The sequence below is a fragment of the Thamnophis elegans genome, chromosome Z, assembly GCF_009769535.1.
Source record: "Thamnophis elegans isolate rThaEle1 chromosome Z, rThaEle1.pri, whole genome shotgun sequence".
In the NCBI taxonomy this organism is placed as follows: Eukaryota; Metazoa; Chordata; class Lepidosauria; order Squamata; family Colubridae; genus Thamnophis; species Thamnophis elegans.
In genome coordinates, this window is record NC_045558.1 from 134616877 (window position 1) to 134688965 (window position 72089).

At 40.8% G+C, this 72089-nt stretch overlaps 5 protein-coding genes and 4 pseudogenes across 5 annotated transcripts; 1 reads left to right on the plus strand and 8 right to left on the minus strand.

Annotated features, from left to right (window-relative positions):
• The first annotated feature begins 14416 nt into the window (after positions 1–14416).
• Positions 14417–15409, plus strand: LOC116521885 (olfactory receptor 6J1-like). Its single transcript, XM_032236528.1, has one exon. The coding sequence runs from the start codon at positions 14417–14419 to the stop codon at positions 15407–15409; it is 993 nt and encodes a 330-aa protein (XP_032092419.1).
• A 3518-nt stretch (positions 15410–18927) lies between these two features.
• LOC116521886 lies at positions 18928–19752 on the minus strand (annotated as a pseudogene).
• A 6155-nt stretch (positions 19753–25907) lies between these two features.
• On the minus strand, positions 25908–26849 carry LOC116521887 (annotated as a pseudogene).
• Positions 26850–32102: 5253 nt separating this feature from the next.
• LOC116521888 lies at positions 32103–33047 on the minus strand (annotated as a pseudogene).
• Positions 33048–41166: 8119 nt separating this feature from the next.
• Positions 41167–42111, minus strand: LOC116521889 (olfactory receptor 49-like). Its single transcript, XM_032236529.1, has one exon. The coding sequence runs from the start codon at positions 42109–42111 to the stop codon at positions 41167–41169; it is 945 nt and encodes a 314-aa protein (XP_032092420.1).
• A 7348-nt stretch (positions 42112–49459) lies between these two features.
• LOC116521890 (olfactory receptor 49-like) lies at positions 49460–50404 on the minus strand. Its single transcript, XM_032236530.1, has one exon. The coding sequence runs from the start codon at positions 50402–50404 to the stop codon at positions 49460–49462; it is 945 nt and encodes a 314-aa protein (XP_032092421.1).
• A 5905-nt stretch (positions 50405–56309) lies between these two features.
• Positions 56310–57255, minus strand: LOC116521892 (annotated as a pseudogene).
• A 6050-nt stretch (positions 57256–63305) lies between these two features.
• Positions 63306–64250, minus strand: LOC116521893 (olfactory receptor 49-like). Its single transcript, XM_032236531.1, has one exon. It carries the CDS (start codon positions 64248–64250, stop codon positions 63306–63308), a length of 945 nt encoding a protein of 314 aa, XP_032092422.1.
• Positions 64251–70096: 5846 nt separating this feature from the next.
• Positions 70097–71041, minus strand: LOC116521894 (olfactory receptor 49-like). The gene has a single exon (XM_032236532.1). It carries the CDS (start codon positions 71039–71041, stop codon positions 70097–70099), a length of 945 nt encoding a protein of 314 aa, XP_032092423.1.
• Positions 71042–72089: the final 1048 nt, after the last annotated feature.

Sequence of the window (72089 nt, forward strand, 5' to 3'; positions counted from 1 at the left end):
CAGGAGACCCTATGCCAGTGTTGGGGAGTCTTTTCTGCACCAAGTGCTGAAAGAGGAGCATGCACGCATGCAGGAGCACAGGAAACCAGAAGAGCAGCTCCCCAGCATGTGCGCACAGGAGTTCCGGAAACCGGAAGAGCATTTCTCTGGCACGCACATGCTGAGCTTCTGGTTTCTGGCATGCAGATGTGCACCGGTTAACTTGGCTTCTGGTTTCTGGCACTCCTGTGCATGCAAATAGTAGCTGGTTAGTGCGCATGTGCATGCTAGAACTCCGAAGAGCAACAGGCAACGGCTGGCGTGCCCAGAGAGATTTCGGCACACAGAGGTTAGCCATCACGGGGTTCTGAGAATGCTGCCGAAATTCCACCTGCAGGATGGTCCAACTGGACCTAAACCATCCTGAAGAGACGGTGATAGGAAGGGGTATATCCCGTCAATCCCAAAGACACCTGCACCTATGCCATTTCAGACAAATGCTTGTCCCATCTCCTTTTTAAAACCGCCAGTGATGGAGCACCCACCACTTCTGAAGACAAGTCATTCCACTGATTAATTGTTCTCACTGTTGGGAAATTTCTCCTTAGTTCTAGGTTGCTTCTCTCCTTGATTAGTTTCCACCCATCTCCTACTTAGTCTTCCAGTTCATGCTCAGGATTTTCCTGTAATTAAATTATCCTTTAATTGGTCCTATCAACCTTTAGATCTAGCTCTCCACTTCTCAGTCACTTTTGGCGGCTCAATCTCAACAAGCTATTCCCTCTGTTGTAATTTCTAAAATTTCTAAGGGCTCAAGCAGGAGACCCTACATCATTTCAGAGAAATGGCTGTCTAGTCTTTTGCTTAAAAACTTCCAGGGATGAACCACCCAGAACTTCTGAGGCATTCCACTGGTTGATTGTTCTCCTTGTTAGGAAATTTCTCCTTAATTCCAGGGTGCTTCCCTCCTTGACTAGTTTCCATCTGTTGTTTCTTGTCTTGCCTGTTGGCAAATAGGCTGACCCTCTCTTCTTTGTGACAGCCCCTCAAATACAGGTGATCCCTGGGGGGTATGAGCATGGAACAAGTCCTGAAATGACGAACCCTGCAACAACCACGGAGGCTGTGCAACATTCGTCCTGCATTTTGTCAGCTAAAATGGACGTTTGGAGGAGCGTTCCTGCCCCTCCGATGCTCCATTTAGGCCTGCGTAGGCCTCGCCCGGCACATTGCAGGCCAAAATGGAGGTTCAGAGGAGACTCCTATCTGATGCTCCATTTAGGCCTGCGTAGGCCTTGACCGGCACATTGCAGGCCAAAATGGAGGTTCAGAGGAGACTCCTATACGATGCTCCATTTAGTCCTGCGTAGGCCTTGACCGGCACATTGCAGGCCAAAATGGAGGTTCAGAGGAGACTCCTATCCGATGCTCCATTTAGGCTTGCGTAGGCCTTGCCTGGCACATTGCAGGCCAAAATGGAGGTTCAGAGGATACTCTTCTCCAATGCCCCATTTAGGCCTGTGCAGGCCTCACCTGGCACATTGAAGCCAAAATGGAGGTTCAGAGGGGACTCCCTTCTGATGCTGCATTTAGGCCTACATAGGCCTTGCCTGGCACATTGAAGGCCAAAATGGAGGTTAACAGGGGTCTCCTCTCTGATGCTCCATTTAGGCCTGTGCAGGCCTCGCCTGGCACATTGAAGGCCAAAATGGAGGTTCAGAGGGGACTCCTATCCGATGCTCCATTTAGGCCTGTGTAGGCCTCACCTGGCACATTGCAGGCCAAAATGAAGGTTAAGAGTGGACTCCCCATCGATGCTCCATTTAGGCCCGTACAGCCTCGCCCAGCACATTGAAGGCCAAAATGGAGGTTAAGAGGGGACTCCTCTCCAATCCTCCGTTTAAGCCTGCGTAGGTCTCACCCAGCACATTGAAGGCCAAAATGGAGGTTCAAAGGAGACTCCTCTCCGATCCTCCGTTTAGGCCTGCGCAGGCCTCGCCCGGCACATTGAAGGCCAAAATGGAGGTTCAGAGGGGAGACATGAGGGTGGGAGAGAGGCTAACCACAATCAGATAAGAGATGGCATAACCCACAGCTGTACAACACACACAGAAAGAAACTCAAAAAAGAACCTTGTGAACTCATCATGCAGTAAAATAGACAGAGGGAGATTTATACGTGCAGGTTTTCAGGTTTGGAAGTCAGCCTTCCAAGGTAAACCAGGCAGAAAACGTGAGCAGCTGAGCTACGGAACTTTATTGTAAGGCTACATTAATAGAACCTTGCACATCTGCATGGTACAAAACTCCCGCTGTCTGTTTTAGCAATAGCAATAGCAATAGCAGTTAGACATATACCGCTTCATAGGGCTTTCAGCCCTCTCTAAGCGGTTTACAGAGTCAGCATATCGGCCCCACAGTCTGGGTCCTCATTTCACCCATCTCGGAAGGATGGAAGGCTGAGTCAACCTTGAGCTGGTGAGATTAGAACCGCTGAACTGCAGATAACAGTCAGCTGAAGTGGCCTGCAGTACTGCACCCTAACCACTGCACCACCTTGGCTCTTTATGTGCCACCTCAGCTCTTTATAGTCTGAGAAGTTAGAGAAACTTGATTCTGAGTTTCTTTCTCAGTCCGTTATGCAGTTGTGGGCTATGCCCTTCTTATCTGTTCATTCAAGCATTCTGTATCTGTATCTGTGTGGGGTCAAGACAAGAGAGGTGGAGTCGCGGCACAATTTTTTTCCCCCTGGCTTGTGAATCTTTTTGATCAACACTCCTGCTCGCTATTGCATTCCAGGGGCAAGTAAGAAGCTGGAAGGAAAATTTCCGTTATCGGAACCTGCGTCTTTCAGGAGCAACGCTCCGTAAGTTGGAGTCTGCCCTCTTAGAATTGACCCCACAAGACTTCCAGAACCCTTACGAATGGGAGAAGTTTCAACTCTGGCTCCAGGAAGTTATGTTCGCGGAATGGTGGCTGGACCAATTCTCTCGAGACATCAACGTCGATGGAAAAACTTGACGGTGTTCTGATTGTCCTCGGGGCAAAGGAAGTCTAATTTGGGGTAATGTGGTAAATTGTGCATTTTTGCTGGACAATAAAGAACTGAGTGCTAAGTAGTAACAGGTGAGTTTGATTCTAGTGGCCTTCTCTCTCTCTCTTTCTTTTTTTGCAGAAGAAGAAATGCTGTGAAGTATTCAGGCCAGGGGTCAGTAACCCACGGCTCTGGAGCCGCATGTGGCTCTTTCATTCCTCTGCTGCGGCTCCCTATCACCGGTCAGCTCCACAATTGATAGCGCTTTTGGTTAGGACAGGTAGAGGAAAAAAGATGCTGCGCTAGGAGGAGACTCTATGGTGGGGGGACCAGGACTTCCGGTCGGCTCCAGAATTGAAGGGGGGCTTCCATTTAGAATCTTTGCAGTTCTTTAAGGGTTTATGGTTGCCGACCCCTGCTTTAGGCACAGGAGAACCCCAGAGTTTGTAAAATATGGCTCAGCTGTGTCGCGCTTGAGTTGTGTCCTGTGGAACCAAGGGTTGGAACTTCCTTCTGTAAAGTCCAATGGCCCTTGTCCCAAAGGTTGCCTTTTCAAGAGTCAACTGGACTTCCTGTTTTATCTCTGAAGACATTTCTCATCCAAGAAGCTTCTTCAGCTCTGACTGGATGGTGGGGAACTATTTCTTTTATAGTCTGAGGCGTCAATAACTGAGGAGGCAGCAAGAACAGTAAACGCTTTATTAACAAGTAACTACTGACAGGCAAAAAGCAAGCAAACCCTGTCTGACAGCTATTTATACTTGTAGCTGTCAGACGGGGAACCAATGAGAGGTCCACATTTTTCCCGCTGGCCGGCGCATCTTGACCAATCAGAGACGCTTCACGCAGCGCCATCTGTTGGCCACGTCTGGTGGAACACAACAATTTCAATGATCCTTCGTCCATTTTGATGAACACAATGCTTGTCTTGTCATTTCGAGAACTCATTTTGGTCAATGGTTTTTTGGGGGGGATTTTGAAAGAAACGATCTCCTCTTTTGAGAAGATTAGTTTCATGCAATTCTCATCTTTGTTATTGATTGGATCGCCACTATGTTCAAGTCCCGTTCCAGTGGTCCGTGATCATCCTGGTGTTGAAATGGAGATAGTGCTGGAAAACAAAGAAAGTCCTCTCACTTAGAATTGGTCCTTGCACTTATGATACTCATACCACCCTTATTATGTTCATGTGATTACAATTTGGGTGGTTGGTAATCGGCTCACATATATGACTATGGGAAGCCCCTATGCCCCCCCCCCAGAGAATGAAATATTTTGGGGGGATATTAAAAAAGGCAGAATATTTAGTTTCCAGTTTTAGGCAAATGCAATTCTGGCTGCGGTTGAAGTTTAGGTTTATTAGATTTATATGCCGCCCTTCTCCCAAGGACTCAGGGCGGCGTACAACATTAAAAGAAACACATAATACAAAAGTTAAAATAAATAAATAAATAGAATATCCCAAACAAACCCAATTAGAATTAACAATAACATTTTTTAAAAAATTAGAATTAAAATTAACGATGATCAATAATTTATTTTGTTTTGTTCAGGCCAGGCTGGCTTGCTGGAAAAGTCAACTTTTTAGGGCGTGTCGGAAGGACCAGAGGTCGGGGATTATACGAAGCTCCGGAGGGACAGCTCATTCCAGAGGGAAGGTGCTCCCACAGAGAAGGCTATCCCCCTGGGGGTTGCTAGCCGACACTGTCTGGCCGACGGCACCCTGAGGAGGCCAACTCTTTGGGATCGCACTGGACGGTGGGAGGCTACTGGTAGCAGTAGGTGGTCTCGCAGGTATGCTGAGCCTAAGCCATGGAGCGCTTTAAAGGTCATAATTAGTACCTTGAATCGCACCCGGAAGACAACCAGCAATCAATGCAGGCTGCCTAAAAGGGGTGTAACATGGGAGCACCTAGGCGCCCCCATGATAACCCGCGCAGCCGCATTCTGGACCAGCTGAAGCTTCCAGGTGCTCTTCAAGGGCAGCCCCATGTAGAGAGGGTTACAGTAGTTCAAGTTAATACATTGAATTTCCTGACTTATATTTCTTTTTATTATTGCCAGAAGAAACAACTCTGGTTTCATGTAAATTTTTTTGTTCCGTCATTTCCTCCAACCATTTTTGAATTTTTGTCCAGTATTCTCTAGCTTTGGGAGAATAGCAATAGCAATAGCAGTTAGCAATTAGCCAGTGAGATTAGAACCGCTGAACTGCAGATAACAGTCAGCTGAAGTAGCCTGCAGTACTGCGCCACCTCGGCTCAGGGACATGTTCACCACATGTGATAGAAGGTCCCTTGTTGATAATTGCATTTCCAGCAGTTTGCGGGGACTGAAGGGGAACATTTTGGCCAATCTTGCTGGAGGTAAAGACCACCGATAAAACATTTTGTAAATATTTTCCTTATACGCGGCCAAACGTTGAATAAAATTTTATTCTTGTTTAAAAAAAAGAGGCAGAATTTTACATTTCTCTAAATCTTAACAAAGGCAGAAAGCGCCCACAATCTTCCGGCCATCGGCTGAAGCAGAAGCCTCAAGTCTTTAGAGATGGCTATTTTGTATCTGTTGACAAACCAGGCCATCCTATTCATAAACAAAACTCCTTCAGCTGAAGCTGATGGGAATTAAGAATTTACATTTCCCCCACCCAAATCCTAAGGACAGGACAGAATACCAAAATACGGAGTAGTGCAGTGGTTTAGAGGTGGAGTTCTTCCCTCACAATCAGGAAGCTGTGAGTTCAATCCTAAGTAGAGGCAGAGAGATATTTCTCTCTCGGGGCACAGTGAGAATATATTTGCTGAACAAAACTCCGCATTGGTGACATGAAAGGCATCCGGCCATTAAAACACTCTGCTAGCTTCATTCAGTAGCCCAGGCGTCACCCCGCAAGGTATATGGGGGATCATTAAAGGGACGACAATGATGATTAGAATAGCAAAAGACACAAGGCTCACTATGTTGCACAACCCCCCTGGAGCATCTCAATCACCAAACCCCAGAACCTTATAAAAATCCATCCATTCCCTCAGCCATTTTGTCAGCCACTCCAGAAACATGCTGCTCTCCCTGAAGTTTATGGCCTCCAAATAAACAGAAGTCCTTCTTTCCTTGTAGCCAGCCTCCGTTTTTATTTCCAGCATCTTTCTCCCGGCTTGGAACCGAACTGGATTTTTCTTCCAACATGAGCAACTGCGATGTCCTTCAGTCACATAATCCTAATTCCTGGCTCTTTCTAAGAGCCAAGGTGGCGCAGTGGTTAAATGCAGCACTGCAGGCTACTGCTAGATCAGCAGTTCAGCGGTTCAAATCTCACCGGCTCAGGGTTGACTCAGCCTTCCAGCCTTCCGAGGTGGGTAAAATGAGGACCCAGATTGTTGGGGGCAATATGCTGACTCTCTGTAAACCGCTTAGAGAGGGCTGAAAGCCCTATGAAGCGGTATATAAGTCTACTGCTATTGCTACTGCTATTCTTTCCCCCCCCAAAATCCAGCAAAACTGTCCTTTGGAAGAATGGATTCATATTTATAACGTGATGCTTGCTTAATGACCATAGATTTGTCCTGAAAATGGTCATAAAATTGGATCCTATTTAGCTTATGATCCTAATGATTTAGGACAGAAATTGTAATTCCAATTCTGGTTGTAACTGCTTCTATAAAGAAATCCCTGGGCTTTGCTGCCATCTAGAGGCGACCCCTAATAGGTTTCCAAATAAGGAAACCCAGATTGTGGGTTCATGTTGGAAACCCCACTCCGCAGCCACGTGTTAAAAAGATACAACATTTTCATTTATCTCTGTTGCTTCAGTGTGTTATAAACAAAGTAAGGAAGGATTCTGTTCTTTCAAAAAATTATTAATTTCAGAACACATAAAAGCACGATTGCATGTTGTCGTTGAAAAGGTCCTTGAGAGTCAAATAGAGATTGTACCTTGGCTGCAGGGTCGAGTTTATAGAACAGTTAAGAAAGGAAGGGAAGAAGGGAGGGAGGAAAGAAAGAGAAAGAAAGAAAGAAAGGAGGAAAGAAAAAAGAAAGGAAGAAAGAAGGAAGGGAGGGAGGGAGGAAGGAAGGACAAAAAGGAAAAGAAGGAAAGAAAGAAAGAAATGAAGAAGGAAGGAAAGAAGGCATGAAGGGAGGGAGGGAAAGAAAGGAAGGAAGGAAGGAAGGAAGGAAGGAAGGAAGGAAAGAAAGAAATAAAAGGAGGGAGGAAGAAAGAAGGAAAGAAAGAAGGAAAGAAAGAAGGAAAGAAAGAGAAAAGGAAAGAAAGAAATGAAGGAAGGAGGAAAGAAAAAAGAAATGAAGAACAAAAAGGGAAAGGAAGAAAAGAAAGAAAAAATGAAGGAAGGAAGGAAAGAAGGCAGGCAGGCACAATAAGAGGAAGGGAGGGAAAGAAAAAAGAAAGAAAGAAAGAGGGGAGAAGGAAGGACCAAAAGAGAAAAGAAAGAAATGAAGGAAGGAGGAAAGAAAGGATTGAAGAAAGAACAGAAAGATATAAGGAAAGAAAGAAAGAAATGAAGGAAGAAGGAAGGAAGGGAAAGAAAGAAAGGGAAAGAAAAAAGAAAGAAGGAAAGAAAGAAAGAAGAAAGAAAGGAAGGAAGAAAGAAAGAAAGAAAGAAAGAAAGAAGGAAGGAAGGCAGAAAGAGAAAAGAAAGAAAAAGAAATAAAGGAATGAAGAAGTGAAGGAGGAGGGAGGAAGGACAGAAAGAGAAAAGTAAAAAAAGAAAGAAAGAAAGAAAGAAAAAGAAGAAAGGAAGGAATGGAGGGAATTAAAGGAAAGAAGGACAGAAAGAGAAAAGGAAAAAGAAAGAAAAAATGAAGGAAGAAAGAAAGAAAGAAAAAGGAAGGAAGGAAGGAAGGAAGGAAGGAAGGAAGGAAGGAAGGATTCGGTTTCTGATCCGTCAACAACGGTGTGAACTAGGAAGCAGTACAATGCAGGTGAAGAACTTCTGAAAGGGTTGAGCTGGAGGCTACTGATCTCATGGTCTCCCAGGTGGCCAGTTTCATGAGGTCACAATGGCATCATCCCACCATATCTCTTCAGCTGCAGTGGAGGCTAGCAACCTGGCTTAAAAGAGGGGAGAAAAAGTGGGGAGAAGGGCATCTCCTCTCAAGGGGCGCTTAGCCCCCTGGAATGGGGAACTGGACCTCTGGAAGGAAGTCAGAGGCAATGGAGGATGAAGAACTCAAACCAGAAGAACAGACGAAGGGACCTCAAGCTCCAGGACGACTGAAGTTATTCCAGAGAGGCCAATGGGCAGTGAGTATCAGAGGTTAATGTTGAGAATTGTGGTGGGGTGAAGTTTATTCATTCTGGATCTTGTGAGAAAAAACACCAGACTTGAAGATTTTCCTTTACAGAAAACTTGAAAAAGTTCCCCTATTCATTCATCTGCCCAACGAAGCTTTAGATGAGGCTGGCCAGGAGATGTCTTCTCCAATCTGATTCCACCAGGTTTGGCCAGGGGTCATTTCTAGCCAGCCACAAACCAATGGTGGGTTACGACTGGTATGCTCTGGTACGGGCGTATAGGTGCCTGCAGGGAGCACTGGGTACCATTCTAGTATGGTGCTCCGTAGGGCCCACACGCCCGCCCATGCTCCTTACCGGTATTTGAGGTTTTCATGGCTTCCATGCACATGCAAGGAGCATACAGCGCCTGCACGATGCTCCGCCGAGCAGCTGGAGCGTCGCGGAGGCATTATGGAGCGTAGCGGGCGGTAAGCACGCATGCGCACACTGCACACATTCATGTGGTGGATGTCCGGCCCCATTGCACCGTACCAGTTGCAGAACACACCACTGCCACAAACCTTCTCTTCTCCAATTTGAATCAGAGAATGTGGAAGTTGGATAGGATCTGCCAGTTCATCTGATCCAACCAGGGGTGAAATGCTACCAGTTCGCCTGAACTGGTAGTTAAAAAAAAAATGCTACCGGTTCGGGCGAACTGTTTTTCCCGGCGATTTATATTAGGATTTTCTGCTTTCTAGCTAATCTAAATCGCATGGCCCAGTAGACTCTTCCCCCATCGCGGTTTGCTTACCTTTGAAGGCGCACTCAGTAGCAGGCTCTGCCCACCAACCCGGATGCCATCACATTGGTTTTGACCCTCATGCTAGGGCTTATTTTCAGGATAGGGCTTATTTTCAAGGAAACGGGGTATTAACAAGTGGGATATTCATCTGGTTGGATTCCAAAATAGGTTCTCCTCTTCTGTCTTTGTGTTCCAGTCCAAAGAGACACCACTTACCTCCAAGGAGATACTGTACCAAGGTTTGGACCCCATTCCAAAGGAGGTGCCTTCAACCTGGGGATGGAGAGGGTCAAGACTACGTCGGGCTGCCCAGAGATCTTATCCCCCTTTATCTTCTTGGACGTTGTGGATTTCTGGAGATGGAGGAGAACGGGAAGAAAACCACCGCTACCATCGTCTGATGGGAACTCTGGTTTCATCCATGGTGGCCGAAGAAGACCTACCTCCTCCTTCATGGTACGTGGTTCCAAGGGACCGTCACAGGGGTCCTCCTCGCCCTGCTCCTCTCCGATATGTGGCTGATGGCGAGATCAGGGAACAGGGGAACAGATTGCCCTACCTCAGCCTCAACCAGGCAGAATAAAATGAAACACCTGGCAAGTGCATCTAAATTGGTGTCGTCCAAACTTTTGCTCCTTCGGCTCCATTGCGCAACCTGGGATGGGCTGTTATTCTGGGAAGTGGCTACTTCGGCATTTAGGAATCTGCTTGATGCAATTGATTGGTTACAGCTCAACCAATCTTCTTCCCAGCCAAAGTTCTCTGTGGTTCAGATCAGAGGTGGTATTCAGCAGGTTTTGACCAGTTCTGAAGAACCGATAGTGGATGTTAGGAATATAATCCAACGGTTGGGTTGGCAATGTATAACTCATGTAACAATGCTGTACCTGTTTCCTTACATCATACTGTAAAATGTGTGTAGACACATCTGTAGCAAAACTTGCATCAGCATATGCAGTTAAGCTCAGATCATTTTTAGGTTCTAAATACAAGGATTGGCCCGTGATGCCTCTGTCAGTGAAAATGGAATGAGAGTAAAAGTTTACTAAAATAATATATACCAGTGTCATCCTCTAGCATATCACTTTTACATACTGTTGTTGCTCTCTAGCCCCATCTAGTGGTCGGAGGGACAAATATGCCCTAACATAAGATCTTTATATACTGTTGTTGCTCTCTAGCCCCATCTAGTGGATCGAAGGACAAAATACCAAGTATATTGTTTGAAGCTGATGCAACCCATTTACCCATTAGCATAACAGAGGAATGGTAGTGTGGCAGCTTAGAAGCTTCTCCTTGTAATACTATTTCGAGACTGGAAGCAATGAATATAGATGTGGGTTGATGTCAAATTTGTTTAAAGGGGTTTAAAAGTGAAATTGGTTATAAAATAGAAGTTTAACACTTGGAGAGATTGGGGCTAAATTTGGAAACTCTTCATGGAAGACATGTATCTTACTAAAACTTTTAAGACCCGGTAGATTTATTTTTTTGAATAAATGGACTATGAGGAAGGAGTCAGTACAACACTTTCAATTCAGGAAAGCACAATAGAGTAACATCTTGGTTTCTAGGTACTATTGCTTCTAATTGGATCCCTAGGGTGATGGGTTATATTCCCCCATGGAAGTAGATTTTGAAAAAGAAATAAAACTATCCTTTCAAACTCTCAATAATATTTGGACAGAGAGAAACTGAAAGATTTCTTTCTTGTACAATTAATATAGGCAGTTTTTTTAATGGTGACTGAAAAGTTGTTACAGAGTCTTTCATATTTTAAATAAGAATTCTATCTATCTATCTATCTATCTATCTATCTATCTATCTATCTATCTATCTACCTACCTACCTACCTACCTACCTACCTACCTATCTATCATCTATCTATCTATCTATCTATCTATCTATCTATCTATCTATCTATCTATCTATCTATCTATCATCTATCTATTATCTATCTATTTATCATCAATTTACCTATCTTTCTTGCTAGTTAGCTATCTCTCCTTCTCTTTCTCCCCCTCTCTTATCATCACATCATCATCTAATTTTTAAAACAAGAGATCTGCAGATATCTATTCTCTCTCTCTCTCTCTCTCTCTCTCTCTCTCTCTCTCTCTCTCTCTCTCCATCCATCTCTATTTTAATAGCTTGAGCTCCCACACCTCTCTTTCCTATTTTTTCTTTATTTCAAATAATTTTCACACATACAATCCTATTTATCTATATCTGAATAGGAGCCATGCATTCTGTTGCTTTTGCTTCTTAAAAACACAGTAACAGGGGGGGGAAAAAACCCTGATGAGCCAGATAAATTACAAGCAGAAACTACAATGCATGTACAGAATCTATGCTACCAAACATGTTTAGCATTGTAAAGTATCGCAGAGAACTGGCTTTTGATGACATCATTCTGACTCTTCGGGCTGTATTTTCATTGCCAGATGATTTGAGAAGGTGATGAGAAACTAATAGTTTATACTTCCCAGAAACCATCGGGATGAAGGAATGAAGAAAATAACCACCAGGTCACCATTTGAAGAGGAGAAAGCAGATCTTGTCACCACAGAAAAGTATCAGAAGCTTACAAAGTGAATGTGTTTGGATTTGGTAGATTCAAATGATGTTGGTGTCCCACATTTTGCTTTTCACAACAGTCCCCCAGTTTGATAGATGTTCATGAATCCCACTTCATAGTGGCGGCTCAGAGCAAGGAACAAAACATTCCTTGAATTGTACATGATTGTGTGATAGCGTCTCTTTCTTCTTCTGAGCACATTCTGACAGTACAGCAGATCACCATGAAGACGTAAAGCCAGAATTGTAAGCTGTTAAAGGTTAGTAAGCCTCAAAAGATTATGGCAGGGCTTTCTCTGCCCTCAAATATGGAGGGGACGTTTTTATTTGTATTTTATTTTATTTCGTCAAGCATGAATTAGATAACAGATAAGTATAAACATGATTTTGAATACATGAAATGGATACAAATACAAGGGAATATTAGGACAGGGATGATAGGCACGCTGGTGCACTTATGCACGCCCCTTAAAGACCTCTTAGGAATGGGGTGAGGTTGACTGTTAGACAGTCTTAGGTTAAAGTTTTGGGGGTTTGGGGAAGAAACCACAGAGTCTGGTAGTGCGTTCCAGGCCTTGGCCACTCTGTTGCTGAAGTTGTATTTTCTGCAATCAAGTGTAGTTCTAAGTTGTCAAAGCTCCAGATTTCAAGTCTGGTGGCATAAGGAATTCTGTTGCAAGCAGAGGAGTGGAGGAATCTTCTCGTGAAATATCTCTGGACTCGTTCGATTGCGTTAATGTCTTCAGAATTTGTGCATGGATATCAACATTCCTTCCTCTTCTTGCACATGTCCACCATATCTTCTTGGTACAGAGAATTGGTGAGGGAGACCCTATGAGTGTGAATATTCTTTGGTTAAGGAAGGTGATAGCTACATATTTCCTTAAATACACCCTCTCATCACAGCATCTGTGTTCCTGTGAACCATTGCATTTTTACTTGTACTATAGCTAGAACTGGTCCATGATGCTTAGTGTATGGGGTTGATTTGAATTTTCTTTTCCCCTTCTTATATTAAGCATATCAAGCACTAATATGCTCTTCTACTCTCTCATTGTCTTTTTTCCAAGGAACGCTATCTGCTGATTTTAATATCACTCTCTGAAGGACATACAATATAAGTCATAGCTGCAGTAAAGTGACATGGTTATGATGTGTGGGAAGGAAGAAAGAAAGGAAGGAAGGAAGGAAAGGAGGGAGGGAATGAGGGAAAGATAGATGGAAGGCTTGAATAGAATGGTTTTCTGGTTCTGTAAACATATGGGAAATGCTGCAAGAATTGCTGGGCATATATAACTATAGGAAGAAAGGAAGGAAGGAAAGGAGGGAATGAGGGAAGGATAGATGGAAGGATAGATGGAAGGCTTGAATAGAAAGGTTTTCTGGTTTTGTAAACATATGGGAAATGCTGCAAGAATTGCTGGGAATATATAGCTATAGGAAGGAAGGAGGGAAGGAAGGAAGGAAGGAAGGAAGGAAGGAAGGAAGGCTTGAATAGAATGGTTTCATGTCTATATGGGAAATGCTGCAAGTCTGTGCAGAGATGCTTGGGGCATATAGCTGTAAGAATGAAGAAAGGATGGAAGAAGGGAAATAGGAAAGCAAGGGAGGAAGGGAGGAAGGAAGGAGAGAGGGAAGGAGGGAAACAGAAGGAAGGAAGGGAGGAGGTCTTTTAAAGGCTAAAATATGAAACTTTTTACGTTTCAATTTTATTTTAGGGCAATATAAAAAGTGGGAACTAGTTTATTTTTCATCACATTTAATTCCAACTGAAAGACATAGATTTTAACTTAAACCCTGATGTCAGTAACTCTAAATGTAACCATTTTAAGTAAAGCTTTAGTTGACTACAAGGTTGCCTGTTAGCTCTGCCGCAGGATTTTATTTTATCATTTGAAAGAGAAAGAAGCATAAATAATGGGTTTTTTTAATCCAAAAATTACCATAGCACTCTTAGAATACAAATCTACTAGCAAGAAGGGACGTGGTGGCTCAGTGGCTAAGGAATTGAGCTTGTCGATCAAAAAGGTCGGCAGTTCGGTGGTTCGGATCCCTAGCGCTGCATAATGGAGTGAGCTCCTGTTACTTGTCCCAGCTTCTGCCAGCCTAGCAGTTCGAAAGCACGTAAAAATGCAAGAAAAATAGGGACCCCATTTGGTGGGAAGGTAACAGCATTCTGTGCGCCTTTGGTGTTTAGTCATGCTGGCCACATGATGACGGAGACATCTTCGGACAGTGCTGGCTCTTTGGCTTTGAAATGGAGATGAGCACCACCCTGTAGAATCAGGAATGACTAGCACATATATGCAAGAGGAAACTTTATCTTTACCTGCAAGAACAAATGTGCAGTTTTTATAGATGTGCAGCGGCGAGAAGAGAAAAGCAAGGCTCACTCACAATAATTCTGGGGCTGGGTTTCCAGGGGACACTCAGGTCTGGGTTTAACAAGCCACAATTCCTGGGTCCAGGCAAGTTAATTTCTTCAGTGAACGAAACTGCTGAGGCTTGAGGAGTTGAGTCATACCACACGATTAGGCGTCTTCTGGACTCCCACAAGATATTTTGATTACAAGTTTGGGAGATGAAGGTTTGGCAGTTTCGGAGAGCACAGCTTTTTTCTAGGACCATCGTGGCACCACAGGTGGCAATTAACAAGAGGGATGGGGCAAGAAAGTAAGACGCACTTGAAGTGTCAAACCAGGAGAGGCATGCATGTTTTTTGGGGAAGCGAAAGTCTCATTTTTTGGCAGTCAACCCTTCTTCTTCTTGTCTTTGTGAGATTAGAAATGGGGAACTACACCAGTTATGAAGAATTCATCCTCTTGGGCTTTCGGACTGGGAGAAAAGCAGAGATATTCTTGGCAACAGTTCTGATGGTGGTGTATACATCGACAATATTTGGTAACTTGACTATTCTGTTCATTACTATTTCCGATAGTTCTCTCCATACGCCAATGTATTTCTTTCTCGGCAACCTGTCTGTCCTAGACCTTTTCTTTTCGACTGTAACTGCTCCCAATTTGTTGAGGAATCTCCTCTCTGGGATCAAGACCATCTCCTTTGTTGGCTGCATGGCCCAATCCTATTTCTACTTCTTCCTGGGCACAGTGGAATACTTTCTCTTGACGTTGATGTCCTATGATCGCTATGTGGCCATCTGTAACCCATTACATTATCCGGTCATCATGAACGGCTGTTTTTGCATCAAAATGGTGGTGGCTTGTTGGCTGGCTGGCTTTGCCTTCGTCCTCTATCCAACCATCATGGTCACCAGGTTCTCCTACTGCCGCTCCAATGTCATCGATCACTTCTTCTGTGACAGTGAACCTCTGCTGGAGTTATCTTGTACAGATACCAGCTCGGTACAAATCGCCCTCTTTGTGTTGTCCTCCGTTGTTATTCTTTGTTCGTTGAACCTGACCCTGGTCTCTTACATTTACATTGCCTCTGCTATTTTGGTTATACCCACGGACTCCGGGAGGAAGAAGGCCTTCAACACGTGCGTGTCTCATCTCACTTTGTTCCTGATGGCTTCAAGTGTCTCCATCTTACTGTACGTGATCCCACCTAAGCCGTCGACTTTGGGGGCTCGCAAAATCCCAGCATTACTCAGTAGCATCCTCAACCCATTCCTGAGTCCTTTTGTCTACACCCTGAGGAACAATCTGGTGAAAACAATCCTGCAAAAGCTGTTTGATCAGGGCCAAACCTTCACGGTTCAGAAGGCGGAGAAATTCTTCATCACTCTGGTCAGGTTTGTAGGGAATGGCAGAATTTAAAAGAGTCTCTCTCTCTCCCCCGCCCCCCCAGTCTGAATATGGAAGCCGTGTTCCAGAACATTCCTAGAAATGAGCCTGGGAAGGAAAACCAACCCTTCTACATTGTATTCTATTTAAATGCTAATGTCATTAAAATAGTCAAACGAGGTTGAGACGATGATTTTGTGTTTATTTAATAGGCTTTTGCCATTTCAAGATTTATTATTTCTTCCCATAGTATCCTCATACTTTCTGTGATTGCAACATTACATATTATCTAGATGTTTTTCTTTAAAACAATGCAAAATGAGAATATATCAGTTGCACCCCTTTCTGTATCGGGATGCTCTGTGCACAGTCACTCATGGCCTCATCCTTTCTCGCCTGGACTACTATAACGCTCTCTACATGAGGCTGCCCTTGAAGAACACCTGGAGGCTTCAACTGGTCCAGAATGCAGCTGCACGGGTGATCATGGGGGTACCTAGGTGCTCCCATGTTACACCCCTTTTAGGTGGCCTGCACTGGTTGTTGGTTGTCTTCCAGGTGCAATTCAAGGTACTAATTGTGACCTTTAAAGCATTCCATGGCTTAGGCCCAGGATACCTGTGAGACCACCTACTGCCACCAGTAGCCTCCCACCGTCCAGTGCGATCCCACAGAGTGGCCTCCTCAAGGTGCCGTCAGCCAGACAGTGTTGGCTAGCAACCCTCAGGGGGAGAGCCTTCTCTGTGGGAGCACCTTCCCTCTGGAATGAGCTGCCCTCAGAGCTTCGCATAATCCCCGACCTCTGGTCCTTCCGACGTGCCCTAAAAAGTTGGCTTTTCTAGCATGTCGGCCTGGCCTGAATAGAATAAAATATAGGATTGATTTGGTTGTTAATTTTAATTTAATTCTTAAATTTTTATTGTAAATATCAATTGGGGTTTTTTGGGATACTTTATTTAATGTCCCCTTCAATTTCTGTAATATGTGTTTTCTTTTATGTTGTACGCCGCCCTGAGTCCTTGGGAGAAGGGCAGCATATAAATTGAATAAACCAACCAAACCAAACCATAAACCATATCTGCTGGGGGAAAAAACTCTGTATTGGCGACATGAAAGGCATCCGGTCAGTAAGCACACAGCTCCATTCAGCTGCCCATTCAGTTGCCCAGACTCCACCCCACAAGGATTAATGAGGTCATTAAAAGAAGATGATTTTTTTAAAAAAAAAACTCAAGTGAATACAGATAGTCCTTGACTTACAACAGTTCATTTAGGGACCAAAATTACAACAGCACAGGAAATAGTGACTTACGACCATTTTTCACCCTACAAGGCCTGTGGGCCAGATCCAGCTTAAAGATGGCCTGCAGGGCCCTCCTGTAAACAGTGAAGGACCAGCCCATGGTACTTCTGCCAGCAAAAATGGAGCTCAGGAGGGCCACATGTACCCTCCTTCAGCTCCATTTTCACTGGCCGAGGGCTGCAGGAGGCCATCACAGACAAAAACGGAGCTTGGGAGCCCATTTTTGATGGCAGAGGACCTGGGCCACCACCAACATGAATAAGCTGGCCACACCCATCCTGACCACACAGCCCAAGTCAAACACAATCCTGATGTGCCCCACAATGAAATCGAGTTTGACACCCCTGTCCGAAGTCTACCAATATTGTCCATGTCATGATATCCCACTGTTAGGAGAATGGAACGTCAAGTTTTGGAACTGTAAATATATTGAAATGTTGTTTTTTTTCCCCTTAAAAACAGGATAAGCCAACTTTTGTTAGAAAAAGTCAGTGAGCTAAATCAATCATCAATAATCTCTGCCTTCTATGTTCTTTAGTGCAGGACGGCTTCTCACACCATGCTACACATGAAACTCACAATAATATGAGGACCCAAATTGTTGGAGGGGGCAATAAGCTGACTCTGTAAACCACTTAGAGAGAGCTGTAAAGCTCTGTCAGCAGTATATAAGTCTAAGCGCTATTGCTATTTCAGAGAAACAACGGGTAAAGTGAGACATTTGTTAAGTGAGCTTTGCCTCTTTTACGACCTTCCCTGCCATAGTGTTAAGTGAATCACTGCAGATATTAAGTGAATAACAAGGTTGCTAAGTGAATCTGTCTTCCCCATTGCCTTTGCTTGTCAGAAGGTCGCAAAAGGGATCACATGACCCCAGCAACCATCATAAATATGAACCCGTTGCCAAGCATCTGATCATGTGACTATGGGGATGCTGCAATAGTCCTAAGGGTGAAAAACGGTCATAAGTCACTACTCTGGGACATCTGCTCGGTGATAAAGGTCGGTAATTTGTGAACTACCTTGAAAGACTGTGGGAGAGGAGAGACTTTGCTGGAGAGGAATTCATGGTAAATTAAATAAAAGAGGTTTATTGGGATGAGGACTCGGCTTCATGCTGCTGGGGAAGCCTAGGTCAGAACAGGATGATGTTAATCATAGTAAGGAAGCCAACGCAAAGTCTTTCCGATCCTTGGGGACGAATGCCTGGTAACGTTAACGTGTTGAAAAACATGTGTACTGTGTAGAGTGATGGAGCAAAGGCTCCCACAAGATGGACACCATGGCAAAGAAGACCCGCCTCCTGGGACTTGCCAAATGTAATTTCCTGGGAAATGGGTGCCACAACATACCTTCTCCTGACCTGACGGCCTGCACAAAGGTAATTTGAGAGAGATGGACCATCACATAGCCCATCCCTCTTTTTCAGTGCTATTGTCAAGACTGACACACACTTTCACCTATGTTATGCTTCGCTTGAAGTCTGTCAATGAAAGGGAGTGGGGTGGAATAGAAACAAGGGTGGGAGTAATGGCTTCCAATAATCACTTGGTTCCCATGAGACATTGCTTCCATTTCAAGAACACACCCAGCAGATGTCCCAGAGTAGCCAGCAGGTTCCTATAACGATATGAGCAGAAGTGATTGGTGAACGTAATGGACTATGGATGGCCCATACGGAAAGTGTGAATTAAGTGTGCTTGCTTTTGAGCAGGAAATCCAAAGCTGATTTTGCTGCTTCTGTGCCAATGTGGCTTATTCGGTAACATTTATTCTCTTGGTGTCAGGGTTCCAAGTAACACCCCCAACAAAAGAAGACTCTGAAGCCATTGATTCCTCAAAGTGTCATTTTATGAGAGATGTCATACTGGCACATCTGGGAAAACCCAAATCTGAGAGTTCTGGGTTTTCTGCACCCAAAAGAGAGTCAAAGATCCATCCATGGCACCCACAAGTCCATCACATGGCCCAATCAACTCACCTTCCCAACTGGAGACAACCTCAAGCCACTCCCATCCAGGTGCAGGCTGAGTGTCCCTGACTCCTAGAGAAATGAATGTTGTTATGGTTAATCCTTCACCGGCTCCTCATAATTATCCCTCCTATTTTCCCAGGCACTAAAGGTGGCAGCCCTGAAGCTCCAAAGAAAAAGATGGTATCCAGGGCTGACACTTGGTAACATAATGTCCCAGGAGTTTCTTTTTCTGGATTCACCAACTAGACAGTAGATAGGTATATTCATAGCCAATCATCTCAATTTCTTGCAAAACCCAACCCATTGTCTCAGTTCAGCTCTTAAAGCATCCTGCACCTGTTTGTTCCTCAAACAGAATATGATGGGGACCAGATAAGGAATCACAACAGTACTCAGAAGAGTCATCATTTTGTTGAAGATGAATTCGTTGGTGTCTTTTTGGCTTCATGTACAGGAAAATACAAGTAGTGTAAGCGATGGTGACCACCAACATGTGAGAAGCACAAGTGGAGAAGGTCTTCTTCCTCCCTGTCGCTGATGGGATGCGCAGAATGGTGGAAATGATTTTGATGTAAGAGACAATGTTGACACTTAAGGTCCCAAGCAGGGCGAATACGACAACCACAAAATAAATGATTCCTATGAAGCGGCTGTTGGAACGGGCTAGTTTCATTAAGGGTCCATTATCACAAAAGAAATGATTCATGACGTTAGGGCCACAAAACGGCATTAGAAATAAAGGAATGGATGGAGCTAGAATTAGTGATATTCCCCCAGCCCAGCAACAAATGACCAACAATGAGCAGATTTGGGTATTCATGATGGTTGGGTAGTGAAGAGGGTTACAGATGGCTATGCATCGATCAACAGACATTATGGTCACCAAGAGGAACTCAGTGGTGCCAAAGGCAAAATTAAGAAATAACTGTGTGAAACAACCAGTAACAGAGATGCTCTTACTCCTAGTGGCTATGTTGACCAGTGCTTTGGGAATTACTGTAGTTGGAGATCCTATGTTGCCAATGTCACATGTCGGAGGAAGAAATACATTGGGGTATAGAGTTGAGCATTCAGCAGTGTGATGATAATAATCAACATGTTTCATGTGGCTGTGAGGCTCATCAGTCAGCCCCAACAATATGAATTCCTTTATTGTGGTCCTATTTGCCATTCATTTATTCCTAAAAATAAAGTGAATAATTTAATCTCTAGATTTTCCTTCTTCTTTTAATTGCATGTTTCAAATGGGCATCGTTTCCTAATTCACTCACTGTATTAAAAACAAATAGTTGTCAGCATTCCAAATATCATGCAGAATTAAATCAGAGTCAACGGCAAAATGATCCTTAAAGTTCCAATTTAATAAGACAGACATGTTGGCATCGTGCTATGGAATCCCAATTCTGGAAGTTACATCAGAATCCCACCCAGTTAAAAGTTCATGATCTTGTCCCCACACCCACAATCCATCACATGGTCCAATCTTCTTCCTCCACGCTAGCACCTATGCCCAACTGCTTCCAATCAGGTGCAAAGGTGCAGAGACAAAAGATGACCTTGAGCTTCTAGAAAGGAATTTTTATTTTGAAAACAACACATTCTACCCCCTTGCTATTCCCCCTCCCCCTTAATGAGAGTGTGGCAGGCCAAAGATTCTTAAAGGAACCGATGCAGGCCTGACAATAGTATAGAGTTGGGACAAACAATAATAGAGTTGGAAGGGACTTCAGAAGTCTTCAGGTCCAACCCCCCTGAGACCCTATCTCATTTTAGGCCAATGGTGGTCCAATCTCTTTTTGAAAACTTCTACTGATGGAACACCCACAGCTTCTGAAGTCAAGCTGTTCCATGGGTTGATTGGTCTCACCATCAGAAAATTTCTTCTTGGTTCTAGGTTGCTTCACTCCTTGGTTAGTTTCCAAACCTTTGTTTCTTCTCTTGCCTTTTGATGCTTTGAAGCCCATTTTTGTAGAAGTCCATCAAATATTGGAACGGTGCCCTTCCTTTCATTAGACTAGACAGAACCAATTCCTATAACTATTTTTTTCCTGTATGTTTTAGCCTCAACCCCCTAATCATTTTAACCTAGCAGTAACCCAGGGCGGTTCACCAACAAATGTGCACTCGACAAAAGCGTGCCAACGAAACCGTGGCAAGAAAACTGCGAGGTTGAAATTGAGCCGATGAATGAGCACAGAAGCGTGTCGACAACAGCGAGCCGACAAAAGCGTGCCTGCAATAAACAACTAATAACAACCTAATAACCCTAACCCTAACCCTAACCCTAACCCTTACCTTAACTTAAATCATGCTTTTGTGGGCGCGGTTTTGTGGGCGTGTTGTTGTGGGTGTGTTTATGACATCACGGTTTTCTCACCGCGGTTTCATCGGCGCACTTTTGACGTGCGTGCATTGGTTCACCGACAAAACCGCGAAGCCCTTTTCCACACCATCATAACCGCGGAGGGCAAATCCGCGCTGTCCGAAGCGCTCAGCAAAATGCTTTTACTAGCATTCAAAAGCTAACCCTAACCCTAACGCTAAACCTAACCCTAACTCTAAACCTAACCCTAAACATAACGCTAACCCTAACCCTAACCCTGACCCTGACCCTGACCCTGACCCTGACCCTAAACCTAAACCTAAACCTAAACCTAACCCTTACCTTAACTTAAATCGGCTTTCTGTCGCTGCGCTGTTGTAAAGCACCCTTCTGTCACCGCACTGTTGTCGCCGCGGTGATGACATCACAGTTTTAGTGACACGGTTTTGTCGGCATGCTTTTGTCGTGTGTGCTTTTGTTGGGTCACGGTGCGCATTTGTCAGGTCACGACCCAGGGCTACTTAATATTAGGACTGGTCTTCCTTTTGATCACAAAAATGATTTGCAAATGTCCTCACAGCATATTCTTCTTATTCAGGACCCACATGTGCATGAAAGAGCGCATAACGTGTCCAGTCCCCAAGACTGGAGATGTATCAAAGCCTTACTCTGAACTTTGATGGAAAATTATCTCCAATTTCTTAAACTCCCCCACTTCTGCCTAGAATATTTTACACCCTGGCTTAAAAAATAGAAACACTTAATTCGTGGATAGCAAAACAGAGACAGCTTCCGAGAGATGTGGTTATTTATTTTGCTACAAAAGAATCCAGAAACGTGATACTACAAGAGTTCTACAACAACAGGCTGCGAATTGATGGACAAGACTTGATCGTTTTTAAAGAGGTGCCACCCCAGATGTTAAAAGCCAGGAGAGACTATGCTTTTTTAACTAAAGAACTTAGAGATAATCAGATACAGTACAGATGGGAGGCGCCATTTGGTATTACAGTCACACTTGACGATCAGAAACATCGCCTCAATTCAGCTTGTGAAGCTCGAGACTTTTATCATAAGATTTTAAAGGCGGGACATCCTGAATTACCCGGACTTGGACAAATACAAGGAGAAGTACAAGAGAAACAACCAATCACACAACTACAAGGCGGGAGCTACCTTTTTTCCCCTTCGGAAGGGCAGCAGAGCGGAGAACAAGGATTTAGTTATGCTTCCAAAACATTTGCTTAATTTTAACTTGAATAATACTCTGTGACTATGTCTTGTAGAAAATGGCATAGTGGTATACCGATCAAGAGACATTAAGGCTGTAAGAAATGATGCTGATCTCCTTGGAAATTATATTGTATTGGACTTAAAAAAAAAGACTTGATGGACAACTTGGAACTTTTATATAAATTGTTTATGTTTTATTCTCTAGGGTGAGGAAGGCGGAGATTGTGATGCTTCTGGATTGTGGTTTAGGTTGAATCGAGTTGGGAAGGGTGGCGCAGATGGGAGGGTAGTGAAGGTTTAATTAGAGCTTATTTTGAGCCAGAAAGTAAGTTGACTTTTATAGTAATTTTTATTTGAACATAATGTTTGGAAGAATATACTCAGGGAGCTTGAAGGAAGGCGGAGCAAATATGGGAGGTGTACGGATGATAATAAAATATATATATGGACACGGGTAGAGGCAGGATGAGAGGAGTTGGAACACAAACCGAGAGAAATATTTGAGGTGTTTAAGTTGCTTTACAGAGAAAGAGGTAAAAGGGATATATTAAAGGTTTGGAAATGGATACATATTTAGATAAAGAGATAAGGTCCCTAGCTAGAGTAGAATTTTATTTGATTAACTCACTTGGTTTCAACATAGTTTGAAATCCTGCAAGTAATAAATTAATTGAGATTAGGAATGATGCACATTGCTTAAGTGTTAATAATGATGGGAAGCTGAGCTTAAGGTAGAGAGTTTATTGATTTCTCTTTTTTTGGGGGGGGGGTCTTTTTCCCCTCTCTCCTTTTTTTTATTTATCATTTTTTTTCTTTTTTTTTCTTCTTTTTTTTTCTTTTTTTCTTTTTTTTTAGCTTCTAATCTATTTGGTCTCAATATACTCCAGACTTTGCTTGATAAAGAACGATGTCGGGAATGGGATCTGGGAAGTCGGAAAGGGGTCTGGGAGGGGGGTTCATGGGGGGGAGGGTGGAAATATAGATTCAATTTTTAAAACAATGAATGCACTTGGATACTGTTGCTCTTTTTTCTTTCTTTTTTTTTTCCTTTCCTTTTAAATTTTTTTTTCTTAAAATTTTAGTGAATTACAAAATGAATAGACCAATGAATAGTAAAAATACACCGAAGTGAGGAGTAGAGGGAAAGAAGAGGGAGGAATTAAGAGGGAGTGAGAAGGGAATGTAAGGAGGGTGAGATGGTGGGAAGGGGAGAAAGGAATGGTTGAGGGGGAGGGGAAGTAGAAGAGGGGATTGTTGGAGGGGAGAAATGAAAGTTGGAGGGGTAGAAGAAAGGGTGTATGAAGGATAGAAGTGTTATGAGTTGTGTTTATTGCTTTTTTTAACTGCGCAGTATTTAAGTGATTGTATAAAGGAAAATGAAAATGAAATAAAAGAATTTTCAGAGAGAAAAAAATAGAAACACTTACAGGGACTCACCTTTTGAATGAATGGAGAGGAGAACTTTCCTTCATGTAAGTTTTCTAAGTACACTGACAATAGAGAATTGGGTTGATTTCAGGTCATTTCTTCTTGGCCAGCCTCAATTTCATTTCAGGGTTATAATTTGTTCATCCTATACAGCGGTGAATAAGCAAGAGAGATAGAAACTGTGGTGGCACAGTGGTTAGAATGCAGTATTCTTTTGTTGTTGTTCTTGTTGTGCTTGTTGTGATTTGCTTTTCCTTTCCTCTCTCTTTCATTTAAAGCATAGCAATTAAAATATTGAAGGGGGCAAGAGAAGATGGATAGATGATTTCCCCTTTCTGCTGTTGTTCTGATTTGTTTTAACTTTTCTCCCCCTCTCTCTCTTCTGTTTTTTTTTTTAGGTGGGTGATATGATTAGAAGTTAGAAAAGGATAGAAAGAGAAGGCCTCTTAAGAAAGGATGGCAGGACTAAAGCTAGAATAACGGATAGCAATAAGGAGGAATATTAGTGTATACATTTTTATATAATAAAATAAAAGTAACAAGAAGAGAAAACATAATTGAACGATGATACATTGCAACCTTATATAAAGGTGCATTATTATTAGATAAACATAAGTTGATTGAATTTAAATTATGATGAACTTTATCAGTTTTACTTGTATTAGAATGTTAGACACCCAGTTACCACACTGTTCATGCATTGATTTGATATATTTTTAGGGGGGGAAATGAAAGTAACAGAATGTAGTATTGCAAGCTAACTCACTGCTCACTGTCAGAAGTTCAATCCTGACTGGCACAAGGTTGACTCAGGTTGACTTTCTAAGGTCAGCAAAATAAGGATGCAGATTGTTGGGGGCAATATGCTGATTCTGTAAACTGCTTAGAGAGGGATGTTAAAACACTATGAAACCCTTTGTAAATCAAAGTGCTATTGCTATTGAGATTCCCCTAACCTTTTATGATCTAATTCTCCATTTCTGAACTGTCTCTAGTAATGAAACAGGAAAACAATTTTGATGTTTTCATTTACACAATGTAAGCTCATTAAAGAAATCTAGCAAAAATGTTTTCTAAGGGAACAACCATGATCATTCAAATAGTAAAATAAAAGATCTAGAATAGAATAGAATGGCAGAGTTGGAAGGGACCTTGGAGGTTTTCTAGTCCAACCCCCTGCTCAAGAAGAAAAACCAATATCATTGCAGACAAATAGTTATCCAATCTCTTCTGAAAAACCTCCAGTGTTAGAGCACCCACAACTTCTGGAGGCAAGCTGTTCCACTGATCCGCTGTCAGGAAATTTCTCTGTAGTTCTAAGTTACTTCTCTCCTTGATTAGTTTCCATCCGTTGCTTCTCATCCAAGTACTCCATACATCAACCAAGATTGAATCTTTTATTGTAATTCCACCAAAAGGACCTACTAATAAAACATACTTGGGCACAATTACCAGAGGGTAGCTTTATGTTCTGCTTCAGAAGGTGGTAAGAGCTTTGAGGAAGTCTTAGGTGAAGCTCTCATGTCTCCTATGCCAAACAGTGTACAACCAGATGTGTTTTGTAAATTCACAACTAGGAGAGGGTGGCAGTTGTCTTTTTCCATTATTCTTCACTAGCACCCAACTGATCAGGGATTCTGCCTTTGATGTCAATCAGATGTTTCCATCCCTGATTACTCCATCCTCTATTCATTCACCTTTAAAGCCCGACATGGCTTAGGACCCGGATACCTGCGGGAAAGTCTTCTGCCACAAACTTCCCGATGACCGATTAGATCGCACAGGGAGGGTCTGCTCCAGGTGCCGTCAGCCAGACAATGTCGGCTGGCAACTACCCGGGGGAGGGCCTTCTCTGTTGCTGCTCCGACCCTCTGGAATAAACTGCCCCCAGAGATCCAGACCCTGCCCACTCTCATGGCCTTCCATAAAGCTCTTAAGACCTGGCTATTCCGGCAGGCCCCGAGTTGTTGAACTCATGTTTGAGTTCCAGCCCCGATTAGATTGGGTGTATGTTGTGATCTTTTTTTATTATACTTTTCTGTGTTTTTTAATTTCTATTTTAATTGCATTGTTGTAAGCCGCCCAGAGTCCTCCAGGATTGGGCAGCCTATAAATTTATTAAACATTCAAACATTCATTCTCAAGTCCCCTTCAAAGAGCATCTCCGTGGGTGATTATTACGTCTAAGGCAGCATATGCTATAGCTTAACAATGCATTCTAAGACATTGAATCTGAAAATCTACTTAGAGCCACACCAATAGCAAATCATCACAATTTCTTCCAATACCCAACCCATTGTCTCAATTCAGCCTTCAAAGCATCTTGCACCTGTCTGTTCCTCAAACAATATATGATTGGGATGAGAAAAGGAGCCATAACAGTGTTCAGAAGAGCCACCATTTTGTTGTAATCCAACCCAATAGTGCCTTTCGGCTTGATGTACATGAAAATGCAACTGCTGTAAGCGAGGGTGACCACGGTCAAGTGAGAAACACAAGTGGAGAAGGTCTTCTTCCTCCCTGTGGTGGATGGGATGCGCAGAATGGTGGAAACGATTTTGACATAAGAGACAATGTTGACACTTAAGGTCCCAAGGAGAGAGAATATGGCAACCAAAAAACTAATCATCTCTAGGAAACTGGTGTCAACACATACCAATTTCATTAAGGGTCCATTGTCACAAAAGAAATGATTCATGACATTAGGACCACAGAACGGCATCAGAAATAAAGGAGTGCATGCAACTAGAATTAGTGATATTCCCCCAGCGACACAAGAAATGACCAACAATGAGCATATATGGGGATTCATGATGATTGGGTAGTGAAGAGGGTGACAGATGGCTATGTATCAATCAACGGACATTATGGCCCCTAAAAGGAACTCAGTGGTACCAAGGGCCAAATACAGAAATGTCTGTATGAAGCAACCAACTAAAGAGATGCTCTTACTCCCAGTAGCTATGTTGACTAGTGCTTTGGGAATTACAGTACTCATATACCCAATATCTATCCATGCCAAATATTGGAGGAAGAAATACATAGGGCTACAGAGCTGAACATTCACCTGTATGATAATAATAATCAACATGTTTCCTATTAAAGTCGAAAGATAAATTCCAAACAGCAGGATAAAAAGGCTAACCTCAATGGGAAAATTGTCAGTCAGCCCCAACAATATGAATTCACTCACTGCCGTCCTATTTGTCATCAGTCCATTCCTAAAAACAGTGTCAAAGTTTTAATTTTCCAATCTCCTTTCTTTTTTTTATTGCATGTTTCAAATGAGCATCAGCTTATCCGTTTCCATTCTTTGCATTACTAACAAAGATAAGTTAAAACCTGATGGTTTGAATCAAAGCAAGATTCTTCTAATATGTTATTCTAAGAACTCCATATCCTTATCGTCAAATTCCAGGTGTGGTTGTGTATGTGTGTGTGTGTGAATAAAAGCTAAAATATATGAAGAACAGTTGTAGGAATTGGGTATATCGAGCATAATGAAAAGGAGGTCTAGGCTGGAATCTTCTACCATACGTGGTGGACATGTTTCATATCAAGGAAATATTGGTGTAAAATTCAGAAATGGCTGGAAGAAATTACAGCGCAAAAGATAGAATTGAATCTTGAATCGTTCTTATTAGGAATATTAGACCTGAAAATGGACAAAGAAATTCAATACATAATACTACACATACTCACTGCAGTTAAAATCACCTTCGCACAAAACTGGAAACAAATCAATACACCCGCAGGGGAAACAATAATTAGAAAGGTACTCGTATGTGCAGAGATGGACAAAATGACCATGGAACTAAAAGAAAGAGAAGAATCGGATTTGCATATAATATGGAATAGAATTTATAAGTGGCTAGAAAATGGAAGACAAAATTGGAAATAGAAGTCTTTGTTTGTGTTTTTCCCCCTAAACTAGTATTGAATAAAAATAAAACCAAAGCTACTAATTACTATTAAAATATTGAGCACAATGCAAATATAATGGTGATATAAACAATATTATTACAAGGATTACTAAAATTGTTATTACGCTATTACAGAAGTTAAAATCAAATACAAATACAATAGCAGAGTTGGAAGGGACCTTGCCGGTGTTCTAGTACAACCCCCTGCCTAGGCAGGAAACCCTATACCATTTCAGACAAATGTCTATCCAACATCTTCTTAAAGATTTCCAGTGTTGGGGCATTCACAACTTCTGGAGGCAAGCTGTTCCACTGATTAATTGTTCTAACTGTCAGGCTATTTCTCATTAGTTGCTTCTATCCTTGATCAGTTTCCACACATTGCTTCTTGTCCAGCCTTCAGATGCTTTGGAGAATAGGTTGACCTTCCACTTCTTTGCAACAGCCCCTCAGATATTGGAACACTGCTATCATGTCTCCCCCAGTCCTTCTTTTCATTGAACTAGAAACAATGAGTGGCATTGCACCCAGTTATTGTGTGGCTTATGTGTAGCATGAAGTAGGCATTTATGGTTTGCAAACCATCATTTTTGAGTAGTAAAATGTGCAACTTTCACCACTTGTGTCTTAATTTAAGAACAATAAAGGCATTTGCAGTTGGTTTCACTAAGTTACCTTGTATATTCCTATGCTAATATTAGAACTAGATATAATTTATATTTGCTTCCAAAGCAGTCCCAAGCATTACAAATCAGAAATTTCCTGACTTAATCTTCTTTTGAACTCCGAAATCCGTTTCTTAGTTTTACAAAGTAATATTTCAGCTCACTACTCTTTAAAATTACAAACATTAAAAAATGCAAAAAACACCCACCCCCTTGCAAACTACACTTAAAAAAACAAGCACACTTTTTTCAAGATCCTTGTTATATTTGTCATTTCAATCACCCTGATAAAATCAATATTCTAGATGATCATTTTTAATACAGTTACACACCAGAAGCAAAGCGAAAAAAATCCAACTTTCACTCGCTAATATATTTTTGGTTAGATATAGTATGTTCACCACTTGGAATCATATCAATCATTGTTGTAGCTGCATAATTTTTGTAACCCCTTGCCTTTTTTAATGTAATAAAAACATTTTCTAGATTATTAAACTGTGCATATTTTGCTTATAAATCAGAAGCAAAGAAAATATATTCTTAAAATATTACCCCTTAATTCATTGTTTTTTGGGGAAGAAGCACAGCATGCTCCATTTTCAGGGCTCTTGAGAAATTGCCTTGTCTTCTTGGTCCACAGCTGGATTCCTTTCTAATTTGTCTGTCTTTTTCTTCTGTATCTTTTTATGACAATGAAGATAGAGGCCACCTCTCATTAAGTACTAGATATGGTTATTGTTTTGAAGTCCATGGTGCATGAGGTATTCAAGATTGGCTAATGCAATTCCTCAGGGACTCAGGGAAAAAAAAGTATTATACCAATTAGTCAATACTAATGGTTTTAAATTAGCATTATCCTTAGTATTTATTTGAGTTCTATGTTTTGTGGGATTTGATTGCTTGCCACACAGTTTAATGCAACCCATCAATATCCTAGTCAACCCAAGGCATTTTGCAATTATTTCCAAGGGATGTGCCTATCTGACCCCGCTTCATTTGAAGATTGATTTGATTATTCATTCAATTCAGATCAAATGATACAAATCAGTCCCCTCTCAATCACTTTAGAGAAAAAAAGTAGAAATACAATTTTTGCAAAACTCATTGAAAATGGTGAAAATTGATTTGGCTGTGTCTACTTCCACTGGCCAATGTTAATAAAACCAAACTTCCAGGTGGGACAGTGGATTCTGACAGAAGATGCCTGAGGAAGAATTGCAGAGCATCACAAAACCTCATGAGAATTGGAAGGCGATGTCCATTTTTGCTCTGGACTCATATTTCTTTTATCTAAGTGTAGATTTGCTTGAATTCTGAGTCATTCAAGAACATCCCTCTTCTTTCAATCACTCCTTGACATTTGCATACCAAAAGGGGTATGAAAATAAGAAGTATGAAAAATGAGATCTTCAGAGGTATGCTGCACATACTTTAAAACCAGTTAACCGAAAATGTAAGTGCGTACGCCCACCACATTTGAGTGTAACAACTCAAACAAGGCTTTTCTGATGGAGGAGGCTTCTTGCACACCTGCTAGATCCAGGATGGTGAAGCCGTGGCACGCATGGAGGCCATAGGTGGCACAGGGAGCCATATTTGCATTCGCAGGCCAACTGATTTCTCACCTTTCTGGAGGGCTGAGGGAGCCCATTTTTGCCCTCCCCAGGCTTCAGGAAAGCCTCCGGAGGATGGGGGTGGTGGTGAAAAATGGCCCCCATAGACCAACCGAAAGTTCGAGAATGCAACTTTGGAACGCCATAAGAAAAAGGTTCTTTATTACTGTGCTAGTTCAAGCACAGTTAGTAGAATGGACAAGGTGCACTAATCAGCTGGGCTGCAGGGGGAGGGGCGAGCATGCTGGAAAGTGAGATATCTAGGACTGGATATTATTGGACCAGGTGGGTGGGGCTAGTTCTTGCTCAGAACTTCCAGTTCAGGTAAATTAGCCTGAACTGGCAGCATACCACCAGTGGAGGTCTTGCCTACCATCTTTCCACAATATGCCAAAGCAACCTTGCGTGAATTTTGGGTAGGTTTTGAGAAATGAGATGCTATAACCATGAACCTGTGTGTTGGTTTCAATTAATAAACAAGGAACTTCTTAGGAACTTTTTTGATTCATTTTATTTATGAAGCCTATTTGCAGGTGACTGTGGGCAGCTTACAAACATGAATTTCTACATTCTCTAGCCCCAGATCTCACGTTTCATGCCTTCCCTATGCATTTTCTGTTACATTAAGGTTTATTCAGGATTATGGAGTTATGATAATCCATAATCACAGACCTCTATTCCCTACTTCTGTTTTCCTGTTGGGATCAAACTTCAAGAAAAATAGTCACATTCACTAATATTGACTCCATACATCAACCAAGACTGAATCTTTTATTGTAATTCCACCCAAAGGACCTACTAGTAAAACATACTTGGACAGAATTAGCAGAGGGTAGCTTTATGTTCTGCTTCAGAAGATGGTAAGAATTTTGAGGAAGCCTTAGGTGAAGCTCTCATGTTTCCCATGTCAAACAATGTACAACCAGATGTGTTTTTGTAAATTCACAACTAGGAGAGGGTGGCAGTTGTCATATTTCCATTGTTCTTCACTAGAAACCAACTGTTCAGGGATTCTGCCTTTGATGTCAATCAGATGTCTCCATCCCTGATTACCTCTTCCTCTATGCCTTCTCTAGAGCATCTAAGTGACAGTGATGTGCGGTGAGGTGTATGGCTGGTGAGGCACAGTGGTGGGTTTCAAATTTTTTTAGACTTGTGGACGTCAGCTCCCAGAATTCCACAGCCAGGCATGCTCAGTTCTGATTAAAAGCGACAGGATTTGTTTTAATCCTTTGTGAAAAAGTTTCCTTCATTCTTTTTCTTCTCCCTCCTCCTCCTTCCTCCCTCTCTGCCTCCCTCCCCCACACTCAAACAGACACATGCATACAGAGAAGTTTGATTGGACTATCTCCCCAACCCCCTTCCCTCTCTCTCTCACGCTTTCTCAAATAAACACAATCACAGAAGTTGGATTGGAGCCGATCCGAGCCTTTGATTGCAGGTGGAGCCACGTTGTCTTTTCAAACTTGTAATCAGTGAGGCTGGGCTTATTTAATTTTATCCTGCTCACTCTGTGTTTGTGTGTGTGTGTGTGTGTGTGTGTGTGTGTGTTTGTGTGTGTGTGTGTTTGAAAAGGCAACGTGGCTCTGCCTGCAATCAACTACACTTGGGGAGGGATCTACACTTGAGGATGAAGTTTGAATTCCTCCCCCTCCCTCTGACCAACATGTACCTTTCCAGCTGTTTCAGAGAGGATTTCAACTCTGCTCTTGCCTGTCATCATGAAAAAAAATGTAAAAGGAAAAAGGCAAGAGGTGAGGTCCGGCTGAGCAAGTTGCTGCCAGAGTTACCATGGATGACGTGGCTTAACTGTTTAAAAAAGCCTCTAAAAAAGCACACTCTACAGGAGAATGCAGGAAAACGGAGTGCCTCACCTACGTCAGGAATTTTTAGGCTTTTAATCCTTACTTAACTCTGCCCTAGTGATAATAAAACAGCTAAAATCAGACTAGATGAGGCATGTTGTTCTCCTGCCTCCTCCTGTAGAGGGTGCTTTTTAGAGGCTTTTTTAAACAGCTAAGCAGAGTCATCCAGGGTGACTCTGGCAGCAACTATCTCAGCCTGACCTCAGCTCTTGCCTTTTTCCTTTTACATTGTTTTTTTCTTTTCATGATGCCAGTAATGAGGCTTTGCCTCCCCTGCCTCCTCTGACTGCACGTCCCTGCTACGTGGGTGATTATTATGTCTGAAGGCAACATATGTTATATGTTAATGTCTAAGACATTAAATCTGAAAATCAACTTAGCACCACACCAATAGCAAATCATCTCGATTTCTTGCAATACCCAACCCATTTTCTCAATTCAGCCTTCAGAGCATCTTGCACTTGTCTGTTCCTCAAACAGAGTATGATTGGGATGAGAAAAGGAGCCATAACAGTGTTCAGAAGAGCCACCATTTTGTTGTAATCCAACCCAATAGTGCCTTTCGGCTTGATGTACATGAAAATGCAACTGCTGTAAGCGAGGGTGACCACGGTCATGTGGGAAGCACAAGTGGAGAAGGTCTTCTTCCTCCCTGTGGTGGATGGGATGCGCAGAATGGTGGAAACGATTTTGACGTAAGAGACAATGTTGACACTTAAGGTCCCAAGGAGAGAGAATACGGCAACCAAAAAACTAATCATCTCTAGGAAACTGGTGTCAACACATACCAATTTCATTAAGGGTCCATCGTCACAAAAGAAATGATTCATGACATTAGGACCACAGAACGGCATCAAAAATAAAGGAGTGCATCCAACTAGAATGAGTGATATTCCCCCAGCGACACAAGAAACGACCAACAATGAGCACATATGGGTATTCATGATGGTTGGGTAGTGAAGAGGGTGACAGATGGCTATGTATCGATCAACCGACATTGTGGCCAGTAAGAGGAACTCAGTGGTACCAAGGGCCAAATACAGAAATGTCTGTATGAAGCAACCAACTAAAGAGATGCTCTTGCTCCCAGTAGCTATGTTGACTAGTGCTTTGGGAATTACAGCACTCATGTACCCAATATCTACCTATGCCAAATATCGGAGGAAGAAATACATAGGGCTACAGAGCTGAACATTCACCTGTGTGATAATAATAATCAGCATGTTTCCTATTAAAGTCAAAAGATAAATTCCAAAGAGCAGGAGAAAAAGGCTAACCTCAAGGGGAAAGATGTCGGTCAGCCCCAACAATATGAATTCCATCACTGTGGTCCTGTTTGTCATCAGTCCATTCCTAAAAACAGTGTCAACGTTTTAATTTTCCAATCTCCCTTCTTCTTTTCATTGCATGTTTCACTTGGGCATATTTTACTCTTGGGGACATGCAAAGATCTGTTTCGGGATGATGTTTTTTTTCCCCATTTTGTTTATTTCACCTTAGTTCAGTATTCTCCAGTCTGTTTTCTGAGATGGTTCCAAATTCTCTTTTGATTCCTTTACCTAAAAGCAATGTGAATAGATGAATGTGAGAAAAACCAATGTGAATAGACAAAGATGATTGTGTGTGTGTGTGTGTGTGTTGTGTTGTGTTGTGTTGTGTGATCCTGGTCGGTGCATGGTTGACTCAGCCTTCCATCCTTCCAAGGTCAGCAAAATAAGGATGCAGATTGTTGGGGGCAACATGCTGACTCTGTAAACTGCTTAGAGAGGGATGTTAAAACACTATGAAACCCTTTGTAAATCAAAGTGCTATTGCTATTGAGACTCCCCTAACCTTTGGTGATTTAATTCTCCATTTCTGAACTGTCTCTAGTAATCAAACAGGAGAACAATTTTGATGTTTTCATTTACACAATGTAAGTTCATTAAAGAAATCTAGGAAAAATATTTCCTCAGGAGAAAATCACAATCATTCTAAATGATAAGATAAAAGCACTGGATGGCAGAGATGGAAGGGATCTTGGAGGTTTTCTAGTCCAACCTCCTGCTCAAGCAGAAAAATCTATATCATTTCAGAAAAATGGTTGTCCAAACTCCTCTGAAAAACCTCCTGTGTTGGGGCATTCACAACTTCTGGAGGCAAGTTGTTCCACTGATTAATTGCTCTAACTGTCAGGAAATTTCTCCTTAGTTGCTTCTCTCCTTGATCAGTTTCCACCCATTGCTTCTTGTCCTGCCTTCAGATGCTTTGGAGAATAGGTTAACCTCCTCCTCCTTTGCAACAGCCCCTCAGATATTGGAACACTGATATCATCTCTCCCCCAGTCCTTCTTTTAATTGAACTAGAAACAATGAGTGGCATTGCAACCACTTATTGTGTGGCTTATGTGTAGCATGAAGTAGGCATTTATGGTTTGCAAACCATCATTTTTGAGTAGTAAAATGTGCAACTTTACCATTTGTGTCTTAATTTAAGAACAATAAAGGCATTTGCAGTTGGTTTCACTAAGTTACCTTGTATATTCCTATGTTAATATTAGAACTAGATATAATTTATATTTGCTTCCAAAGCAGTCCCAAGCATTACAAATCAGAAATTTCCTGACTTAATCTTCTTTTGAACTCCGAAATCCGTTTCTTAGTTTTACAAAGTAATATTTCAGCTCACCACTCTTGAGAATTACAAATCTTAAAAAATGCAGAAAACACCAACCCCCTTTCAAACTGCACTAAAAAAAAATATGCACACTTTTTTCAAGATCCTTGTGGCATTCGTCATCTCAATTACCCTGATAAAATCAATATTCTATATTATCATTTTAATGCCGTTACAAAACAGCAGCAAAGCAAAAATATCCAACTTTCACTAGCTAATAAATTATTGGTTAGGCATAGTATCTTCACCACTTGGAATCATATCAATCATCGTGGTATCTGCATAATTTTTGTAACCCCTATGCCCTTTTTTATTGTTATAAATGTTTTATTCATTTTCATTTTCAATTTTGTACATTCACTTATATACTGGATATTTGCAATAATAATAATATAATAGTAAGGAAAAAAAACAAAAAAAAAAAAACCCCAACCTAAACACAACTCATAAACCCAACCTATCGCTTTCATACACCCCTTCTTCTCCCCCTCCAACTTTCCTTTCTCCCTCCAACAATCACCCCTCCTACTTCCCTTTCCCCTCCTATCTTCCTTTCTCGCCTTCCTCACCCTCCTTCCCCTCTCATCCTCCTTACATTCCCCTCTTCCTCCCTCCCTACTTCTCCCTCTTCCTTTCCTCTACTTCTCACTATGGCGCGTTTCTCTATTCCTTACACCAAAAAGAAAAAAGAAAGGAAAAAAGCAATAAGAAAAAAAAAAAAGGGAAAAAAATAAAAGGAAAAGATAAGGAACAACAGTATACAAGTGTATTCTTCTTGTTCTATATATTGAAGCTATATCTCCACCCACCCACCCACCCCCAATGAACCCCCCTCCCTAACCCCTTCCGACTTCCCAGGTCACACACCCGGCACAGTTCAATACCATTCATCTTCAAAATATCTTGTTAACAATAATAATGAAAATAAAATAAAAAGAACACTCCGAAAAAGAAAAAAAGAAAAAAACAAAAAAGTAAATAAAAAAATTTTGAAAAATCTTTTGCATTATGCTCAGCCTCCCATCATTCTTAAAATTTAAACAGTGTGATTCATTCCATTTATATTTTGTCCTCGTCCCTTACTTCTTTGATATTTACCCCCATCTTCCTGTAGAATCTCCAGGTAGCCTTTCTTAACCTTATATTCAAATATTAGTTTATACAAAAATCAATTTATTTTCATACTTTCGCTACTCATCTTCCTATCCTTCGTTTCACGTCTCCATTCCTCCCAAGCTCAAATTGCATAAGATTAGGATCTCGCTCTTCACTTTAAAATCCTGAGCTTTTTATGTTATACTTCAAACATGTAAATTCGTAAAATGTGTGCCCAAAATCCATACCAGTTCGTTCAATCCCAAGATCCCTTCATCAATATCCCGCTCCACCTTCCTTTCTGCCCCACTCTTCCCAACTCCATTCATCCCAAACCGCAATTCAAATAAATCTTAGTCCCCGCTTTCCTCACAGAAAACACTTCATGCGCAGTTTGGATTGAAATTCAAATAAGTCTTGTAAAAGTCCCGTATGGTATCTGTCTAGAATAAGCAATGCTTCTTTCCATTCCTCATCAGTACACAGCTTTATGATTTCATACCAAACAGAAATCCTAAAGTTTTAATCAGTCCAAAAACTTAGAAAGTATTTTAAAGACATCGCTGGGTCTATATTCTTTACTCTTCTGCCCTTCCGGAAAGAAAAGGCAACCCTCTGCCTTATAACCACGTGTCCCGCTGCTTTGAAAATATAACTAAATCCTCAGTTTCCGCTCTTCTGCCTCTCCAGTAGGGGGAGAACAACTCCCTCCTTCTTGTAGCCAAGTGACTTGCTGCTTGTCTTTCCTTCACCTTGTCCTTCCGTGTTTCCGTGTGAGTCAAGAAGCCCCGCCTTCAGAGTTTTATAATAAAAGTCCCGAGCTTCCGAAACAGAATTAATACGAAATCTTTGATTTTCAAATGTAACTGTGATTCCAACTGGAGCTTCCCATTTATACTTTATTTGACGATTTCTAAGTTCTTGGGTTAAAAAAGTATAACCTCTCCTTGCTTGCAGCATTTGAAGCGGGATATCTTTAAAGACGAACAGTTCGTAGCCATCGATTCGGAGCCTGCTATTATAGAACTTTTGTGAAATCGCATTTCTGGATTCTCTTGTGAAAAAATATATAATTATGTCTCTTGGAAGCTGTCGTTGCTCTGCTACATGCGAATTTTGGCGATAGATTTTTCGAATATTCCAATCAAAATTAAGTCCCGGACCTCCCACCACTTGGCTGAAAGCTTCTACAAAAGTCTGTTTCAAATTTTCTCCTTTCTTTTCAGGCAGTCCTCTGACTCTTATTGCAAACGCCTTTGTATTATAATTTATCATTGTAAGTTGTGTTTGATTATTAATAATCTCTTGTTGTAAAGCTTGAATATTAGAGGTCAAATTAAAATTAGCCCTCTCCAAAGTTTCCAATTTCATCTCCATTTCTTCAATATAATCTGTTAAAGTAGACGTGACTTCAAACATATTCGCATTTATCTGGGCAATTTTGGTCTGTATTTTAGTCTGTATTTTATCACATAAATCAAACACAAATTCTTTAATTTCTTTTCTAAAGTCATTAATTATTTGAAAGAGAAGCTCCTGTGTCAAGGAATCGCCAGTAGGTGGCGTAGGAGACAAAGGCAGCGATTTGGTAGCAAGTTCTTTAAGCACGAGGGGGGAGGATTTTTTTGCCTGTTTAGACCTGGGAGACATTATGAATAAAATCTGAGAATAGACAGATAAACAGTGTCTTCAGCTGGTCAGTTCTCAATAAATTATTTGTAGATTTTGCTCATTAATGAGTAGCGGTCCGGGGAAATAAAGCCAGTCAATTACGTCATCAATCACCAACACAGTAAAAACGCCATTTTGTATCCCAATTGCGCAGAGAAGTTCAAAGGAAAAACAAGGCTGGTATTTAGATAGTTAAAAAAAAAAACACATCACAGAGGTGCGACCCGCTCGTATTATCTTAAAAACAATTTATCATTGTCCTGAGTGCGGGAGTCGGCTGTCTAGGGCTGCAAAAAGGCAGCTGCGAAGAACTGGCTGGAGATAAGAGCTCAGTTACGTTGGGTCCATTCTCTGTTCGCAGCCCAAAAAAAAAGAAGAGGGCTGTGAACTATGAATAAATCCTAACACCTGAGCTTCTGCCTGTCCCTTTCTGCCAGAAAGGGATGATATCTATTGATCTTAATTAGATATACAGACCAGAACTCTAAGAGGGGCTTCGTTAAGCTCCTCGGCGACAGAATCCTCCCACAGGAAGTCCGCCCTTTTTTAATGTAGTAAAAAAAACATTTTCTAGAATATTAAACTATGCATTTTTTGCTTATAAATCAGAAGGAAAGAAAATATATTCTTAAAATATTACCCGTTAATTCATTGTTTTTGGGGAAGAAGCACAGCATGCTCCATTTTCAGGGCTCTTGAGAAATTGCCTTGTCTTCTTGGTTCACAGCTGGATTCCTTTCTAATTTGTCTGTCTTTTTCTTCTGTAGCTTTTTATGGCAATGAAGATAGAGGCCACCTCTCATTAAGTACTAGATATGGTTATTGTTTTGAAACCCATGGTGCATGAGGTATTCAAGATTGGCTAATGCAATTCCTCAGGGGCTTAGGGAAAAAAGTATTATGCTAATTAGTCAATACTAACGTTGGATGGTTTTAAATTAGTATTATCCTTAGTATTTATTGAGAGCTATGTTTCGTGGTATATGATTGCTTATCACACAGTTTAAATGCAACCCATCAAAATCCTAGTCAACCCAAGGCATTTTGCAATTATTCCCAAGGGATGTGCATACCTGTCCCCACTTCAGTTGAAGATTGATTTGATTATCCATTCAATTCAGAACAAATAATACAAATCAGTCGTCTCTCAATCCCTTTGGAGTAGAAAATTAGAAATACAATTTTTGCAAAACTCATTGAAAATGGTGAAAATCGATTTGGCTGTGTCTACTTCCACTGGCCAATGTTAATAAAACCAACTCTGGGACAGTGGATTCAGACAGAAGATGCCTGAGGAAGAATTGCAGAGCATCACAGAACCGAATGAGAACTTGGAAGTCAGTATCTATTTTTCCTCTGGACTCATATTTCTTTTATCTAAGTGTAGTTTTGCTTGAATTTTAATTCATTCAAGAACACCCCACTTCTTTCAATCTTTCCTTGATATTTGGATACCAAATTGTTGTGGCCCAGCAAGAGCCATTGGAGCCACCAACAGATTCCAATAGCGAGGGACCCTATGAGTTGACTCTAGAAGATCTGTAGGACTCTGGGCAGGGTTCAGACTCCGAGCAGGGACCAGAGAGGCTGGTTGGCCACTAGGAGGCGACAGAGGCATGGAGCAGTGGTGATGATAAAAGGGAGTTTGTCCCTGATGTCAGGCACTGGAGCAGTGGTGAAGATCGAAGGGAGTTTGTCCCTACACCCGGCAGAGGGGGGGGCGGAGGAGCCAAGGCAGCAATTACGGAGACTGACTCATAGGAGATAATCAGGCCCAGGTGGTTGTGATTTGGTTCCTCCTAAGAGAGTATATAAGAAGAGACTTTGGGAGGAGACCTTTTGCAGGACACAACCGTTATACTAGGCTGGAGAAACTCTTGTGTTTATCTCTTATCTGTGGGAGTCTGGATTGCCGCCAAAGTCTTGTCTGTGAGTAATTACTGTGAATAAAGCATGGCTAACAGTAACCTTGTGTCGGCATGACTCACCAGACGGAGGGGTGTGTGTGAACAACAAATGGGGTATAAAAATGAGAACTATGAAAAATGAGATCTTCAGAGGTGGGCCGCACATACTTTAAAACCAGTTCACTGAAAACTTAAACTCGTACACCTTCCACATTTGAGTGCAACAACTCAAACAAGGCTTTTCTGGTGGGGGAGGCTTGTTTCACACCTGCTATGTCCATGATTGTGACGGCTTGGCATGCGTGGTGGCCATAGGTGGCACCTGGAGCCATATTTGCTAGCATGCAAGCCATCAGCTCTGGCGTCCATGCGCATGCAGGCCAGCTTATGTTCCAAATGGTTGAGGGAGGCTGTTTCAGCCCTCTCCATGCTTCAGGAGAGCCTCCGGGGGCTGGGAAGGCTGAAAAACGGTCCCAACAAGCCAACCGGAAGTTCAGGAACACAATTTCTTGCACACTGTAAACTATGCTGGATTAAACACAGTTAGCAGGATGGGCAAGGTGCACTAATAAGCTGGACAGGGGTGTGGGGCAAGCATGCTGGAAAGTGGGATATGTAGGACTGGATAATATTGGGGCGGGTGGATGGGCTAGCTGGTGCTCAGAACTACCAGTCCAGGGAAACTAGTCCGAACCGGCAGCATAGCACCACTAAAGGTCTTGAACACCATCTTCCCACAATATGCCAAAGAAACGTTGCCCGAATTTTTGTTAGGTTTTGAGACATGACATGCTATAACTGTGAACCTGTGTGTTGGTTTCAACTAATTAACAAAATCACTAGGTTAGAATTTCTTTGATTCATTTTATTTATGAAGCCTGTTTGCAATCCACATCCTATTGAGGTGACTGTGGGCATCTTACAAACATCAATTTCTACAAACTCTAGCCCCAGATCTCATGTTTCATGCCTTTCCTATGTATTTTCTGTTACATTCCAGTTTATTCCGGATTATGGAGTTATGATATTCCATAATCACAGACCTCCATTCCCCACTTCTTTTCTTCATGTTGGCATAAAACGTCAAGAGAAATAGCCATATTCACCAATAGTCACTCAATACGTGAACCAAGACAAAATCTTTTATTGTATTGCATATGATCCACACAAAGGGCCTATTAATAAGATACATTTGGACACAAGAAGCAATTAGCAGAGGGTAGCTGTATGTCATAGAACTATGAGTTATTGTGAGCAAGAGAAAGGAAAGGAGGTCTTCCCGACCTTATTCCCACAATATGCCAAGGCAACTTTGCGTGAATTCTTGGTAGGCCTTGAGAAATGAGATGCTACAATTTCAAAAGTTCATAAGCTTGTGGGTTGGTGTGAATTAACCAACAAATACCACTTTCTTAGAAGTTTGTTCTATTCATTTTATTTATTACACCAATTTGTTTCCTACCTCATATTGAAGTAACTATAGGAAGCTTACAAACATAAATTTCTACGTTCCCTATCCCTGAATAACATGTTTCATGCCTTCCCGGTGGATTTTCTGTTCTATTCAGGTTTATTCTGAATCATTGGTGACATTCCATAATCACACACCTCCATTACCCACTTCTGTTTTTCTCTTTGGGATATTAACTTCAAGAGGAATTGCCACATTCAGCAATATTGACTCCATACATCAATCAAGACAGAATCTTTTATTGTAATTCCAACCAAAGGACCTACTAATAAAACATACTTGGACACAATTAGCATAGGGTAGCTGTATGTTCTGCTTCAGAAGATGGTAAGAGCTTTGAGGAAGCTTTAGGTGAAGTTCTCATGTTTCCTATGTCAAACTATGTAGAACCAGATGTGTTTTCTAAATTCTCACCCAGGAGAAGATGGCAGTTGTCTTTTTCCATTGTTCTTCACTAGCAACCAACTGTTCAGGGATTCTGCCTTTTATTACAATCAGATGTTTCCATCCCTGATTACTCCATCCTCTATTCATTCTCAAGTGCCCTTCAAAGACCATCTCAGTGGGTGATTATTATGTCTGAAGGCAACATATGCTATAGCTTAACAATGCATTCTAAGACATTAAATCTGATATTCTACTTGGAGCAAAAGCAATAGCAAATCATATCGATTTCTTGAAAAACCCAACCCATTGTCTCAATTCAGCCTTCAGAGCATCTTGCACTTGTCTGTTCCTCAAACAGAGTATGATTGGGAGGAGAAAAGGAACCATAACAATATTCAGAAGAGCCACCGTTTTATTGTAATCCAATCCAATGGTGCCTTTCGGCTTGATGTACATGAAAATGCAACTGCTGTAAGCGAGGGTGACTATGGTCATGTGGAAAGCACAAGTGGAGAAGGTCTTCTTCCTCCCTGTGGTGGATGGGATGCGCAGAATGGTGGAAATGATTTTGACGAAAGAGACAATGTTGACACTTAAGGTCCCAAGGACAGAGAATACGGAAAGCTCAAAATGAATCATCTCTAGGAAGCTGGTGTCAACACATACCAGTTTCATTAAGGGTCCATTGTCACAAAAGAAATGATTCATGACGTTAGGACCACAAAATGGCATCAGAAATAAAGGAATGCATGCAACTAGAATGAGTGATATCCCCCCAAACCAGCAACAAATGACCAACAATGAGCAAATGTGGGTATTCATGATGGTTGGGTAGTGAAGAGGGTTACAGATGGCTATGCATCGATCAACCGACATTATGGCCCCTAAAAGGAACTCAGTGGTACCAAGGGCCAAATACAGAAATGTCTGTATGAAGCAACCAACTAAAGAGATGCTCTTACTCCCAGTAGCTATGTTGACTAGTGCTTTGGGAATTACAGTACTCATATACCCAATATCTACCCATGCCAAATATCGGAGGAAGAAATACATTGGGTTACAGAGCTGAACATTCACCTGTGTGATAATAATAATCAACATGTTTCCTATTAAAGTCGAAAGATAAATTCCAAACAGCAGGAGAAAAAGGCTAACCTCAAGGGGAAAGTTGTCAGTCAGCCCCAACAATATGAATTCACTCACTGCGGTCCTATTTGTCATCAGTCCATTCCTAAAAACAGTGTCAACGTTTTAATTTTCCAATCTCCCTTCTTCTTTTCATTGCATGTTTCAAATGAGCATCAGCTTATCCTTCTCCATTCTTTGCATTACTAACAAAGAGAAGTTAAACCTGATGGTGTGAATCAAAACAAGATTCTTCTAATATGTTATTTTAAGAACTCCATATGCTTATTGTGGAATTCCAGGAGTGGTTATTCTCAGGTGGAATTAGATGGGATCTCTCCATGTTTCAATCTGTCAAAAACAATTCATCCTTGTGGGCATGCAAAGATCTGTCTTGGGAGGATGATTTCTTTGGAGGGGGGGGGGGTATTTCACCTTTGTTCTGTTTTCTCCAGTCTGTTTTTCTGAGATGGTTCCAAATTCTCTTTTGATTCCTTTACCTAAAACCAATGTGAATAGATCAATGTGAGCAAAACCAATGTGTATAGACAAAGATGGGTGTGTCTGTGTCTGTGTTTCTCTCTGTGTGTGTATGAGTAAAAGGTAAATATATGAAGAACAGTTGCAGGAATCGGGTATATCTAGTATAATGAAAAGGAGGTCTAGGCTGGAACATTTTACCATACGTGGTGGACATGCTCCAAATCAAGGAAATATTGGTGTAAAATTCAGAAATGGCTGGAAGAAATTACAGTGCAAAAGATAGAATTGAATCTTGAATCGTTCTTATTAGGAATATTAGACCTGAAAATGGACAAAAAAATTCAATACATAATACTACACATACTCACTGCAGTTAAAATCACCTTCACACAAAACTGGAAACAAATCAATATACCCGCAGGTGAAACAATAATTAGAAAGGTACTTGAATGTGCAGAGATGGACAAAATGACCATGCAATTAAAAGAGAGTGAAGAATCGGATTTCTATAAAATATGAAACAGAATTTATAAGTGGCTAGAAAACGGAAGTCAAAATTGGAAATAGAAGTCTTTTTTTTTTGTTTTTTTCCCTCCTAAACTAGTATTGAATAAAAATAAAACCAAAGCTACTAATTACTATTAAAATATTGAGCACAATGCAAATATAATGGTGGCATAAACAATATTATTACAAGGATTAGTACGATTGTTATTACGCTGTTACAGAAGTTAAAATCAAATACAAATACATAGCAGAGTTGGAAGGGACCTTGGAGGTCTTCCAGTCCAACCACCTGCCTAGGCAGGAAACCCTATACCGTTTCAGACAAATGGCTATCCAACATCTTCTTAAAGACTTCCAGTGTTGGGGCATTCACAACTTCTAGAGCAACCTGTTCCACTGATTAATTGTTCTAACTGTCAGGCTATTTCTCGTTAGTTGCTTCTCTCCTTTATCAGTTTCCACACATTGCTTATTGTCCTGCCTTCAGATGCTTTGGAGAATAGGTTGACCTTCCACTTCTTTGCAACAGCCCCTCAGATATTGGAACACTGCTATCATGCCTCCCCCAGTCCTTCTTTTCATTGAACTAGAAACAACGAGTGGCATTGCACCCAGTTATTGTGTGGCTTATGTGTAGCATGAAGTAGGCATTCATGGTTTGCAAACCATCATTTTTGAGTAGTAAAATGTGCAACTTTCACCACTTGTGTCTTAATTTAAGAACAATAAAGGCATTTGCAGTTGGTTTCACTAAGTTACCTTGTATATTCCTATGTTAATATTAGAACTAGATATAATTTATATTTGCTTCCAAAGCAGTCCCAAGCATTACAAATCAGAAATTTCCTGACTTAATCTTCTTTTGAACTCCGAAATCCGTTTCTTAGTTTTACAAAGTAATATTTCAGCTCACTACTCTTTAAAATTACAAACATTAAAAAATGCAAAAAACACCCACCCCCTTGCAAACTACACTTAAAAAAACAAGCACACTTTTTTCAAGATCCTTGTTATATTTGTCATCTCAATCACCCTGATAAAATCAATAGTCTAATTTTAATACAGTTACAAACCAGAAGCAAAGCGAAAAAAATCCAAATTTCACTCGCTAATATATTTTTGGTTAGATATAGTATGTTCACCACTTGGAATCATATCAATCATCCTGGTATCTGCATACTTTTTGTAACCCCTATGCCCTTTTTAATATAGTAAGAAAACATTTTCTAGATTATTAAACTATGCATATTTTGCTTATAAATCAGAAGCAAAGAAAATATATACTTAAAATATTACCCCTTAATTCATTGTTTTTTGGGGAAGAAGCACAGCATGCTCCATTTTCAGGGCTCTTGAGAAATTGCCTTGTCTTCTTGGTCCACAGCTGGATTCCTTTCTAATTTGTCTGTCTTTTTCTTCTGTATCTTTTTATGACAATGAAGATTGAGGCCACCTCTCATTAAGTACTAGATATGGTTATTGTTTTGAAGTCCATTATTGTGGTGAATGAGGTATTGAAGATTGGCTAATGCAATTCCTCAGAGACTCAGGGAAAAAAGTATTATACTAATTAGTCAATACTAATGTTGGATGGTTTTAAATTAGTATTATCCTTAGTATTTATTTGAGAGCTGTCAGGCCTGCAATTATATTCCTTTTAGAATTTTGGCCTGCCACACTTTCTCTTATTTCATTTTGCTGTTTCATTAGTATAGTTGATGGGAGGGGGGAATAGAAGGAGTAGGATTGTGGGATGTATTGTTTTCATTCTTTACTAGATGTCAAGGTCATGTTTTGTCTCCGTACTTTTACACCTGACGGGAAGTAGCTGGGTGTGGATGCCAGCGTGGAAGAATAAGATTGGACCATGTGATGGATTGTGGGTGTGGGGACAAGATCATGAACTTTTAACTGGGTGGGATTCTGATGTAATTTCGAGAATTGGGATTACACAGATGTGCTAACATGTCTTCTTTATTAAATTGGAATTTTAAGGATCGTTTTGCCTTGGACTCTGGTTTCATTCTACATGATACTTGGAATGCTGACAAGAGCTATGTTTCATGGGATTTTTTTGCTTATCACACAGTTTAGTGCAACCCATCAAAATCCTAGTCAACCCAAGGCATTTTGCAATTATTTCCAAGGGATGAGCACATCTGTCCCCCACTTCAGTTGAAGATTGATTTAATTATCCATTCAATTCAGATCAAATAATACAAATCAGTCCTCTTTCAATCAATTTTGAGTAGGAAGGTATAAATTTTTGCAAAACTCATTGAAAATTGTGAAAATTGATTTGGCTGTGTCTACTTCCAGCGGCCAATGTTAATAAAACCCAACCTCCCAGTGGGACGATGGATTCCAACAGAAGATTCCTGAGGAAGAATTGCAGAGCATCAGAGAATCTAATGAGAACTTGGAAGGCGACGTCCATTTTTACCCTGGACTCTTATTTCTTTTATCTAAGTGTAGATTTGCTTGAATTCTGAGTCACTCAAGAACATCCCTCTTCTTTCAATCTCTCCTTGACATTAGGATATCAAAAGGGGTATGAAAATGAGAACTATGAAAAATGAGATCTGCACATACTTTAAAACCAGTTCACTGAAAATGTAAGCGTGTACACCCACCACATTTGAGTGCAAGAACTCAAAGAAGGGTTTTCTGATGGGGGAGGCTTCTTGCACATCTGCTAGGTCCAGGATTGTGAAGCCGTGGCAGGGGTGGTGGCCATAGGTGGCACATGGAGCCATATTTGCATTCGCAGGCCAGCTGATTTCTCACATTTCTGGAGGGCTGAGGGAGCCCATTTTTGCCCTCCCCAAGCTTCAGGAAAGCCTCTGGAGGATGGGGATGGTGGTGAAAAATGGCCCCAATAGACCAACCGGAAGTTAGAGAATGCAACTTTGGAACGCCATAAGAAAAAGGTTCTTTATTACTGTGGTAGTTCAAGGACGGTTAGTAGAATGGATAAGGTGCACTAATCAGCTGGGCTGCAGGGGAGGGGAGCATGCTGGAAAGTGAGATATCTAGGACTGGATATTATTGGAGTGGGTGGGTGGGGCTAGTTGATGCTCAGAACTTCCAGTGCAGGGAAATTAGTCTGAACTGGCAGCATACCACCAGTGGAGGTCTTGCTGACCATCTTCACACAATATGCCAAAGCAACTTTGCCTGAATTTTTGGTAGGTTTTGAGAAATGAGATGCTATAACCATGAACTTGTCCGTTGGTTTCAATTAATTAACAAAATCACTCCCTTAGGAACTTCTTTGATTAATTTTATTTATGAAGTCTATTTGCAATCCACCTCATATTGAGGTGACTGTGGGCAGCTTACAAACATGAATTTCTACAAACTCTAGTCCAAGATCTCACATTTCATGTCTTTGCTATGCATTTTCTGTTACATTCTGGTTTATTCAGGATTGGGATCAAACATCAAGAGAAATAGTCACATTCACTAATATTGACTCCATTCATCAACCAAGGCTGAATCTTTTATTGTAATTCCACCCAAAGGACCTATTAGTAAAACATACTTGGACAAAATTAGCAGAGGGTAGCTTTATGTTCTGCTTCAGAAGATGGTAAGAACTTTGAGGAAGCCTTAGGTAAAGCTCTCATGTTTCCAATGTCAAGCAATGTACAACCAGATGTGTTTTTGTAAATTCACAACTAGGAGTGGGTGGCAGTTTTCTTTTTCCATTGTTCTTCACTAGCAACCAACTTTTCAGGGATTCTGCCTTTGATGTCAATCAGATGTCTCCATCCCTGATTATCTCTTCCTCTATGCCTTCTCTAGAGCATCTGACAGTGATGTGCGGTGAGGTTTATGGCTGGTGAGGCACAGTGGTGGGTTTCAAATTTTTTTAGACTTGTGGACTTCAACTCCCAGAATTCCAGGTGGCACATGGAGCCATATTTGCATTCGCAGGCCAGCTGATTTCTCACCTTTCTGGAGGGCTGAGGGAGCCCGTTTTTGCCCTCCCCAGGCTTCAGGAAAGCCTCCGGAGGATGGGGGTGGTGGTGAAAAATGGCCCCAATAGACGAACCGGAAGTTCGAGAATGCAACTTTGGAACGCCATAAGAAAAAGGTTCTTTATTACTGTGGTAGTTCAAGTACGGTTAGTAGAATGGACAAGGTGCACTAATCAGCTGGGCTGCAGGGGAAGGGGCGAGCATGCTGGAAAGTGAGATATCTAGGACTGGATAATATTGAAGCGGGTGGGTGGGGCTAGTTGGTGCTCAGAACTTCCAGTTCAGGGAAATTAGTCTGAACTGGCAGCATACCACCAGTGGAGGTATTGCCTACCATCTTCCCACAATATGCCAAAGCAACTTTGCCTGAACTTTTGGTAGGTTTTGAGAAATGAGATGCTATAACCATGAACCTGTGTGTTGGTTTCAATTAATAAACAAAATTAGGAACTTCTTTGATTCATTTTATTTATGAAGCCTATTTCCAATCCACCTCATATTTAGGTGACTGTGGGCAGCTTACAAACATGAATTTCTACATTCCATAGCCCAAGATCCCATGTTTAATGCTTTCCCTATGCATTTTCTGTTACACTCCCGTTTATTCAGGATTATGGAGTTACGATATTCCATAATCACAAACCTCTATTCCCCACTTCTGTTATTCCTGTTGGGATCAAACTTCAAGAGAAATAGTCACATTCATTAATATTGACTCCATACATCAACCAAGACTGAATCTTTTATTGTAATTCCACCCAAAAGACCTACTAATAAAACATACTTGGGCACAATTACCAGAGGGTAGCTTTATGTTCTGCTTCAGAAGATGGTAAGAATTTTGAGGAAGCCTTAGGTGAAGCTCTCATGTCTCCTATGTCAAACAATGTACAACCAGATTTATTTTTGTAAATTCACAACTAGGAGAGGGTGGCAGTTTTCTTTTTCCATTGTTCTTAACTAGCAACCAACTTTTCAGGGATTCTGCCTTTGATCTCAATTCAGATGTCTCCATCCCTGATTACCTCATCCTCTTTTCCTTCTCAAGTCCCCTCGTAAGAGCATCTAAGTGACAGTGAGGTGCGGTGAGGTTTATGGCTCGTGAGGCACAGTGTTGTGTTTCAAATTTTTTTAGACTTGTGGACTTCAACTCCCAGAATTCCACAGCCAGGCATCTCAGTTCTGATTAAAAGCGACAGGATTTGTTTTTCTCCTTTGTGAAAAAGTTTCCTTCATTCTTTTTCTTCTCCCTCCTCCTCCTTCCTCCCTCTCTGCCTCCCACCCCCCCCACTCAAACAGACACATGGACACAGAGAAGTTGGATTGGACTATCTCTCCTACCCCCTTCCCTCTCTCTCTCACTCTCTCTCAAACAAACACAATCACAGAAGTTGGATTGGAGCCGATCCGAGCCTTTGATTGCAGGCGGAGCCACGTTGTCTTTTCAAACTTGTAATCAGTGAGGCTGGGTTTATATAATTTTATCTCTCTCACTCTGATTTTGTGTGTGTGTGTGTGTGTGTGTTTGTGTGTGTGTTTGAAAAGACAACGTGGCTCTGCCTGCAATCAACTACACTTGGGGAGGGATCTACACTTGAGGATGAAGTTTGAATTCCTCCCCCTCCCTCTGACCCACACGTAACTTTCCCACTGTTTCAGAGAGGATTTCAACTCTGCTCTTGCCTGTCATCATGAAAAAAAAATGTAAAAGGAAAAAGGCAAGAGGTGAGGTCCGGCTGAGCAAGTTGCTGCCAGTATCACCATGGATGACACAGCTTAATTGTTTAAAAAAGCCTCTAAAAAAAGCGCCCTCTGTTATAGCCCAGCAACAGCCTGTGCTGCGTTCTAATTGGTCGGGCGAAGCACAGCCTGTGATTGGTGGTTGTAATGACAGTTAAATGACAGTTGGTACCTCAGAGTATAAATACTGTGACAGTTGTAACTCATTCTGAATCGCTGTCATCTATTAATAAACATCTACTCTCTGATTCCATGGCTCCTGCTTTTTTCCCCCTCAAATGTTCCCTGTTACCAGCTCTCTGATTGGCTGGTCATTGTTGACCAGCAACCCAGTTGCTTTGGGCTCGAGTATAAATACCCTGACAGTTGCAGGGACGTTTTGAATCGCTTGTCATCTCGCAATAAACATCTTACTCTCTGATTCCATGGCTCCTGCGTCTATCCCTCACAACATATATATAAAACCCTCTACAGGAGAAGGCAGGAGCACAAAGTCATCCACGGTTACTCTGGCAGCAACTATCTCAGCCTGACCCCAGCTCTTGCCTTTTTCCTTTTACATTGTTTTTTTCTTTTCATGATGACAATGGTGAGGCTTTGCCTCCCCTGCCTCCTCTGACTGCACGTCCCTGCTAAGTGGGTGATTATTATGTCTGAAGGCAACATATGTTATATGTTAATGTCTAAGACATTAAATCTGAAAATCAACTTAGCGCCACACCAATAGCAAATCATCTCAATTTCTTGCAATACCCAACCCATTGTCTCAATTCAGCCTTCAAAGCATCTTGCACCTGTCTGTTCCTCAAACAGTATATGATTGGGATGAGAAGAGGAACCATAACAGTATTCAGAAGAGCCACCATTTTGTTGTAATCCAATCCAATGGTGCCTTTCGGCTTGATGTACATGAAAATGCAACTGCTGTAAGCGAGGGTGACCACGGTCAAGTGAGAAACACAGGTGGAGAAGGTCTTCTTCCTCCCTGTGGTGGATGGGATGCGTAGAATGGTGGAAACGATTTTGACGTAAGAGACAATGTTGACACTTAAAGTCCCAAGGAGAGAGAATAGGGCAATCAAAAAACTAATCATCTCTAGGAAACTGGTGTCAACACATACCAGTTTCATTAAGGGCCCACTGTCACAAAAGAAATGATTCATGACGTTTGGACCACAAAACGGCATCAGAAAAAAATGAATGGATGAAGGTAGAATAAGTGATATTCCCCCAGCGACGCAAGAAATGACCAACATCAAGCAAATTTGGGTATTCATGATGGTTGGGTAGTGAAGAGGGTTACAGATGGCTATGTATCGATCAACGGACATTATGGCCCCTAAAAGGAACTCAGTAGTACCAAGGGCCAAATACAGAAATGTCTGTAAGAAGCAACCAACTAAAGAGATGCTCTTACTCCCAGTAGCTATGTTGACTAGTGCTTTGGGAATTACAGTACTCATATACAAAATATCTACCCATGCCAAATATCGGAGGAAGAAATACATAGGGCTACAGAGCTGAACATTCACTTGTGTGATAATAATAATCAACATGTTTCCTATTAAAGTCAAAAGATAAATTCCAAACAGCAGGAGAAAAAGGCTAACCTCAAGGGGAAAGTTGTCAGTCAGCCCCAACAATATGAATTCACTCACTGCGGTCCTATTTGTCATCAGTCCATTCCTAAAAACAATGTGAAAGTTTTAATTTTCCCCTCTCCTTTCTTCTTTTTATTGCATGTTTCAAATGAGCATCAGCTTATCTGGTTCCATTCTTTGCATTATTAACAAAGAAAAGTTAAAACCTGATGGTGTGAATCAAAGCAAGATTCCTCTAATATGTTATTCTAAGAACTCCATATCCTTATCGTGGAATTCCAGGTGTGGTTAGTCTCAGGTGGAGTTAGATGGGATCTCTCCATGTTTCAATCTGTCAAAAACAATTCATCCTTTTGGACACGCAAAGATCTGTCTTGGGATGATGGTTTCTTTGGGGGGTGGGTGGGTTATTTCACCTTTGTTCTGTTTTCTCCAGTCTGTTTTTCTGAGATGGTTCCAAATTCTCTTTTGGTTCCTTTACCTAAAACCAATGTGAATAGATGAATGTGAGCAAACCCAATGTGAATTGACAAAGATGAGTGTGTATCTATGTCTGTGTGTCTCTGTGTGTTTGTGTGAGAGAGAGAGAGAGTTAAAGCTACAATATATGAAGAACAGTTGCAGGAATTGGTTATATCAAGTATAATGAAAAAGAGGTATTGTCTGGAACATTCTACCATACATGGTGAACATGCTCCATCACAAGGAAATATTGGTGTAAAATTCAGAAATTGATGGAGGAAATTACAGCGCAAAAGATAGAATTGAATCTTGAATCGTTCTTATTAGGAATATTAGACCTGAAAATGGACAAAAAAATTAAATACATAATACTATACATACTCACTGCAGTTAAAATCACCTTCACACAAAACTGGAAACAAATAAATACACCCGAAGGTGAAACAATAATAGAAAGGTACTCAAATGTGCAGAGATGGACAAAATGATCATGGAACTAAAAGAGAGTGAAGAATCGGATTTCTATAAAATATGAAACAGAATGTATAAGTGGCTAGAAAACAGAAATCAAAATTGGAAATAGAAGTCTTTGTTTGTGTTCCTCCTAAACTAGTATTGAATAAAAATAAAACCAAAGCTACTAATTACTATTAAAATATTGAGCACAATGCAAATATAATGGTGATATAAACAATATTATTACAAGGATTACTAAAATTGTTATTACGCTATTACAGAAGTTAAAATCAAATACAAATACAATAGCAGAGTTGGAAGGGACCTTGCCGGTGTTCTAGTACAACCCCCTGCCTAGGCAGGAAACCCTACCATTTCAGAAAAATGTCTATCCAACATCTTCTTAAAGACTTCCTGTGTTCGGGCATTTGCAACTTCTGGAGGCAAGCTGTTCCACTGATTAATTGTTCTAACTGTCAGGCTATTTCTCGTTAGTTGCTTCTCTCCTTGATGCGTTTCCACCCATTGCTTCTTGTCCTGCCTTCAGATGCTTTGGAGAATCGGGTGACTTCCCACTTCTTTGCAACAGCCCCTCAGATATTGTAACACTACTATCATGCCTCCCCCAGTCCTTCTTTTCATTGAACTAGAAACAATGAGTGGCATTGCAACCACTTATTGTGTGGCTTATGTGTAGCATGAAGTAGGCATTCATGGTTTGCAAACCATCATTTTTGAGTAGTATCATGTGCAACTTTCATCACTTGTGTCTTAATTTAAGAACAATAAAGGCATTTGAAGTTGGGTTCACTAAGTTATCTTGTATATTCCTATTTTAATATTAGAACTATATATAATTTATATTTGCTTCCAAAGCAGTCCCAAGCATTACAAATCAGAAATTTCCTGACTTAATCTTGTTTTGAACTCCGAAATCCATTTCTTAGTTTTACAAAGTAATATTTCAGCTCACCACTCTTGAGAATTACAAACTTTCAAAAATGCAGAAAACACCAACCCCCTTTCAAACTGCACTAAAAAAAATATGCACACTTTTTTCAAGATCCTTCTGGCATTCGTCATCTCAATCACCCTGATAAGATCAATATTCTAGATTATCATTTTAATGCCGTTACAAAACAGAAGCAAAGCAAAAATATCCAACGTTCACTAGCTAATAAATTATTGGTTAGATATAGTATCTTCATCACTTGGAATAATATCTATCATCGTTGTATCTGCATAATTTTTGTAACCCCTTGCCTTTTTTAATGTAGTAAGAATCATTTTCTAGATTATTAAACTATGCATATTTTGCTTTTAAATCAGAAGCAAAGAAAATGTATACTTAAAATATTACCCCTTAATTCATTGTTTTTTGGGGAAGAAGCACAGCATGCTCCATTTTCAGTGCTCTTGAGAAATTGCCTTGTCTTCTTGGTTCACAGCTGGACTCCTTTCTAATTCATCTGTCTTTTTCTTCTGTAGCTTTTTATGGCAATGAAGATAGAGACCATCTCTCATTAAGTACTAGATTTGGTTATTGTTTTGAAGTCCATGGTGCATGAGGTATTCAAGATTAGCTAATGCAATTCCTCAGGGACTTAGGGAAAAAGTATTATGCTAATTAGTCAATACTAATGTTGGATGGTTTTAAATTAATATTATCCTTAGTATTTATTTGAGAGCTATGTTTCAATGGATTTGATTGCTTATCACACAGTTTAAATGCAACCCATCAAAATCCAAGTCAACCCAAGGCATTTTGCAATCATTCCCAAGGGATGTGCATACCTGTCCCCACTTCAGTTGAAGATTGATTTGATGATCCATTCAATTCAGATCAAAGAATACAAATCAGTCCTCTCTCAATCCCTTTGGAGTAGAAAATTAGAAATACAATTTTTGCAAAACTCATTGAAAATGGTGAAAATTGATTTGGTTGTCTCTACTTCCACTGGCCAATGTCAATAAAACTGACCCTGGGACAGTGGATTCAGATAGAAGGTGCCTGCGGAAGAATTGCAGAGCATCACAGAACCGAATGAGAACTTGGTAGTCAATATCTATTTTTGCTCTGGAATCATATTTCTTTTATCTAAGTATAGTTTTGCTTGAATTTTAATTCATTCAAGAACACCCCCCTTCTTTCAATCTTTCCTTGATATTTGGATACCAAATTGTTGTGGCCCAGCAGGAGCTGTTGGAGCTACCAACAGATTCCGATATCGAGGGTCCCTATGAGTTGACTCTAGAACAGTGTTTTTCAACCTTTTTTGTGCAAAGGCACACTTTTTTCATGAAAAAAATCACGAGGCACACCACCATTAGAAAATGTTAAAAAAATTTAACTCTGTGCCTATATTGACTATATATAAAGTAATTTTCCCACGGCACACCTTACACTATGTCACGGCACACTAGTGTGCCATGGCACAGTGGTTGAAAAACACTGCTCTAGAAGATGTGTAGGACTCTGGGCAGGGTTCAGACTCCAAGCAGTGACCAGAGAGGCTGGTTGGCCACTAGGAGGCGCCAGAGGCATGGAGCAGTGATGACGATCAAAGGGAGTCTGTCCCTGACGCCAGGCACTGGAGCAGTGGTGAAGATCGATGGGAGTCTGTCCCTGACGTCAGGCACTGGAGCAGTGGTGATGATAGAAGGGAGTTTGTCCCTGATGTCAGGCACTGGAGCAGTGGTGACGATCGAAGGGAGTTTGTCCTACACCCGGCAGAGGGGGGCAGAGGAGCAAAGGCAGAAATTACGGAGACTGACTCATAGGAGATAATCAGGCCCAGGTGGTTGTGATTTGGTTCCTCCCAAGAGAGTATATAAGAAGAGACTTTGGGAGGAGACCTTTTGTAGGACACAACCGTTATACTAGGCTGGAGAAACTCTTGTGTTTATCTCTTATCTGTGGGAGTCTGGATTGCCGCCAAAGTCTTGTCTGTGAGTAATTACTGTGAATAAAGCATGGCTAACAGTAAGCTTGTGTCGGCGTGACTCACCAGACGGAGGGGTGTGTGTGAACACCAAATGGGGTATAAAAATGAGAACTATGAAAAATGAGATCTTCAGAGGTGGGCCGCACATACTTTAAAACCAGTTCACTGAAAACTTAAACTCGTACACCTTCCACATTTGAGTACAACAACTCAAACAAGGCTTTTCTGGTGGGGGAGGCTTGTTTCACACCTGCTATGTCCATGATTGTGAAGCCTTGGCATGTGTGGTGGCCATAGGTGGCACCTGGAGCCATATTTGCTAGCATGCAAGCCATCAGCTCTGGAGTCCATGCGCATGCAGGCCAGCTGATTTTCCAAAGGGTTGAGGGAGGCTGTTTCAGCCCTCACCATGCTTCAGGAGAGACTCCGGGGGCTGGGAAGGCTGAAAAACGGTCCCAACAGGCCAACTGGAAGTTCAGGAACACAATTTCTTGCACACTGTAAACTATGCTGGATTAAACACAGTTAGCAGGATGGGCAAGGTATACTAATAAGCTGGACAGGGGTGTGGGGCGAGCATGCTGGAAAGTGGGATATGTAGGACTGGATAATATTGGGGCGGCTGGATGGGGCTAGCTGGTGCTCAGAACTACCAGTCCAGGGAAACTAGTCCGAACCGGCGGCATAGCACCACTGAAGGTCTTGAACACCATCTTCCGACAATATGCCAAAGAAACATTGCCCGAATTTTTGATAGGTTTTGAGACATGACATGCTATAACTGTGAACCTGTGTGTTGGTTTCAACTAATTAACAAAATCACTAGGTTAGAATTTCTTTGATTCATTTTATTTATGAAGCCTGTTTGCAATCCACATCCTATTGAGGTGACTGTGGGCAGCTTACAAACATGAATTTCTACAAACTCTAGCCCCAGATCTCATGTTTCATGCCTTTCCTATGTATTTTCTGTTACATTCCGGTTTATTCCGGATTATGGAGTTATGATATTCCATAATCACAGACCTCCATTCCCCACTTCTTTTCTTCGTGTTGGCATAAAACGTCAAGAGGAATAGCCATATTCACCAATAGTCACTCAATACGTGAACCAAGACAAAATCTTTTATTGTATTGCATATGATCCACACAAAGAGCCTATTAGTAAAATACATTTGGAGACAATAAACAATTAGCAGAGGGTAGCTGTATGTCATAGAACTATGAGTTATTGTGAGCAAGAGAAAGGAAAGAAGGTCTTCCCTACCTTATTCCCACAATATGCCAAGGGAACTTTGCGTGAATTCTTGGTAGGCCTTGAGAAATGAGATCCTACAATTTCAAAAGTTCATAAGCTTGTGGGTTGGTGTGAATTAACCAACAAATACCACTTTCTTAGAAGTTTGTTCTATTCATTTTATTTATTACACCAATTTGTTTCCTACCTCATATTGAAGTAACTATAGGAAGCTTACAAACATAAATTTCTACGTTCCCTATCCCTGAATAACATGTTTCATGCCTTCCCGGTGGATTTTCTGTTCTATTCAGGTTTATTCTGAATCATTGGTGACATTCCATAATCACACACCTCCATTACCCACTTCCGTTTTTCTCTTTGGGATATTAACTTCAAGAGGAATTGCCACATTCAGCAATATTGACTCCATACATCAATCAAGACTGAATCTTTTATTGTAATTCCAACCAAAGGACCTACTAATAAAACATACTTGGACACAATTAGCATAGGGTAGCTGTATGTTCTGCTTCAGAAGATGGTAAGAGCTTTGAGGAAGTTTTAGGTGAAGTTCTCATGTTTCCTATGTCAAACTATGTAGAACCAGATGTGTTTTCTAAATTCTCACCCAGGAGAAGTTGGCAGTTGTCTTTTTCCATTGTTCTTCACTAGCAACCAACTGTTCAGGGATTCTGCCTTTTATTACAATCAGATGTTTCCATCCCTGATTACTCCATCCTCTATTCATTCTCAAGTGCCCTTCAAAGACCATCTCAGTGGGTGATTATTATGTCTGAAGGCAACATATGCTATAGCTTAACAATGCATTCTAAGACATTAAATCTGATATTCTACTTGGAGCAAAAGCAATAGCAAATCATCTCGATTTCTTGAAAAACCCAACCCATTGTCTCAATTCAGCCTTCAGAGCATCTTGCACTTGTCTGTTCCTCAAACAGAGTATGATTGGGAGGAGAAAGAGAACCATAACAATATTCAGAAGAGCCACCGTTTTAGTTGTAATCCAATCCAATGGTGCCTTTCGGCTTGATGTACATGAAAATGCAACTGCTGTAAGCGAGGGTGACTATGGTCATTTGGGAAGCACAAGTGGAGAAGGTCTTCTTCCTCCCTGTGGTGGATGGGATGCGCAGAATGGTGGAAACGATTTTGATGTAAGAGACAATGTTGACAATTAAGGTCCCAAGGACAGAGAATACGGAAAGCCCAAAATGAAGCATCTCTAGGAAGCTGGTGTCAACACATACCAGTTTCACTAAGGGTCCATTGTCACAAAAGAAATGATTCATGACGTTAGGACCACAAAACGGCATCAGAAATAAAGGAATGCATGCAACTAGAATGAGTGATATCCCCCCAAACCAGCAACAAATGACCAATAATGAGCAAATGTGGGTATTCATGATGGTTGGGTAGTGAAGAGGGTTACAGATGGCTATGTATCGATCAACCGACATTATGGCACCTAAAAGGAACTCAGTGGTACCAAGGGCCAAATACAGAAATGTCTGTACGAAGCAACCAACTAAAGAGATGCTCTTACTCCCAGTAGCTATGTTGACTAGTGCTTTGGGAATTACAGCACTCATGTACCCAATATCTACCCATGCCAAATATCGGAGGAAGAAATACATTGGGCTACATAGCTGAACATTCACCTGTGTGATAATAATAATCAACATGTTTCCTATTAAAGTCGAAAGATAAATTCCAAACAGCAGGAGAAAAAGGGTAACCTCAAGGGGAAAGTTGTCAGTCAGCCCCAACAATATGAATTCCCTCACTGTGGTCCTATTTGTCATCAGTCCATTCCTAAAAACAGTGTCAAAGTTTTAATTTTCCAATCTCCCTTCTTCTTTTATTTCATGTTTCAAATGAGCATCAGCTTATCCGTTTCCATTCTTTGCATTACTAACAAAGATAAGTTAAAACCTGATGGTTTGAATCAAAGCAAGATTCTTCTAATATGTTATTCTAAGAACTCCATATGCCTTATCGTCGGAATTCCAGGTGTGGTTAATTTAAGTTGGAGTTAGATGGGATCTCTCTATGTTTCAATCTGTCACAAACAATTCATCCTTGTGGGCACGCAAAGATCTGTCTTGGGGTGATGATTTCTTTGTGGGGGGGGTATTTCACCTTTGTTCTGTTTTCTCCAGTCTGTTTTTCTGAGATGGTTCCAAATTGTCTTTTGATTCCTTTACCTAAAACCAATGTGAATAGATCAATGTGAGCAAAACCAATGTGTATAGACAAAGATGGGTGTGTCTGTGTCTGTGTTTCTCTCTGTGTGTGTATGAGTAAAAGGTAAATATATGAAGAACAGTTGCAGGAATCGGGTATATCTAGTATAATGAAAAGGAGGTCTAGGCTGGAACATTTTACCATACGTGGTGGACATGCTCCAAATCAAGGAAATATTGGTGTAAAATTCAGAAATGGCTGGAAGAAATTACAGCGCAAAAGATAGAATTGAATCTTGAATCGTTCTTATTAGGAATATTAGACCTGAAAATGGACAAAAAAATTCAATACATAATACTACACATACTCACTGCAGTTAAAATCACCTTCACACAAAACTGGAAACAAATCAATATACCCGCAGGTGAAACAATAATTAGAAAGGTACTTGAATGTGCAGAGATGGACAAAATGACCATGCAATTAAAAGAGAGTGAAGAATCGGATTTCTATATAATATGGAATAGAATTTATAAGTGGCTAGAAAACGGAAGACAAAATTGGAAATAGAAGTCTTTGTTTGTGTTTTTCCCCCTAAACTAGTATTGAATAAAAATAAAACCAAAGCTACTAATTACTATTAAAATATTGAGCACAATGCAAATATAATGGTGATATAAACAATTAATATTATTACAAAGATTAGTACAATTGTTATTACACTATTACAGAAGTTAAAATCAAATACAAAAACAATAGCAGATTTGGAAGGAAACTTGGAGATCTTCTAGTCCAACCCTATGACTAGGCAGGAAACCCTATACCGTTTCAGACAAATGGCTATCCAACATCTTCTTAAAGACTTCCAGTATTGGAGCATGCACAACTTCTGTAGGCAACTTCTGTTCCACTGATTAATTGTTCTAACTATCAGGCTATTTCTCATTAATTGCTTCTCCCCTTGATCAGTTACCACCCATTGCTTCTTGTCCAGCCTTCAGATGCTTTGGAGAATCGAGTGACCTTCCACTTCTTTGCAACAGCCCCTCAGATATTGGAACACTGCTATCATGCCTCCCCCAGTCCTTCTTTTCATTGAACTAGAAACAACGAGTGGCATTGCACCCAGTTATTGTGTGGCTTATGTGTAGCATGAAGTAGGCATTCATGGTTTGCAAACCATCATTTTTGAGTAGTAAAATGTGCAACTTTCACCACTTGTGTCTTAATTTAAGAACAATAAAGGCATTTGCAGTTGGTTTCACTAAGTTACCTTGTATATTCCTATGTTAATATTAGAACTAGATATAATTTATATTTGCTTCCAAAGCAGTCCCAAGCATTACAAATCAGAAATTTCCTGACTTAATCTTCTTTTGAACTCCGAAATCCGTTTCTTAGTTTTACAAAGTAATATTTCAGCTCACTACTCTTTAAAATTACAAACATTAAAAAATGCAAAAAACACCCACCCCCTTGCAAACTACACTTAAAAAAACAAGCACACTTTTTTCAAGATCCTTGTTATATTTGTCATCTCAATCACCCTGATAAAATCAATAGTCTAATTTTAATACAGTTACAAACCAGAAGCAAAGCGAAAAAAATCCAAATTTCACTCGCTAATATATTTTTGGTTAGATATAGTATGTTCACCACTTGGAATCGTATCAATCATCCTGGTATCTGCATACTTTTTGTAACCCCTATGCCCTTTTTAATATAGTAAGAAAACATTTTCTAGATTATTAAACTATGCATATTTTGCTTATAAATCAGAAGCAAAGAAAATATATACTTAAAATATTACCCCTTAATTCATTGTTTTTTGGGGAAGAAGCACAGCATGCTCCATTTTCAGGGCTCTTGAGAAATTGCCTTGTCTTCTTGGTCCACAGCTGGATTCCTTTCTAATTTGTCTGTCTTTTTCTTCTGTATCTTTTTATGACAATGAAGATTGAGGCCACCTCTCATTAAATACTAGATATGGTTATTGTTTTGAAGTCCATTATTGTGGTGAATGAGGTATTGAAGATTGGCTAATGCAATTCCTCAGAGACTCAGGGAAAAAAGTATTATACTAATTAGTCAATACTAATGTTGGATGGTTTTAAATTAGTATTATCCTTAGTATTTATTTGAGAGCTGTCAGGCCTGCAATTATATTCCTTTTAGAATTTTGGCCTGCCACACTTTCTCTTATTTCATTTTGCTGTTTCATTAGTATAGTTGATGGGAGGGGGGAATAGAAGGAGTAGGATTGTGGGATGTATTGTTTTCATTCTTTACTAGATGTCAAGGTCATGTTTTGTCTCCGTACTTTTACACCTGACGGGAAGTAGCTGGGTGTGGATGCCAGCGTGGAAGAATAAGATTGGACCATGTGATGGATTGTGGGTGTGGGGACAAGATCATAAACTTTTAACTGGGTGGGATTCTGATGTAATTTCGAGAATTGGGATTACACAGATGTGCTAAGATGTCTTCTTTATTAAATTGGAACTTTAAGGATCGTTTTGCCTTGGACTCTGATTTAATTCTACATGATACTTGGAATGCTGACAAGAGCTATGTTTCATGGGATTTTTTTGCTTATCACACAGTTTAATGCAACCCATCAAAATCCTAGTCAACCCAAGGCATTTTGCAATTATTTCCAAGGGATGAGCATATCTGTCCCCACTTCAGTTGAAGATTGATTTGATTATCCATTCAATTCAGATGAAATAATACAAATCAATCCTCTCTCAATCAATTTTGAGTAGGAAAGTAGAAATACAATTTTTGCAAAACTCATTGGAAATGGTGGAAATTGATTTGGCTGTGTCTACTTCCACTGGCCAATGTTAATAAAAACGACCCTGGGACAGTGAATTCAGATACAAGATGCCTGAGGAAGAATTGCAGAGCATCACAGAACCTAATGAGAACTTGATAGTCAATATCTATTTTTGCTCTGCACTCATATTTCTTTTATCTAAGTGTAGTTTTGCTTGAATTTTAATTCATTCAAGAACAACCCCCCCTTCTTTCAATCTTTCCTTGATATTTGGATACCAAATTGTTGTGGCCCCCCAGGAGCCGTTGGAGCTGCCAACAGATTCTGATAGCGAGGGACCTTATGAATCAACTCTAGAAGATGTTTGGTACCCTGGGCAGGGTTCAAACTCCGAGCAGAGACCAGAGAGGCTGGTTGGCCACTCGGAGGCGCCTGAGGCAATGAGCAGCAGTGACGATTGAAGGGAGTCTGTCCCTGACATCAGGCACTGGAGCAGTGGTAACGATCGAAGGGAGTTTGTCCCTACGCCCCGCAGAGGTGGGCGGAGAAGCAAAGGGAGCAATTACGGAGACAGACTCATAGGAGATAATCAGGCCCAGGTGGTTGTGATTTGGTTCCTCCCAAGAGAGTATATAAGAAGAGACTTTGGGAGGAGACCTTTTGCAGGACACAACTGTTATACTAAGATGGAGAAGCTCTTGTGTGTATTGTATCTCTTATCTGTGGGAGTCTGGGTTGCTGCCAACGTCTTGTCTGTGAGTAATTACTGTGAATAAAGTAACGGCATGGCTAACAGTAATCTTGTGTCAGCGTGACTCACCAGACAGAGGGGTGTGTGTGAACACAAAATAGGGTATAAAAATGAGAACTATGAAAAATGAGATCTTCAGAGGTGGGCCGCACATACTTTAAAACCAGTTCACTGAAAACTTAAACTCGTACACCTTCCACATTTGAGTGCAACAACTGAAACAAGGCTTTTCTGGTGGGGGAGGCTTGTTGCACACCTGCTAGGTCCATGATTGTGAAGCCTTGGCATGCGTGGTGGCCATAGGTGGCACCTGGAGCCATATTTGCTAGTATACAAGCCATCAGCTCTGGCGTTCATGCGCATGCAGGCCAGCTGATTTTCCAAAGGATTGAGGGAGGCTGTTTCAGCCCTCCCCATGCTTCAGGAGAGACTCCGGGGGCTGGGAAGGCTGAAAAACGGTCCCAAAAGGCCAACTGGAAGTTTAGGAACACAATTTCTTGCACACTGTAAGAAAAAGGTTTGCCATTGCTATGCTGGGTTAACCAAAGTTAGGAGGATGGGCGAGGTGCACTAATCAGCTGGACGGAGGTGTGGCGTGAGCACGCCGGAAAATGAGATATCTAGGACTGGATAATATTGGCGCGGGTGGGTGGGCTAGCTGCTGCTCAGAACTTCCAGTTCAGGGAAATTAGTCTAAACTGGCCGCATACCACCAGTGGAGGTCTTGCCGACCATCTTCCCACAATATGCCAAAGCAACTTTGCTTCATTTTTTGATAGGTTTTGAGAAATGAGATGCTATAACCATGAACCGGTGTGTTGGTTTCAATTGATAAACAAAATCATTACCTTAGGAACTTCTTTGATTAATTTTATTTATGAAGCCTGATGCAATCTACCTCATATTGAGGTGACTGCGGGCAGCTTACAAACATGAATTTCTACATTCTCTAGCCTCAGAACTCAAGTTTCATGCCTTCCCTATGCATTTTCTGTCACAATTCGATTTATTCCAGATTATGGAGTTACGATATTCGATAATCACAGACCTCCATTCCCCATTTCTTTTATTCTTGTTGGCATAAAACGTCAAGAGGAATAGCAACATTCACCAATAGTGACTGAATACATGAACCAAGACAAAATCTTTTATTGTATTGCATATGATCCACACAAAGGGCCTATTAATAAAATACATTTGGACACAAGAAACAATTAGCAGAGGGTAGCTGTATGTCATAGAACTATGAGTTATTGTGAGCAAGAGAAAGGAAAGGAGGTCTTCCCGACCTTATTCCCACAATATGCCAAGGCAACTTTGCGTGAATTCTTGGTAGGCCTTGAGAAATGAGATGCTACAATTTCAAAAGTTCATAAGCTTGTGGGTTGGTGTGAATTAACCAACAAATACCACTTTCTTAGAAGTTTGTTCTATTCATTTTATTTATTACACCAATTTGTTTCCTACCTCATATTGAAGTAACTATAGGAAGCTTACAAACATAAATTTCTACGTTCCCTATCCCTGAATAACATGTTTCATGCCTTCCCAGTGGATTTTCTGTTCTATTCAGGTTTATTCTGAATCATTGGTGACATTTCATAATCACACACCTCCATTACCCACTTCCTTTTTCTCTTTGGGATATTAACTTCAAGAGGAATTGCCACATTCAGCAATATTGACTCCATATATCAATCAAGACAGAATCTTTTATTGTAATTCCAACCAAAGGACCTACTAATAAAACATACTTGGACACAATTAGCATAGAGTAGCTGTATGTTCTGCTTCAGAAGATGGTAAGAGCTTTGAGGAAGCTTTAGGTGAAGTTCTCATGTTTCCTATGTCAAACTATGTAGAACCAGATGTGTTTTCTAAATTCTCACCCAGGAGAAGTTGGCAGTTGTCTTTATCCATTGTTCTTTGCTAGCAACCAACTGTTCAGGGATTCTGCCTTTTATTACAATCAGATGTTTCCATCCCTGATTACTCCATCCTCTATTCATTCTCAAGTCCCCTTCAAAGACCATCTCAGTGGGTGATTATTATGTCTGAAGGCAACATATGCTATAGCTTAACAATGCATTCTAAGACATTAAATCTGATATTCTACTTGGAGCAAAAGCAATAGCAAATCATCTCGATTTCTTGAAAAACCCAACCCATTGTCTCAATTCAGCCTTCAGAGCATCTTGCACTTGTCTGTTCCTCAAACAGAGTATGATTGGGAGGAGAAGAGGAACCATAACAATATTCAGAAGAGCCACCATTTTGTTGTAATCCAATCCAATGGTGCCTTTTGGCTTGATGTACATGAAAATGCAACTGCTGTAAGCGAGGGTGACCACGGTCATTTGGGAAGCACAAGTGGAGAAGGTCTTCTTCCTCCCTGTGGTGGATGGGATGCGCAGAATGGTGGAAACGATTTTGACGTAACAGACAATGTTGACAATTAAGGTCCCAAGGACAGAGAATACGGAAAGCCCAAAATGAATAATCTCTAGGAAGCTGGTGTCAACACATACCAGTTTCATTAAGGGTCCATTGTCACAAAAGAAATGATTCATGATGTTAGGACCACAAAACGGCATCAGAAATAAAGGAATGCATGCAACTAGAATGAGTGATATCCCCCCAAACCAGCAACAAATGACCAATAATGAGCAAATGTGGGTATTCATGATGGTTGGGTAGTGAAGAGGGTTACAGATGGCTATGTATCGATCAACCGACATTATGGCGCCTAAAAGGAACTCAGTGGTACCAAGGGCCAAATACAGAAATGTCTGTACGAAGCAACCAACTAAAGAGATGCTCTTACTCCCAGTAGCTATGTTGACTAGTGCTTTGGGAATTACAGAACTCATATAAAAAATATCTACCCATGCCAAATATCGGAGGAAGAAATACATTGGGCTACATAGCTGAACATTCACCTGTGTGATAATAATAATCAGCATGTTTCCTATTAAAGTCGAAAGATAAATTCCAAACAGCAGGAGAAAAAGGGTAACCTCAAGGGGAAAGTTGTCAGTCAGCCCCAACAATATGAATTCCCTCACTGTGGTCCTATTTGTCATCAGTCCATTCCTAAAAACAGTGTCAAAGTTTTAATTTTCCAATCTCCCTTCTTCTTTTTATTTCATGTTTCAAATGAGCATCAGCTTATCCGTTTCCATTCTTTGCATTACTAACAAAGATAAGTTAAAACCTGATGGTTTGAATCAAAGCAAGATTCTTCTAATATGTTATTCTAAGAACTCCATATCCTTATCGTCGAATTCCAGGTGTGGTTAATTTAAGTTGGAGTTAGATGGGATCTCTCTATGTTTCAATCTGTCACAAACAATTCATCCTTGTGGGCACGCAAAGATCTGTCTTGGGGTGATGATTTCTTTGTGGGGGTTATTTCACCTTTGTTCTGTTTTCTCCAGTCTGTTTTTCTGAGATGGTTCCAAATTGTCTTTTGATTCCTTACCTAAAACCAATGTGAATAGATGAAGGTGAGCAAAACCAATGTGAATAGACATAGATGAGTGTGTGCACGTGTGTGTTTGTGTGTGTGTGTTTGTGTGTGTGTGTGTGAATAAAAGCTAAAATATATGAAGAACAGTTGTAGGAATTGGGTATATCTAGCATAATGAAAAGGAGGTCTAGGCTGGAATATTCTACCATACGTGGTGGACATGTTTCATATCAAGGAAATATTGGTGTAAAATTCAGAAATGGCTGGAAGAAATTACAGAACAAAAAATGAAACTGGAATTGCTCTTATTAGAAATATTAGACCTGAAAATGGAGAACGAAATTCAATACATAATACTACACATACTCACTGCAGCTAAAATCACCTTCGCACAAAACTGGAAACAAATCAATACACCCGCAGGTGAAACAATAATTAGAAAGGTACTCGAATGTGCAGAGATGGACAAAATGACCATGGAACTAAAAGAGAGAGAAGAATCGGATTTGCATATAATATGGAATAGAATTTATAAGTGGCTAGAAAACGGAAGACAAAATTGGAAATAGAAGTCTTTGTTTGTGTTTTTCCCCCTAAACTAGTATTGAATAAAAATAAAACCAAAGCTACTAATTACTATTAAAATATTGAGCACAATGCAAATATAATGGTGATATAAACAATTAATATTATTACAAAGATTAGTACAATTGTTATTACACTATTACAGAAGTTAAAATCAAATACAAAAACAATAGCAGATTTGGAAGGAAACTTGGAGATCTTCTAGTCCAACCCTATGACTAGGCAGGAAACCCTATACCGTTTCAGACAAATGGCTATCCAACATCTTCTTAAAGACTTCCAGTATTGGAGCATGCACAACTTCTGTAGGCAACTTCTGTTCCACTGATTAATTGTTCTAACTATCAGGCTATTTCTCATTAATTGCTTCTCCCCTTGATCAGTTACCACCCATTGCTTCTTGTCCAGCCTTCAGATGCTTTGGAGAATCGGGTGACCTCCCACTTCTTCGCAACAGCCCCTCAGATATTGGAACACTGCTATTATGCCTCCCCCAGTCCTTCTTTTCATTGAACTAGAAACAATGGGTGGCATTGCAACCACTTATTGTGTGGCTTATGTGTAGCATGAACTAGGCATTTGTGATTTGCAAACCATCATTTATGAGTAGTATAATGTGCAACTTTCACCACTTGTGTCTTAATTTAAGAACAATAAAGGCATTTGAAGTTGAATTCACTAAGTTATCTTGTATATTCCTATGTTAATATTAGAACTAGATATAATTTATATTTGCTTCCAAAGCAGTCCCAAGCATTACAAATGAGAAATTTCCTGACTTAATCTTCTTTTGAACTCCGAAATCTGTTTCTTAGTTTTACAAAGTAATATTTCATCTCACCATTCTTGAGAATTACAAACCTTAAAAAAATCAAAAAAACACCCACCCCCTTGCAAACTGCATTAAAAAAATATGCACACTTTTTTCAAGATCCTTGTGGCATTCATCATCTCAATCACCCTGATAAGATCAATATTCTAGATAATCATTTTAATACAGTTACAAAACAGAAGCAAAGCGAAAATATCCAAATTTCACTCACTAATATATTTTTGATTAGACATAGTATGTTCACCACTTGGAATCATATCAATCATTGTTGTATCTGCATAATTTTTTTAACCCCTATGCCCTTTTTAATATAGTAAAAAAACATTTTCTAGATTATTAAACTATGCATATTTTGCTTATAAATCAGAAGCAAAGAAAATATATTCTTAAAGTATTACCCCTTAATTCATTGTTTTTTGGGGAAGAAGCACAGCATGCTCCATTTTCAGTGCTCTTGAGAAATTGCCTTGTCTTCTTGGTTCACTGCTGGACTCCTTTCTAATTCATCTGTCTTTTTCTTCTGTATCTTTTTATGGCAATGAAGATAGAGGCTATCTCTCATTAAGTACTAGATATGGTTATTGTTTTGAAGTCCATGGTGCATGAGGTATTCAAGATTAGCTAATGCAATTCCTCAGGGACTTAGGGAAAAAGTATTATGCTAATTAGTCAATACTAACGTTGGATGGTTTTAAATTAGTATTATCCTTAGTATTTATTTGAGAGCTATGTTTCAATGGATTTGATTGCTTATCACACAGTTTAATGCAACCCATCAAAATCCTAGTCAACCCAAAGCATTTTGCAATTATTTCCAAGGGATGAGCACATCTGTCCCCACTTCAGTTGAAGATTGATTTGATTATCCATTCAATTCAGATCAAAGAATACAAATCAGCCCTCTCTCAATCAATTTTGAGTAGGAAAGTAGAAATACAATTTTTGTAAAACTCATTGAAAATGGTGAAAATTGATTTCGGTGTGTCTACTTCCACTGGCCAATGTTAATAAAACCGACCCTGGGACAGTGGATTTAGACAGAAGATGCCTGAGGAAGAATTGCAGAGCATCACAGAACCTAATGAGAACTTGGAAGTCAATATCTATTTTTGCTCTGCACTCATATTTCTTTTATCTAAGTGTAGTTTTGCTTGAATTTTAATTCATTCAAGAACACCCCCCCCCCCTTCTTTCAATCTTTCCTTGATATTTGGATACCAAATTGTTGTGGCCCAGCAGGAGCTGTTGGAGCTACCAACAGATTCCGATAGCGAGGGACCCTATGAGTTGACTCTAGAAGATGTGTAGGACTCTGGGCAGGGTTCAGACTCCAAGCAGTGACCAGAGAGGCTGGTTGGCCACTAGCAGGCGCCAGAGGCATGGAGCAGTGATGACGATCAAGGGGAGTCTGTCCCTGACGCCAGGCACTGGAGCAGTGGTGAAGATCGATGGGAGTCTGTGCCTGATGTCAGGCACTGGAGCAGTGGTGAAGATCGAATGGAGTCTGTCCCTGATGTCAGGCACTGGAGCAGTGGTGAAGATCGAAGGGAGTCTGTCCCTGACGTCAGGCACTGGAGCAGTGGTGATGATAGAAGGGAGTTTGTCCCTGATGTCAGGCACTGGAGCAGTGGTGACGATTGAAGGGAGTTTGTCCCTGATGTCAGGCACTGGAACAGTGGTGACGATCGAAGGGAGTTTGTCCCTACACCCGGCAGAGGGGGGCGGAGGAGCAAAGGCAGCAATTACGGAGACTGACTCATAGGAGATAATCAGGACCAGGTGGTTGTGATTTGGTTCCTCCTAAGAGAGTATATAAGAAGAGACTTTGGGAGGAGACCTTTTGCAGGACACAACCGTTATACTAGCCTGGAGAAACTCTTGTGTTTATCTCTTCTCTGTGGGAGTCTGGGTTGCTGCCAACGTCTTGTCTGTGAGTAATTACAGTGAATAAAACATGGCTAACAGTAAGCTTGTGTCGGAGTGACTCACCAGACGGAGGGGTGTGTGTGAACACCAAATGGGGTATAAAAATGAGAACTATGAAAAATGAGATCTTCAGAGGTGGGCCGCAAATACTTTAAAACCAGTTCACTGAAAACTTAAACTCGTACACCTTCCACATTTGAGTACAACAACTCAAACAAGGCTTTTCTGGTGGGGGAGGCTTGTTGCACACCTGCTAGGTCCATGATTGTGAAGCCGAGGTATGCGTGGTGGCCATAGGTGGCACCTGGAGCCATATTTGCTAGCATGCAAGCCATCAGCTCTGGAGTCCATGCGCATGCAGGCCAGCTGGTTTTCCAAAGGGTTGAGGGAGGCTGTTTCAGCCCTCACCATGCTTCAGGAGAGACGCCGGGGGCTGGGAAGGCTGAAAAACGGTCCCAACAGGCCAACCGGAAGTTCAGGAACACAATTTCTTGCACACTGTAAACTATGCTGGATTAAACACAGTTAGCAGGATGGGCAAGGTATACTAATAAGCTGGACAGGGGTGTGGGGCGAGCATGCTGGAAAGTGGGATATGTAGGACTGGATAATATTGGGGCGGCTGGATGGGGCTAGCTGGTGCTCAGAACTACCAGTGCAGGGAAACTAGTCCGAACCGGCAGCATAGCACCACTGAAGGTCTTGAACACCATCTTCCGACAATATGCCAAAGAAACATTGCCCGAATTTTTGATAGGTTTTGAGACATGAGATGCTATAACTGTGAACCTGTGTATTGGTTTCAACTAATTAACAAAATCACTAGGTTAGGAATTTCTTTGATTCATTTTATTTATGAAGCCTGTTTGCAATCCACATCCTATTGAGGTGACTGTGGGCAGCTTACAAACATGAATTTCTACAAACTCTAGCCCCAGATCTCATGTTTCATGCCTTCCCTATGTATTTTCTGTTACATTCCGGTTTATTCCGGATTATGGAGTTATGATATTCCATAATCACAGACCTCCATTCCCCACTTCTTTTCTTCGTGTTGGCATAAAACGTCAAGAGGAATAGCCATATTCACCAATAGTCACTCAATATATGAACCAAGACAAAATCTTTTATTGTATTGCATATGATCCACACAAAGAGCCTATTAGTAAAATACATTTGGAGACAATAAACAATTAGCAGAGGGTAGCTGTATGTCATAGAACTATGAGTCATTGTGAGCAAGAGAAAGGAAAGAAGGTCTTCCCTACCTTATTCCCACAATATGCCAAGGCAACTTTGCGTGAATTCTTGGTAGGCCTTGAGAAATGAGATGCTACAATTTCAAAAGTTCATAAGCTTGTGGGTTGGTGTGAATTAACCAACAAATACCACTTTCTTAGAAGTTTGTTCTATTCATTTTATTTATTACACCAATTTGTTTCCTACCTCATATTGAAGTAACTATAGGAAGCTTACAAACATAAATTTCTACGTTCCCTATCCCTGAATAACATGTTTCATGCCTTCCCAGTGGATTTTCTGTTCTATTCAGGTTTATTCTGAATCATTGGTGACATTTCATAATCACACACCTCCATTACCCACTTCCTTTTTCTCTTTGGGATATTAACTTCAAGAGGAATTGCCACATTCAGCAATATTGACTCCATATATCAATCAAGACAGAATCTTTTATTGTAATTCCAACCAAAGGACCTACTAATAAAACATACTTGGACACAATTAGCATAGGGTAGCTGTATGTTCTGCTTCAGAAGATGGTAAGAGCTTTGAGGAAGCTTTAGGTGAAGTTCTCATGTTTCCTATGTCAAACTATGTAGAACCAGATGTGTTTTCTAAATTCTCACCCAGGAGAAGTTGGCAGTTGTCTTTATCCATTGTTCTTTGCTAGCAACCAACTGTTCAGGGATTCTGCCTTTTATTACAATCAGATGTTTCCATCCCTGATTACTCCATCCTCTATTCATTCTCAAGTCCCCTTCAAAGACCATCTCAGTGGGTGATTATTATGTCTGAAGGCAACATATGCTATAGCTTAACAATGCATTCTAAGACATTAAATCTGATATTCTACTTGGAGCAAAAGCAATAGCAAATCATCTCGATTTCTTGAAAAACCCAACCCATTGTCTCAATTCAGCCTTCAGAGCATCTTGCACTTGTCTGTTCCTCAAACAGAGTATGATTGGGAGGAGAAGAGGAACCATAACAATATTCAGAAGAGCCACCATTTTGTTGTAATCCAATCCAATGGTGCCTTTTGGCTTGATGTACATGAAAATGCAACTGCTGTAAGCGAGGGTGACCACGGTCATTTGGGAAGCACAAGTGGAGAAGGTCTTCTTCCTCCCTGTGGTGGATGGGATGCGCAGAATGGTGGAAACGATTTTGACGTAACAGACAATGTTGACAATTAAGGTCCCAAGGACAGAGAATACGGAAAGCCCAAAATGAATAATCTCTAGGAAGCTGGTGTCAACACATACCAGTTTCATTAAGGGTCCATTGTCACAAAAGAAATGATTCATGATGTTAGGACCACAAAACGGCATCAGAAATAAAGGAATGCATGCAACTAGAATGAGTGATATCCCCCCAAACCAGCAACAAATGACCAATAATGAGCAAATGTGGGTATTCATGATGGTTGGGTAGTGAAGAGGGTTACAGATGGCTATGTATCGATCAACCGACATTATGGCGCCTAAAAGGAACTCAGTGGTACCAAGGGCCAAATACAGAAATGTCTGTACGAAGCAACCAACTAAAGAGATGCTCTTACTCCCAGTAGCTATGTTGACTAATGCTTTGGGAATTACAGAACTCATATAAAAAATATCTACCCATGCCAAATATCGGAGGAAGAAATACATTGGGCTACATAGCTGAACATTCACCTGTGTGATAATAATAATCAGCATGTTTCCTATTAAAGTCGAAAGATAAATTCCAAACAGCAGGAGAAAAAGGGTAACCTCAAGGGGAAAGTTGTCAGTCAGCCCCAACAATATGAATTCCCTCACTGTGGTCCTATTTGTCATCAGTCCATTCCTAAAAACCGTGTCAAAGTTTTAATTTTCCAATCTCCCTTCTTCTTTTTATTTCATGTTTCAAATGAGCATCAGCTTATCCGTTTCCATTCTTTGCATTACTAACAAAGATAAGTTAAAACCTGATGGTTTGAATCAAAGCAAGATTCTTCTAATATGTTATTCTAAGAACTCCATATCCTTATCGTCGAATTCCAGGTGTGGTTAATTTAAGTTGGAGTTAGATGGGATCTCTCTATGTTTCAATCTGTCACAAACAATTCATCCTTGTGGGCACGCAAAGATCTGTCTTGGGGTGATGATTTCTTTGTGGGGGTTATTTCACCTTTGTTCTGTTTTCTCCAGTCTGTTTTTCTGAGATGGTTCCAAATTGTCTTTTGATTCCTTTACCTAAAACCAATGTGAATAGATGAAGGTGAGCAAAACCAATGTGAATAGACATAGATGAGTGTGTGCACGTGTGTGTTTGTGTGTGTGTGTGTTTGTGTATGTGTGTGTGTGTGTGAATAAAAGCTAAAATATATGAAGAACAGTTGTAGGAATTGGGTATATCTAGCATAATGAAAAGGAGGTCTAGGCTGGAATATTCTACCATACGTGGTGGACATGTTTCATATCAAGGAAATATTGGTGTAAAATTCAGAAATGGCTGGAAGAAATTACAGAACAAAAAATGAAACTGGAATTGCTCTTATTAGAAATATTAGACCTGAAAATGGAGAACGAAATTCAATACATAATACTACACATACTCACTGCAGCTAAAATCACCTTCGCACAAAACTGGAAACAAATCAATACACCCGCAGGTGAAACAATAATTAGAAAGGTACTCGAATGTGCAGAGATGGACAAAATGACCATGGAACTAAAAGAGAGAGAAGAATCGGATTTGCATATAATATGGAATAGAATTTATAAGTGGCTAGAAAACGGAAGACAAAATTGGAAATAGAAGTCTTTGTTTGTGTTTTTCCCCCTAAACTAGTATTGAATAAAAATAAAACCAAAGCTACTAATTACTATTAAAATATTGAGC

Excerpts from the sequence above, each read along its gene's own strand:
- LOC116521885 (XM_032236528.1), top strand. The coding sequence starts at position 14,417 with ATGGGGAACTACACCAGTTATGAAGAATTCATCCTCTTGGGCTTTCGG.
- LOC116521889 (XM_032236529.1), bottom strand. The coding sequence starts at position 42,111 with ATGACAAATAGGACCGCAGTGAGTGAATTCATATTGTTGGGGCTGACT.
- LOC116521890 (XM_032236530.1), bottom strand. The coding sequence starts at position 50,404 with ATGACAAATAGGACCGCAGTGAGTGAATTCATATTGTTGGGGCTGACT.
- LOC116521893 (XM_032236531.1), bottom strand. The coding sequence starts at position 64,250 with ATGACAAATAGGACCACAGTGAGGGAATTCATATTGTTGGGGCTGACT.
- LOC116521894 (XM_032236532.1), bottom strand. The coding sequence starts at position 71,041 with ATGACAAATAGGACCACAGTGAGGGAATTCATATTGTTGGGGCTGACT.